This window comes from Anoplopoma fimbria, chromosome 24, assembly GCF_027596085.1.
Source record: "Anoplopoma fimbria isolate UVic2021 breed Golden Eagle Sablefish chromosome 24, Afim_UVic_2022, whole genome shotgun sequence".
NCBI classification, from domain to species: domain Eukaryota; kingdom Metazoa; phylum Chordata; class Actinopteri; order Perciformes; family Anoplopomatidae; genus Anoplopoma; species Anoplopoma fimbria.
The window spans coordinates 3,082,135-3,154,223 of record NC_072472.1 but is presented as its reverse complement, the minus strand read 5'-3'; the positions used below and the strand labels follow the sequence as shown (position 1 = coordinate 3,154,223).

Here is a 72,089-nt window from a genome sequence, read left to right as displayed (position 1 = left end):
TGTTTGGTTCCAGTCCCCTGATGGTTTTTAGACTCTGCTGGGCTTTAGCTTCACAGGGTTTGAAAATGAAACTAGGAGTTCTGGAAAGTTTTTTTTTTTTGTTGTTGTTGTTGTTGTTGCAAACTTTATTTCATGTGTCAGAGCATCTCTGTTTGCTTTGGTGACATTTGTGCATGAAAAGACGCACTTTGGGTTGTTTGCTGCTGTTGATCCAGATGTTTGACAGTAAACTGGGACCAGAAAAGAGTTGGGGATTTCTAGAAACTACTCTCTGACGTCACGGGGTCTGATGCTATCCAGCTGGAGCAAAAAAAAAAAAAAAAAAAAGAATTCCTCTGCATGTTATTTTAAAGAGGAGAGGGTTACAAGAAACAAGAGACATGTTATTGGTGAACTTAAAGTAAAATAAAAGAATCCATAAGTAGTCCCAAAGCTGGACATTTGCAGGATTACATCAGCAGAGTGGGTGGTGCAAAGGAACAGACATGAGACATGAGTAGAAAAACAAGATAGAAACGAGTACAATAAGTAAGTAATCACACAGTAAAGGTATAATTAATAATAATTAATGAGTAAAATAAGTGTATAAAACAACTAAAACTCAATTATGATATAATCGGACTGACTGGTTGTTAATATTGCACAGTGGATTGCACAGATTTTTATATTTTTGGTATGTGGAATCTGCAAATTTCCCCGCTGCGGGACTAATAAAGGATTATCTTATCTTATCTTATCTTATCTTATCTTATCTTATCTTATCTACTTGGAGCAGTGTTGGTTGTGCAAGAAGTAGAATAGGAGTAGAACTGACATTCCCATTCAAATGAACTTGAACCGTTGCCATTGCAACCGTAAACTAAACTGATTTATGGCAGCAAAGCACCAGGCGGTAAACCTCCGGTTCTGCAGAGTGAAGCCAATGCTTCATGTCTTAAACCTGCATTCTCTCTAATGTCCATCAGGGGGCGACTCCTCTGGTTGTATAGAAGTCTATGAGAAAATGACTCTACTTCTCTCTTGATTTATTCCCTCAGTAAACATTGTAAACATGAGTTTATGGTCTCAATCTCTAGTTTCAAGTCTTCTTCAATACAGCATGATGTTCATTTAGTAAATGATGCTCCATTTAGAGTCAAACAGACCATAAAGCAGGGTATGCTTTAGGGCGGGGCTACTGTGATTCACGAAAACAGTGTGTGGTGATTTAAACTGTAAAATTTAGCGGCTGGCTAGATAGTTGCTCTCCTTAATTTAAAATACTTTAATAGGTGGACTGCAGTGTGGAGCAGTAGATTGTATTATTCCTGTTACTTTTAGTAATTAATAAGAAAATTGCATACTTTTCACGATGTCTTTCCGAGCAGTTTGATTATAATGTTTTAGTGATTTTATAGTTCTGATATCAATTCCATTCTTTCTTCACAATAGGCCTTCATGTTGTTACCCATCAATAGTGCAGTTTCTGATTCATAAGTCCAGTGTGATGCTTTCCTGTTAGGTTTGTTTAAACTTTATCCACCCTTTACAAATACCACTAACTATCACTGTCCATTCAGTCCCAGAATAAAAGGCTGCATGCACGCCAGGTGAACGATGCCCTGCAGCCATTCATATGTCGTACACTGGCAGTAATTTGATTTGGTATAAATGGAACAGCAGCACAAAGAGCAATGCCCAAAATCTGTCAGCATTAATTTGGCTGTAAGTCAGGTGACATGAACTCTCAGGAGAACGGCTTTATTAAGTCATATCTCTAATCTCCCTTTTTCTATGTTTATCTATTTTCTTCTGGTTGTGTGGTTATTTGATTCATAAATATTGATGCAATGCTTATCTACATGTCTGGATGATTCGTATTTATTACAACATCTGTGTCATTTTTTATTAAACATCGTTTATATAAACCTTCAGTGTTTACATACCAGGAAAATGTGTGTATGTGTACTCTTGGACATAAAAGAAAATGTGTGTGTGTGTGCTGCTTTATGTAAACTAATCCATGCAACTTCCAGATGTTTAAGCTCTCTTTGCATCCGAAACAAATTCATATCAACTTGCACTTAGAAAACTTTTTAACCCTTTGCTGTTGTCAGAGATTTCCTAAACTGTCCTCCCTGATATTCATCAGAGGCTTTTGTACAAAGCGAAACTAGATGTTGTGTATGTAGTTCACAGGTCAGATAAACTGTGTTGGAAATGCTCCTTCCTTTTTTGCTCGGAGAAGGGAGAAACTACAGTACATCTGTAAGAAGTGTTTCTATTGGTTTAATGGCTGTATGAAGTTGCGAAATTGCGGAAAAAATTGAAATGATGTTCATTCTTCATCCCTGATGTAATGTTGCGGGGAAGTGAAAGCCTGAGCAAAGTTCTGTGCACTCAGTTAATCACTGAGTTGACTGTACTGATACGAAGCAGAGGTCATTCAGGACATTTGCTGTCTTGTTGAATAGTTTAGCAACATTTCACTATTCTTTCAGCAACACTTCCACAAAAGTGGCACCAGAGTCCCTTAAGAAAACCTCTCATTTTACTGCAGCAGGGTCTGACAGTCTAAACCCGCTCAGTCCTGGTTCTGGTTCTCCCGTTGCCGCCCTTCCCTCCAACGGGTCCAATAATATGGTCTGGGTCTCCAGCATCGTGGTGTCGGTGTTGGAGGAGCAGAGAGGAGAAGCTCTGCTTCTGGAGGAGGAGGAGGAGGAGGAGGAGGAGGAGGAGGAGGAGGAGGAGGAGGAGACGCTGCTTCTGCCGGGAGCTGAGCACTCCTCCTCCCTCCGGAGCTCCGACTGCAGGTCAAAGGCTGAGGTGAAGCCAGATCTGGGTCTGTCCACGGTGGACTGGTCTCTGCTGGATCTGGGTCTGTCTGGGTCTGTCCACTGACTGGTCTCTGTGGACTGGTCTCTGCTGGATCTGGGTCTGTCCACGGTGGACTGGTCTCTGCTGGAGTCTGAGCTGAAGGAGTTTCTGGTGAACCTTCATGATTTCATCTGGTTTCACCAGAATCCGACCCGGTGGCTCCGATGACGAGCTTTAAGAATAACTTTATAGAAACAGACGATCTTCTCTCTGATGGTCTGGTTTACTGATGGAGGTCACATAGAGGATCAGGACTAAACTGAGACTGATTCAGTAACTTTAAGTGTAGTCTAATTGAGGTGGAGCTATTTACTGTGTAAATTGAAATACACACCAATGACAAGTTGAAACTTTTGAATCTGAGATACTTTTCTTTTCTGGTGGAGCGAGTTCAACCTCCGACATGCAGAGATTGTCTGAGCGTGTTCCCGTTCTGTGGATACCATGTGTGCACACGTATGTGCTATGTATTATGTAATATGCACGCAGAAAATAAGCTTGTTCTGCGTGTGTCAGCATGACTGCGTGGGCCTGTATTTAGCCTCTACGTGGAGAGCACATGTTAGCCCGGCTTACCGATTAACGTCTGTCAGAAAAATACCAGTCAGCTATTTTTTTGAATGTTTTTTATCTCAGTTCATTGCTTACAGGCTTCACTGTGTGGAGAGTTAAACAGCATCTGGTCTGTGAGGGCTTCTCCCATTCTTCAGTAACATAAATCATGTTACCACCCAGTTGTCAAGCGGATCTTAAGGTGACAAACTACAAGCAAATACATCAGTTTCATGCACTGATCCTTTTTGAGAAAACATATCTTCTCTCAGACTAGGGAAGCAAAAACACCCCAAAGAAAACACAATAAGGTGTTTCATTTACTTATTTTTCTATTTTGCATCTTTGCTCTTCGTTTGCATTTGCTATGAAATTATATTTTTAAAACTTTCTGGGAAAATAAAATGTTTAGAAAGATGCGTGTTAGGTTTTATTAGTTGTCAAACATCTTGACCTTTTTTTTTACTCCGCTTTCCCTGAAAACAGGAAAAAGTATTTTGCTAACTTCCCCTATTGGCGCTTGTGTAATCCAAAGACAGCTGGCTGCTCGTACCCTCCAGGTTTTATTCTCTCAAGTAAGAAAAGAAGCCAAAAGAAGAGCAGCAGATGTTGTAAATGTTCCTGTTTTAGAGGAAACGTTTGCTCCTTAAGTAAACCTTCCCCCCATTGGAGACCTTGGATCCTGACTGCTTTGCCAGAGAGGGTGTTACTGTGGTTTCTTATCTCTCATCTGGAGCCTCACTTATCATGTAAAACTGGCAAAAGTCTGGAGAAACTTCAACCCAGTATTTAACTTAAATGGATCTCCTGTGGGTTTGTTGTCTTAATTACGATAAATTAGATACGAGAACGGATGAGCAAGAATACAGTGTTTTGGTTCAGCTAGGTTGTGTTATCTGACATTCTGAGGAAAGGCTGTGTGTTATTGTTTTTCTGCAGCTTTTTTTTAATGCATAAAACACAGGAAGACATGGTGCACTCAGTGTTCAAAAATACATTCGTCTGTCCTCTCATGACCCGTCCTGTACTCAGTGCTCTTTCAGAAATGCCAATTGAGGGTCTGTGAGTCTGGAACGTGCAAATGTAACAGGCCTCTCTCCAGGAATGTGACATGGGTGTTACTGCCTGCAACAACAGGGGAGGCTGTGTTTGGGCTGAGCCATCGCACAGGCTGTAAATTACAAGGAGGGAGAGATCTGTCCCTTTCATTTGTTAGCTAGGGACCGTGGTAGTTATCTGAGCTGGCACCCATTAGGAAAACCAAAATCACTCCCCTGTAACACATTAGAAGCTAAAAACAGTGCAAGATTTGAGAGTTGTTTATAAAGCTGCACAGTAATTGTCTCTTTTTTAATTTCTTTAGTTTCTTCTAAAAACCTTTGCCAGTCTGACTCGTTGATCTTCGCAAATAGATGCATGAAAAACAAAATGAAATATATGCAAAATATTCACTTTCATTTACATGAAGGCTGAAAATAAGAGAGTTTTGCAGCCCAGATAGTTTAGGCAATGCTTTGGTGCTGATATTGTTCCGCTTTCATGGTCCAGCAACATCCATTTGCTGTGTGCAGCCAAGCCAACTGACCATAAGGATTATGCATGCATAAACAATATGTATTAAGTCTTTTCAATAAGCGTGTAATGTGGTGGAAACAAAGTTATTCAATATGCATGGCAAAGGAGTTCATTCCATATTGTAGCTTTGTTTTCTTGTGTTACATTTGGTTTAATTTGCAAAGATTTTGATGCACTGATATCGGACTGATACTAACTAATATAGCTAGAAATTCTATTTTAAGTTAAGTCATTTTAAGTCCTGTTTAAGTTTTCACCAATGTGTTGCTGCATTAAAAAGGTTTACACTTGAACTTCATTCCCTGTTAATTTTAAATATTCTAAAGTTGAGTCTGAAAATAGAAGTGGCTGGTGTACAATATGTATTATTTTAATAATAAATTACAATTTATAGAGTATAATTTATATCTATGTATTTATTTGTTACATTTAGTTTTACAAAGTTAAGAAAGTAATATTTAAGTCAAGCTTGTTACACAATGATCCTAGTGACACATAGACAGAGAGACATACAGATTATTAATTAAACACTAGGGCTGAAACTAACTATTGTCAATTAATCGATTAGTCTATAAAATGTGAAAAAAGTGAAAAATCACTGTTTCCCGAAGCACAAGATGACATCTACATATGTTTGTTTTTTGTCAACATTTTAAAGATATTCTCCAGAAATACTAAATTGAATTAATCGATTATCTAAACAGTTGAGGATTAAATCTTTGGTCATTTAAGCTCTAAACATTGGTATCTGATCGTTACTGATTGGGACTGAAAAAGGTCGACTGCTGCATCTCACACGTAGTTTGTATATAAAAAGGATTATCCCCGACATAATCCATCAAAAGAAGCTTGAATCCTTTTCAATATCTTCAAGCAGGACATCTTAATATTTATTTTAAATTCACACATCAGTAGAGTATGTAAACTTATCTCTCCTATTGTTCAAACTCCCAACAAGTCAGGACAGATCTGCATCCTGTAGGAGACGGAATGACTCGTCTGAGTGGAGAAAACTGATTAAATGCTTTTGCTCCTAGACCAAAACATAACACCAGATACGTGTTTTTCTTCCAGTCCTCTTCAGAAATATTTGATTACACAGACTCTGACATGCAGTAACACCCAATGTGGTACATTCCAGCAACAAAAGCAGCGTTGTAAATGCTAAAGCTGAGTTAAAGTCTCTTGATCAAGATGTTTATGAAGTCATAAAGGCAGCTTTTAAAAATAATTTTAGCTCCGTTTTTATTTGCAGTTCATTTTGAGGCATACAGGGCTGAAACATGTGAAAGTGGAACTAGAATTCAAAATGACTTTAAATCCATTTTACAGCCGTTCACTATTAACACCTGCTGTTGGTTTGTGCCATTTGGTATGGTTGCCTCATTAAAAGGATCCATTTGGCAAACTTTCCCTTTCACCATGTTTGTTTTACTGAGGACTTTTACGAAGAATTGGCAGACAGATGTGTCTGACAGATGTGGCAGACAGATGTGTCTTTGTAATTATCTCAGTTCTTGGTCCAAAAGTCAAATTTTATTCAGAAGAGATAGATGTAATAAATTCCCAAAATGTTTTAATCTAAAATATCCTTTTTCAATCCACATTTGTTGGCATTTCGCCTTTCAAAAACTACAATTTCAGTGCGATCAAAGCTGTTAACTCTCCCCCACAAAGCTGTATTAACAGGGCCACCAGGCAGCAATCTAACAGCACCATAAATTACTCATATAACCACAAAATACAAAATCAGACGTATGCTAGCATGTTATTTTTCCTTTTTAGCATAAAGAAAGCAAGACAAAAAGTGAGGGACTGAATGTAAATTCATTACAGGCATTGCATAATTCAATATATGTGTGTTATTGTGGACATGTAAGGACCTTTATCCAACCAATATGTTGTTGAACGATAATATTGTCAACAATTGTCATATTGCGAGAAAGAGGTTATGCAGTAACAGAATCTTGGTTCATATTTGATCAGCACTGGATAGTTTGACAGTTGGGTTAACAAGCTTTACAAACACAGACTCCTCTGCTCTGATTGGTTATCTGTCTTGTGGTGTGATGGATTCTTGTAAATACGAGTAGGATGATTCACAGATTATCTGTAGAGGAAATAGTGACAGTTTGAGCAAACTATGACACAAGCTTATTGTTCTTAAAGTTACCAACTGTAGCTTTAAAGCTTCAACTCTTTGTCATGACTCATTTTATCAACAATAGAGAGTGGACTTGTATTTTGTCAGCAGGTGTCCTGTTAGTGAAATGATTTCCTCTTCAGATTCCTCTCAAAGTTATGACGACCCCGATAGGTAAGGTGCCACTTTTCTGCTTCAGAACCTCCATCTCTCTAAGCCTTTGATTGGATAGCGGTGCAAACACAAGTATGATTGTGTGTCTGTGCGCTTTCACCTGGAAGTGTGGATGTATATGTGCATGTCTTACACAGGCAATGGTAAACAGTCATCTCTGAGAAGTGATGTGGTAACGTAGAATTCAATCCCAGAGGAGAAAGTGGAGCGGTGTCGCTTTTCATCTACACAAACAAAGCTGGTCGGAGGTTTTCTGGTGATACGTCATCTTTTAGTTGTCATTTTTCAAGCTCATTTGTTGGTTCTACAGTTGCTTAAAGTCCACACAGCTTCTGGATTTCACCACCATGTATTTTTGAACAGTAAAAGCTAGTAAAATAAGAATTTAACTTAAATCTTATTGTATATTTATTTGGTATTTTACTCTACCAAACAGCAGATGGACACAGTTATGGACTAACTGGTTAACATAGTTTAGCATTTAGTAGTTTAAGAACACAAACAGACCATAAAAGTAGATTATTGGACATGCATCCATTTGATCATTGTAGTTATTTTCAGATATATTTTTTAATTCCTTTCTAGCATTTAAAGGATATATAACCTTATCTTTTACCCTGATTTGTGGATACCATTTGAAAGTGAGTTTCTGCAGTGCAAGCTCTGTTTTTTGATTTTATCACAAAGAAAACTGAGCTTTATTTAGTGATGGACTAATGAAGTATTTGGGAGCTATGTTGAACTGCAAAAAAGGAGAATTAACTTCTATTCACATAACATTACATGAACCAGATGTTGGGGAAATTGGGCTTTCATTTAAGTTGGAGATTGTGATTTTATAATATATATTTTGCTCCTGAGGCTGTGTTTGTGAGAGGCAAAAATGAGATATAAACTCCATATATTTTGTAGAAACACTATTATTTTCCCTCATTATCCTTCCTTGTTCTCTCTTATTGAGAACTGGGCATATATTTAGAGGCTATTATGACAGCATGCCTCCCAGAAGGATTAGTGACTCATTCTTAGGAAACATGCTGGAAACTTTGAAATTTGAGAGACCATCATTTCATTTGGTTCGGAAACACATCATCACTGCCTAAAGCGATGACTCGGGGTAAAGAAAATGTGTGGTCCAAGAATAAGAAGGTCATTTTGAAATCTAAACACAGTTTGTCAGTTTATCATGGCCAATATGAAAGCAAAGCACAGAATGGGATATTAAACAGCTTGTGTTGAATGCTGATAGACAAGAATATGCAAAACTGTATCCATTACAAATCTGTTGTGATTATTTTTGTCCTTGCAGGTTATTGAAAGAGACAGAATGAGGAAGCTCCTGTCCTTCAACCTCTTCATCCTGCTCTGCTGCTGCTGGACGACGCAGGCAGAAATCTTCACCTCCATCAGTAGGTTTGAAGAGCTATACGGGCAACTTCTTTGTTATTTTTGTTATATTAGTTGTTGTTAGTGAATATGCATAGTTATTATGCTGTACGTCCACATCAAAAACCCTGAATGTTGCTTTGAAATTGAAAATATGCAGAGATGACGTATTTTTGTAACAGTAAGTTAGCATCACACTGGTTCACTCAACAAAAAAATAATCTGGTTTATCCATTGAATTTTGGATTATTGCAGAAAATATACTTGTTTTGTTCAATAAGATCATTTTCACAAATGAACACCACTTTTATGATTTGACAACACTAGGGTCACATGAGCGTGGGGGCGACTCCTCTGGTTGTATAGAAGTCTATGAGAAAATGACTCTACTTCTCTCTTGATTTATTCCCTCAGTAAACATTGTAAACATGAGTTTATGGTCTCAATCTCTAGTTTCAAGTCTTCTTCAATACAGCATGATGTTCATTTAGTAAATGATGCTCCATTTAGAGTCAAACAGACCATAAAGCAGGGTATGCTTTAGGGCGGGGCTACACAGTGATTGACAGGTCGCTACCAGAGCATCGTCTGGTCTGGAAGTTGTAATACGTCATCCCTGCAGCACTTCATAGGATCATCAGCAGAATTCCTCGTGTGGACCAGAACAGAGTTTTTGGGCTCAGGAATGCATGACTTTTGTTTTCCAAAGAAAAAGGTTTAAATTGAGGAAGTGGTGAAGGGGCCCGTAAAGTCTGGATTTATTTTGAGTTATCCAGAATAGCTTTTAAGAGAAATAATTGTGGTCCACTGATTCCTTAAATAGAACAGTAAACTATATATATATAATATATATATCTAAATATATATATATATATATCCCCCATAAGCTTTGCCTTTGTGCTTCATCTATGTGATTGGAGGATCACTGATTTACAGAGTTTGCATCACATCAATCAGCAGGTACTACACAGTCACTTAAATCATCTTGATTTACTGCACTAGGCTGGTCAGTTATAGTGGTTGCATGCAGAAACAATGAAAGTGTTTCATTTTTCCTCTTCGCTTCTACCCCCTCTGAATTAATCACGGCTGAGTGTTTCCATGGAATTGTTTAAGATGCACGCTACATCCCAAAGTATCCACTCAGAGGCTCTTAGATGAATGACCCGCTGTAGCTTGCTGAGTAATTCTGTACATTGGAGCCCGACTGTCTGATTTTTACCTCTTTAGTCTGAGGCAAACAGGGTTTTACCAGAAGTACTTTTTATTGGCCTTTAAAGCAAATCACAACAGAAGTAGAAGTTCTCAGTGGGATTGTTAGCTATAGCAACTCTTTCATATTACAGGAAGCTTTTTTAACAGTTTTAAATTAGAAATAGAAATATTTGTCTTGGAAAAACTCAATAAAAGTATTAAAATAAATACATTTTTGACACCTGACTCTATGAAAACTTGAAGGCGACACATGGTTTAAATGGAAAAAGGTGTTGCTGGTTTTATCTCCAGTGTCTCCTCTCACTCATCTTCAGTGTCCGTCTCTCTCTCTGCAGGCCAAATGACCGACCTGATCTACACAGAAAAAGAGTTGGTCCAGTCTCTGAGGGATTACATTAAAGCAGAGGAGTCCAAGCTCGATGCTGTCAAAAGGTACATTTAAACCCTGTGATTTAAAAATAACTAAGCATGTCTAGTTTCATATGATAACAGTATCTTCACTACATACAGTCTCAGAAAGACAGAATGTAGGCGTGTCTCATCTCACAATCCTCTGATTTATCTTGTGGCCCTTTGACATGCGCAACCTCAAGATTGGGAACCACCAGAACAAACTACATTACTGTGTGTATATGTTATATATTAAAATATTTTAATCACTTTTACTTTTAAAGTTTTGATACTTTAAAAGGAACAGTGTTTGGCATTTAGGGGAATCTATTAGACGAAATGGAAAATAATATGTATAAGTATGTTTTCTCTCGTGTTTAATCACCTGAAACTAAGAATTGTTGTGTTTTTGTTACGAAAAGAAAACATTTCTCCCATGTTTTACCCTACCATGTCTATAATGATTTTACTTAATGTGTACAGTAAATAGTTTATATAGTGTAACACAACTTTAGTCCCTTTTTTCAACACATTTTCACCAGAGGAGAGGGACATTAGCTTTCACTTTTTCAGGTTAAGTCAATATGAGGTGATACATGTATGTAGAATTATAACATATATATTTGTAAAGCATCTTTTACAGTAGTAATAACACCTGTTCTATCTGTTTGTCTCATAGCTGGGCCAACAAACTCGACGCTCTGACCAGAGTGTCCACCTCCGACCCAGAGGGCTACCTGGCCCACCCGGTGAACGCCTACAAACTGATGAAGAGACTCAACACTGAGTGGTCTGAACTGGAGACTCTGGTGCTGCAGAACCCCTCTGATGGTAAGGAAAGGAAGGATAGAAGGAAGGGAGGAAGGAGAGGAGAAGTCTGCTGTGGTTTTATTTTGCTTGGAGCTCTGTGTGATTAGTTAGTTTTGGAGCGTTGCTACAGCTCGTTCGCCAGCTGGCATTGGGGAAGGAAAGTGCATCGTCTGACGGTGCAAAGACATACTTATTGAGACAGCTTGACTCCTCTTAAACATTAGTTTTAACTCATTAAACTAATACATATTTGCAGTAATTGTTGGCCTCAACCAGGGTTGACCCTTGTCACCTCAGAATTACGTTTCGGCTCTATGCAGATGATGTGAATCTGTTGGCTCCTTCAGAAAGTGACCTTCAGGACGCGGTGAAGCGGTCAATAAGCTGATAGTAAATGGATGAATAAAACTAATTATGATGATGTTCATATTTGTAGGGGTAGCATTCCTCAGTTATGTCGAGTTATGTTTCACCATGAGCTGTTTGAAGAAATTGTTGGGTGCGGTGGGTGGGGGAGCTAAACCATGCTATATCTTATCAAATAAAGAAACATGGGTCATATACAAAACAAAACTCAAAGCTCAATTAGTTGTATTTTCAGTAATATTGCAATAGTGGTATGAGTTGTTTTTCTGTCGCTTTAAGAGCTTGTTTAAAGGCTAAAGCTTTGCAGACTGCAAAATAAATCCATTCAACAATTTCATACTTTATACTGCCAACTAACGCAGTACTGCATACTACCTCTGTCAATAGTACGTAGTAGGTGTTTTTAAATACAGGGGCTGATCTGATCTGTGTTTTTGCAGCGACGGTCTCTGTGCGATGCTCAGCCTCTTTTTCGGACTTTCTCTAGCTTCATAAAAAGAAGTACCCATTTTGCTAAATGTGTTACAAAGGCAAAATAAAAGTAATTCTGGTGCGCAGGAAGTGAAGTATCTGGTGGAAAAAGTACGAAGAAACAGCGTTAGGAGAGGGTTCATAAGGGATTTCAACATCTTGAGAGAAAGCTGCAATTACTGATTTACAGAAAAGGGCACCAGAAGTTCAGAAGCAGAACAGCGTCATGGCAACGAAGAAATGTTTGATCTATGTTTGGGTCGTATTTAGCCAGTCTGAATCTGGTCCAATGATTCCTATGAATTGCATTGTATTTCCACCACTCTTTCTATGACCTTTCTTCAGCACGAACTGAGAGCTAGTAGCAAAGATATAATCCAGAGCGGATGCGAGCAGAGCCACTACAGCTGCAGTGTGGAATCTCTGCTCTGATTCTGAGTCTGTCATGTTTTAGCTGCAGCTGTTCCTCATCTCTGCATATTTTGGCCGCGTTTTCCTTCTCTTGTGTGAGTTGTTTGGACCTGAATGTCTGTGAGGCAGATAGCAGAAAACGTGTCATACAAATGAGTCTGTATACGTGGCCTTGAGTCTGTGAGAGAAAGAGAGAGACTGGATGTACAGTAGTTTAACAGAATTGATTCTTTACCATATTTTTTTCCGCTTTATGTTTCGGCAACACAGATGCGTTCACATTGCAGAGTCAATAAAGAAAGTTTAAACAAACATTGATATTCAAAAAGAACGATGGAATTTGGACTTTTGTCAATAGTACATAACATACAGTATAGGTGCATTCAAGCAGATTAAAAGTGCATCACAAGTCCAATCATAGAAATATATTTAATAAAAATATCAGATCAGCCCTCTGGAGTTTCTTTTATGATTTATCAGGGTGTGCTGAGCAGCAGCTGGTGAAATTGGATATGTAGGGATGAATAAAGAGAATACAGACGTCTAAACATAGAAATGATTAGTCATCATCTTAAGCAACACACAAGACACGGAACTGAATTTGATTGATTGATTGATTGATTGGCAGTATGAGAAGGAATATATTTACTCAGATGCACATCTGAGTTAAGAACAGAGGAAGGTTTGTATCGACCATCCATTATACGCCTGAATACATAAAACTGATTTGTAAAAGTGGTTGTAACCTTTTGTTTTCATTAGTAAACACATTGAGATCGATTGACAGAGGAGGAAGAGAAAGAGGATGACTATGAGGACAAAAGTCCATTAGAAGCAACGGGCTGATTTGTAGTTTTATTGTTAAATGCATTTAAATTTGATGAATGAAAATCAATACCATTAAATGTTTCACTTTAATGGTATTGATTTTAATTAAGAAGAACATTTAATGTAAGAAGAGGCTGGGGCCTCCAGCAGAGACCAGTCCAATTTGGACAGACCCAGATCCGGCTTCACTGTCTCCTTCGACCTGCAGCCGGAGCTCCGGAGGGAGGAGGAGAGCTCAGCTCCCAGCAGCAGCAGCAGCGTCTCCTCCTCCTCCAGGAGCAGAGCTTCACCTCACTGCTGGAGACCCAGGACATATTACGAGACCTGCTGGAGGGAAGGGAGGCAAGGGAAAACCAGAACCAGAACCGAGAGGAGCAAACTGTCAGACCCTGCTGCAATAAAATGAGAGTTTTCTAAAGGGACTCCGGTGCTCTGAAACACTACCACGTTTGTCCACAGGGGGCGCCAAAATCAACACAAAATGAAAGTTCCTTGTTGTAGCTTTAACTATCTCCCATCCTGACTTTATTTTCTCTCCAGGGTTCATTTCCAACATGTCCATACACAGACAGTTCTTCCCTGATGAAGAGGATGAGACGGGTGCCGCCAAGGCGTTGATGCGTCTTCAGGACACGTACCAACTGGATTCTGAGGCTTTCTCCAGAGGAAAGCTGCCAGGTAACCAAGGACTGAACATGAACACATTCAGAGGGATAGAATAGTGTGACCATTAATGAAAGAAAGAGAGGAATGCACACTGAACCCACCCATCATGATTTTAAACTGGTTATTGTGTGCGTTTGAGTTTTGGAGTTAATACTTTAATTCTGGATAATGATTTGATTGAGGATACATTTTTGTGTGGTTAGGAAACGAATGACTGAGTTATAGTTGCATCATACAAGGACACATGTTGAATCTGTTGTCAACAAGTTCAGCTTTGTTTTTTAATACATATCTTCATGACAGTATTCAAAGTTCCGTGTCATTCTAGACCCGATTTAGATTCAACACAGGTATGAGAAGGTGTGCCTTCAGTGTTATGTTGTGTTTTTGTGAGCATTTGTGCTGGTTGCTTTTCATGCCAAGCCAGGATTCAGTCACCTTAGATGACTGACTGCTTTTCCCAGCCTGCAAGCCATCAAACAACTTAATACAAATGTATAATTGATTAATGCCCAAAAAGTGATAAAATAGGATGCCTACTGAGGTAGAAATTAGATAATGCTCAATTCTGCAGAAACTTAAAAAAGCTGAAGCAGGTGGGCACAAGTGACAACAGAGAACATAATTAAGTTAGATTTGTTTCATAAATTAATCATTAAAATTAAAAAAAAAACAAGAAGACTTAAGATAAGACACACTGTAGTAATCCCCTGCAGGGAAATATGCACAATATAGGTAGTAACCTTAACCTAAATACTAAATATATTATGAGCATCTGAATTCTTTCCAAAATGAATCATTAGAAAACAAGAATAAAAAACGACAATCACCAAAAAGTGGCTCGAGATCGAAAATATTGTAAATCAAAGATTCTGAAAAAAAAAGATTTCTGTCTTCAAACATAATATGGTTTTGATTATACTTAATTCTGCAGAAACTTTAAAAAGCTGAAGCAGGTGGGCACTAGTAACACCAGAGAATAGTAGTTAGATTAGATTAGTTTCATAAATTAATCTTTAAGATAAAAAAAAAAACCAAGAAGATTTAGGATGAGACAAACTTTATTAATCCCCTGTAGGGAAATGTGCAGAATAAAGGTAAGAAACCTAAAATAAAATACTAAATATATTATGAGCATCTGAATTTTTTCCAAAATGAAATCATTAGAAAACAAGAATAAAAAAAAGTTTTACTTAAAAGTAGAAATATTGTAAATTAAAGACTTTTAAAAAATAATTTCATGATCCATGTTTGGTAAATAAAATGTGATGCATATGTCATAATTCTTGTTGGGTAAAATCAACTGATTCCTGCTTCAGGTGTTCACTCCAACGCCTTGCTGATGGTGGACGACTGCTTCGATATGGGGAAGACGGCGTACAACGACGGCGACTACTACCACGCCGTGCTGTGGATGCAGCAGGCCCTGAAGCAGCTGGACGGGGGGGAGGAATCCGTGGCCTCCAAACCCGACATTCTGGATTACCTCAGCTACTCCGTCTACCAGATGGGAGACCTACCGCGAGCCATTGAGCTCACCCGGCGGCTGGTTGCTGTTGGTGAGTTGTGCCGATGACATTGAGCTAAAATAAGGGTTCTCACTGATACATATGACGCAAAAACGGACAGAGTTTAGGGACGTTCGAACACGTTATGAACACATTCCGTTAGTACGCATTTATGCAGACTTTGCCTAAAGGAATTACCCATAATTCATAGCATTGGGACGTTACAGATGAGGTCACCAGTGGAAGCAGGAGATTTAAAAGAAGTAAAAAGGCAAACAAAGAGAACAGCACATTGGTGTTCAGCCATGCATATTACATTTACACAGAAACGTTAAGGAATAAGATAAGATAAGATAAAATAATCCTTTATTAGTCCCGCAGCGGGGAAATGTGCAGGATTACAGCAGCAGAGAGGATAGTGCAAACAAGAGACATAAGTAAAAAACAAGATCAAAACAAGTATTAGAAATAAGTATATAAGTAATAACACAGTAAAGAATAATAAATAAACATTAAAAATATTTTATAAACAGACAGATTAGTTGTAGTATTGTACAGTGGATTGCACATATTTTTATATTGCACAGATTTATGTAGTCAGTTTCTTTGTGGTATTTGTGGTCTACTGGGAGCAGAGTTGGTTGTGCTTCATAAAGATGATTCATAAAAACACATGAAAGCAGAGCAATGCCACCGTAGGCTACATGACAGCTGGTTTAATCATCAAACATTACTTTTCATTTAGTTATAAATGCTGTTTTGACAAAAAAATTGAGAAATTACCTTTCATTTCATGAGTCAAAAACCTGGAAGACGTTAAAATCGGGGAGCAAAAATTATAGAATAATTACCCACAATTTAATATGTTATTACGTTGTCAAGGTAACTAAATTGCTGCAGTAAAGTGCCCATTTGTATTTATACACTCAACCATTTACCAACATTACGTCAGTTAGGTTCCTGAGCCTCACTCATTTATCTCTGAGTCGGTCTTTCTTTCCGCCGTAGAGGTCGGGTTCAGTGGGTTCCTGCTCTCAGGCCTTTAGAACTCTAAAATAGTTCTAGTTTTTAAGACGCACCGTTGAATCTTTCCGTTTCCTCCCGTAACACACACAGACACCAGCTAGCTGACCGATACAGCCGCTCTGTGAGGTAATTGATGGGTAGACGTTCCACTAATCGCTCCGTTCCGCCTTCCTCTCTCACTGCAGCTCTGCTCTGAGGAGGAGCTGCAGGGTGGAGTCCGTCGGGAGTAAGAGCTGGTGGTTTGAGACTGTTATTTCAGTCGCTGTGTTGACAGCTGCAGACCATCGTTTTCTTAGATCTGTGGTTGTTTACAGGTCAATCTCATGAATTGAGCCACTGCAATAGTGCTGCAATAGTAACATTTAAAAATTCACATATAACAGCTCATACATGCATCAAAAAAGACAACTGTTGAGGATATAGAAAAAGCAAAACGCAAGGTAAGGGCCAGGTTCAGCAAATCAAAATCTAACTGGAAATGCAGGAAAAAAGCAAAAATAGCAACAAAGAAAATACAAAGTTAAAGCCATAGAAATAGAATAGGAGTAGAACAGACATAGAACTGGTTTCAGTGATCATTTGACAAGAAAAAAAACACCTGCCTGCTGTTTGGATCATTTTCTTTAACCATTGTAACCATTGTAACAATCATATTTGTCTTGCACTGACAGCCCCCGGCCACCAGAGGGCAGGAGGAAACCTGCGTTATTACGAGCGGCTGCTGTCAAAGCAGCTCAGCGAGCAGGACCAGAAATACCAGCCGGCCACCGAGGAACCCATCCAGCTGGGAACCTACCAGAGACCTAAAGACCACCTCCCAGAGAGGGAGACCTACGAGGCTCTCTGCAGGGGGGAGGGGCTCCAAATGGTGAGACACAGAGAGAAACATAAAGGCGTTTGAAGAAGCAGGAAGTCTGTAATGTAAAGAAATACTTTATCTTAACGTAAAGTGATGAGAGACACTGCAGGTGATGTAAAAAAATAAACTAATAGATATCACCATGAAACTCCCCTAGTTGAATACTGACATTCAGACAATCATTTTTTGTATCACACGTTTTCTGAAATGTAATGTTCAAATATGCAAATTAAGCATTATCTTATCAAATTTGAACAGAAATGTGAACATTGGATGAAGCCAGGTTCAAAATTCTTGTTTTATTCTTTTGACATATTAGAGTCAAAGGTTTTTATGGAGTGACATTTGGATATGTCTTTGTATCACTCCATAAATAAGAAAATAATGTCAAAAGCCATACAAAAAAAAATGTATTTAGTAATAAAATGTTGTATAAATCAGGCTATGATTGATTTATGAACAAACCCCTCTGTAGAAACCTTCAGAACATAGAGAGGAATGAAGCTGTAAAGTTTGGTGTATGTAAGAGCTACTGAAGTGGAGATTTATGGATCAGAGTCTGAGAAAAGACTTTAGAGAAAACGGCCTTTAAAGAAATGACACTACAGGTGAATAGGGTAAAAAAAAATGTACTAATAGATATCAGCATGAAACTTCCCAAACTGATTCCTGACATTAAGACAATTCATTTTTGTATTACAAGTTTTCTATAATGTAATGTTTAAATATGCAAATGAGGCATTATCTAATGGTAACTTTTGGTGAATTTAGGAGAAATCTACAGATGCAAATAGACAAAGTAGTAAAATAAACACCTAGATGTATATTTTGGATGTTTTCTTTCTTTTAGTCTGAAAGAAGACATGTTATGGAAGCTAAATAAAATCAAAAAATGAAACTTTTTTTATTTTGTAAAGTCTCGCCTTAAATTGTAAAACACCTGATAGTTTGATCTTCTGTTGTAATTAATGCTTTTGTTGTAAATTAATTTATAATGAACAGATAGATCATTTTGATTTTAGATTAGAGCTTCAAAAATAATTCAAGGAATATATTCAATAACAATTTAATCATACAAGAACCTGCAGTACGAAAAGTCCAGTTCCAGTCCTTATAAATCGAGCCTCTCTTAGAATGACATCACTTCCTGTTCATCCTTTGTGTTTCACCAGAACGAGGCGAGACGCAGCCGCCTGTTCTGTCGCTACCAGGACGGGAAGAGGAACCCTCGTCTCCTCCTGAAGCCCATGAAGGAGGAGGACGAGTGGGACAGCCCTCACATCGTTAGATACCTGGAGATGCTGTCCCAGGAGGAGACGCAGAAGATTAAGGAGCTGGCTAAACCCAGGGTGAGAATAATAATAAATAATAAATAATTAAAAAATAATAATTAAAAAATAATGATAATAAATAAGTGATAATAAATCTAAAAAAGTAAACTCAAGGAATAAAACAAAATTAGAGTATACAGTACTGATAGAGTTTATAAATAAGTAAGAGATCATTTTCCGCAATAATCCAAATTCCAATGAAAGAATATAATTCTAACTTCCTGTTGGCTTAAAAAACATTATTTCTTCAGCACTTTATAGGTGAGACTAATGAAAAGACAAATATTTACTTACATGTTTAAGAAATGTAAAGAGTGGATGAACTCTGAGATGTAATGATAATGATGACAAACATTTATATTTCTGTGTTATGTGTTTTTTTTCAGCTTGCCAGAGCAACAGTCCGCGACCCCAAAACAGGCGTCCTGACCACAGCCAACTACAGAGTATCAAAAAGGTTATTATCAGCTTTTAATTATTTATCATTGGCTCAATTTGTAGTGTAATGCAAGGTACCCCAAACATCACTGTATTGAGATTTTTTTGTAATTATTTTGAGGGATTCAGTCATTTTACCAACTACCCTTCACTCTTTATTTCACAAAACATTATTTGATATTTACTTTGCTACAAGGAAACCCTGAGGTAAGTTTGATCATTGTTCGGTGTGCTCTTAACACATATACACGTGCACGTCTCTGTGTTTTCAGTGCATGGTTGGAGGAGGTGGACGACCCGGTCATCGGCATAGTCAACCAGAGAATAGAAGACATCACAGGCCTCGAGCTAGACACTGCAGAGTTACTACAGGTAACGTAATACACAAACGACTGATTTATTATATATAACATTAATTATTACATCATCACGCCACATGTTACACAGAAATCTGACATCCATATTCCCATTTCTACTAGAGATAATCATTTACAAACATATGTTGATGAAATTGAAGTAAGATCTGTGGTAAAAACAAGCTTGAAAGATTTTAAAGTTTTGTTCTACTTTATAAAATAGGTCAGTAAATACCCCTCTGGTGAGTTTATAAACTTTTACATGTCTAAAAAAAGGCTTATTCTCATGTGACAGTGGTGTAATTCATTTATATCCCAACGTAATCTTTTTACTTCTGCCGATTTCATTCAAAAAACATAAAAGTAGCAGTCTCTTTTGTGTAGATCATTTTGCATCATAAACGTTTTTAATAATGTAATTCACATTAAATCGGCACTTTTTATTGGACTATTTGCAAAGTGAAAACATATAATATAAATTTACATTTATTATTTTCCCCCATTTCCACAAAAAATAATAAGTATACAAACACATAATAATTAAATATATATATATATATATATGCAAACTCAGACTCGTGTGCTCTGTTACTACGGTTTGTTTTGGCTCGTGTGAAAGCAATCAAGACGACAGATGTGTGATTTTAGCTCAATCTCAAAAGCAAAACTACAAATAAATCCAACTGCTGATTATTAAATCTGTTCAAGAGACGATCTTATTGATCTGTAATGTTATTTAACGCCGTGCATACAACCACGTCAGTGCGGATTATTTTCCCTGTTTAATAGCTCAAAAGTTTGTGACTGTGATCTCACACTGTTGCTCCTCATGCACGAGTTTGTGTGCACCCAGAAGTTCAGACTTCATCATAACGTGGTCTAGTTGCAGTCTAATTATACTTATAATCAGGTATTAATGAAAGAACATAAATAAACACGTCATAAGCATTAAAGTGCTGCATAAACTTCTGTCAGCAGATTTAATTTGATTTCCCAAAAAGGGAGTTCTAAAATCACCAAAACTGTCCAATCAGCGAGTTTCCTTTCAGTCTGTATAACTTCATGTTTAATTGTACATCTTTGACTAAATGAACCCAACTACAGGTGTGAAAGCAGCCTAAGAACTGAGTTTTTGGTCAAAGAAGTAGAGCAAATTAAGTAGAACAGTGGACAAAATGGGTACAAATTACCACCACAAACCTCACAGGAAACAAAAGCTTACATGGTATTTTATAAAAGCCTTTTGAAGGGATTAAAATGCTTTAGATTGATCAAACATTCCACACTCAGTCTCACTCCGGCTGCACTAGTTTTTTTGTTGAAGTAAGAAGTTCAGTAAGAGCATAAGAAAAACATAAAAAACTATTTTCTTTGTCTGCCTCTGAGATTTTTCCTTTCCAACCCCAATTTAATTAGTTTGAGGTGTTCAAGGCATCAATAAATTACAATTCCTTCACTGATAATGCAACTCAGTTCTCACTGGATTACTTTACATTCAACAATTAATCAAATTATTCTCAATTCAACAGCTACTATATATGTCAGGTTAGAAGTATTGCAATGAATCACTGGAAAAATATGTTTATCAACTACGTATTTTGCCTTGTTAATAATAAAACACAATATTCAGTTTTAAAGATGCATGTACATGCATTAGAGTTGCCAGTGAATTTTTTAATGTAATTAGTAAGTAAATAATAAATCATCTTTGTCGATGGCTCAACAGGTCGCTAACTATGGAGTTGGAGGACAGTACGAGCCACATTATGACTTCTCAAGGGTGAGTGTGTGTACAGAACTTTTAAGAGGTGGCATGTTGTCAATTACAATGTAAGGTATTTTATAATCCTGGGAATAAGATACCTTACGTTGTTAGTGTAATTGTTTGTGACATGGGCAGATTGCCTAACTTGCCTTGGACATCAACAACTTGTCTTTAAATGATTGCCTTGTTCTCTCTTCCTCCCACACCTTTCCTTTAATATGTGCTGGATTACTAAAGTTTACTCTTATTATATGTAATGTGTGGTTCTCTTTGTGGCTTCTTTTGCAAATGTATCTGCTTGTTAATTCCCTTTGATTCAGATCTCTCCATAGAAATACCATGCTCATGTTGATCATTTGAATTCTGCATAATGTCTGTATTCATTCCATCAAAATATCTGGTTTGCTTGTTGAACAGCTGTTTATCTTTCCTGCGTTTCTCTGCTCTAAACTGATAAACCATCCATCCTTTGAATGTTCCCTGACTTTTATACTTTGTAGATACTTTGGAGCTACGTTCCCTCTGTGTGTTACATCTGCGAACAATCTTTAATATTTGATCTATAGAGAGGCAAAGTCCCGCCCCCTTCCAGTGTCCACCATGAGATCTTATTTGGGAAAATATATGTACGATAGTCAACGGCAAGGCCTATTTTAATTGTTCCTTGAATTTCACACATCATGTTTTCCAATTTAAAATGTCAATTTAGAAAGTTGCAGTTTGTCGTACTGACATTTAGTTTTGTGTGTCACAAACACCAAAATGTCCGTTAGCTAGGATTGCTAGCTGGCTCGCTAACTTAGCTATGTTCCACACACGAATGTAACTTTATCTAAGCTGACGAGTTTTATCCAGCGACTCTTTTTATCAGCTGGGAAGTGAAAGAACAAACAGAGTTCCTCCTGGTACAAAACACAGGCATCGTAGCTTCAGAGAGAGACGTCGTAAAATCTTTCTAATTACGTATTTTCAATAAAGTTTTAGGACAAAATGAGACTTTCTTGACGTGCAAAATTATCTTTTTTTTTACATAAATCATATGTGTAATTCAAGGCACAATTCAAACACGATCAAATACGTATTTCTTTCTTGTTGTTGACTAGTGTTCATATATTTTGGGAAATAATGGTCCACTGGAAAGGGGCGGGACTTTCTTCTCTATTACAGGTTTACATATTCAAAAGTGCAACTGCTGCAATTTGTATTAACCACTGCAATTTGCAATAATTTAATACAAAAAGCGGGTGTTATCTGCACAGTGCAATGTGTTTCATTTTGTCCTGTTATTACAGGAAGCAGTGTTAATACATAATGTGTTGTTACGGGGCCGTGAGTGGCTGGGCTCCTGCTGAGAGTCTCCTGTGATTTGTGAAATGTTCTAACAATCTGTTGCAGCGTCCTTTTGACAGCCACCTCAAGCGTGACGGAAATAGACTTGCTACCTTCCTAAACTACGTAAGTACACGTGCCTGCAAGCGAGCAGTATTTAACCGTTTGTTTTTACTCTTGGATTTTATCTCTGTAGAAAGATGAGCCTGATGCTTTCAAAAGATTAGGCACTGGAAATCGTGTGGCGACTTTTTTGAACTACGTAAGTACGTGCATCCGGTCGCCGTTGAATGAAGGCCGAGTCGTGTTTGGTAGTGACCTCTAGAATCTACGCTACGTACTTCTTTTGTTTCAGCCTCGTGAGCAAAATGCATAAGCTCTGGTTCAATCTGGGACTTGGATTGATTGACTCTTATTTTGGCCTTTAGTCATATAGTCCAAAATCTAGAGCTGCTCGTTGTAACGGGGCAAGAGGCTGTAAATATTTGAAATATTAGTTTTTCTGTCAATCAGTTCCAGTTCATATTGTGGAGAGTTTAGTTGGCCGTCCTCCATTAACATGCTGATGTAGAAGCCACTCTTTATTTTACACCTGCTAACACTGGGTTGTACGAAATACAATTATACACAAAATGAGAAGAAAAACTAAAAAATGTTTGATAAGGTTTGCACTAGAATCTGTTTTTCTTGATTCAAGTTTGCTGTTGACCTTGATACATGATGTTGAATTGCTTCAGGACATAATTATCTATATCTTCAGTCTTTATTTATTCTAAATAAACAAGTGGATTATAAGAGATGAACAGGATAAAAAAAAGTATAACAGATAAGAGTACAGTGAAACCATTGGCTCGTGAAAGGAAAATATGTTTAAATTCAAAAAATGCCTCTAGAACAGGAATAAAATATACATCCAGCATCTAAGTCCTTCCATAACAAGTGTAGAATAACTTGCTTGCTTGTTGATTCCACCATGATTTCATGCTACAGTTACAGTTAACATTAAAGGCACTACGTGAACTGCTGGACTTGGTCTCAAAACTTTAACAACTAGCCGGACTTTTGAAGTCATGGTGGCCATTACGCTTTCAAGTAGCTTATGATTGCTAGGGCTAATTGCTAATATTAATTTCTAGCATGTGCACTATTGTTTGATTGAAGAGTGCTGCAATGGGTCTGTTTTAGTGAAAAAATACAGTATAAACTCGAATGAACATTTGTGTTTTTTCATTTATTTGAGTTTACATGGAAGACTAGGATATGTGCATGCTAGCTATTAGCATTAACGCCAGCAATTAGTTTGATTTACAGGGTAATTGAAAAGTTACTTTTAATCAATACTCCTCTCTCCTCAGTCTGCCAGTAGATGTTGGTTTTAAACTGGTTTACATTTTTGTATCAAAATATTTTTGTATCAAAATATATATATAAACATATTTCACTCGTAAAGATATAGATACACTACTGATCATCAAAGCTATGAAAAATTACCTGAAACAATGTGATTAAAAAACAACTGGTGGGGGATTTTAAAAGAAGATGATATTTAATTTTTCTTTGCTCTGCTCAAGTATTTCTTTAGTCGTTCTAGTCTTTTCTCTCTCAGTAGTGCACTTAGAAACTTTCTGGCATTCCTTTGTTGTGAAAAGATGTGTGACTTATCATTTTGTGCACTTTATTTCTCACCTTCACAGGAGATTGTTTTTTTTAGTATCTATTATTAACTGTGTGAGAATAGTCCTTTATGGCAGAACATTTCATTAGTAGTTGGGTGTTAATAGCCACTTTTGTTATTCCGTGTTGGTGCAAATAGTAATGCTGGACAACATCTACCATCATTTATTACATAAAAACTCAACATTTAATTTGTCTTGTCTTTTGTTAGCATCCACTTGTATTTCTGGATGTATACACATACTCAAAAAGGACATTATTTGCATTTTGGTTACTTAAATGCAAACAATATTATTATTATTACTGTTATATGTTGCACTGAAATGTAAAATAAATGGAAGGCAAAAGAGGTTTTTAAGGATTGTTGAATAGCAGAGTATAGTGTTTGTTGTCTTTTCTCAGATGAGTGATGTCGAAGCAGGAGGTGCAACGGTCTTCCCCGACTTTGGAGCAGCAATCTGGCCTAGAAAGGTGACGACAACATGGAGTTTGTCTTTTTGTGTAAAGAAATACTAAATGTCAATTCATAGTGTGTTCAGCATGTTTAGTTTAATGATTAACGTGTCGGGACTCGGAAAGTATTACGTAAATCCTGACAGTATGATAGAAGATATTATTGAGAGATCAAAGACATTACTTGGCAATGAAATTTGGTGGAAGATGAAATTTCTATATCCGTTGGTGAGTGAGGGTGCACCTCTGCGTCTGTCCACTGCTAATCTTGCATTCTGCTGCAGCAAAATGCACAATATTTTATGTGATCATATTGCTGCAATTATCAGTGTTAAAAACCGCTTGTGTTCCAGGTCATCTTTAACCCTTCCTTTCTCTCTTGTGCACACTAGATGTCACCTTAATGTTTTAACTTTCTCCACAGGGGACGGCGGTGTTCTGGTACAATCTGTTCAAGAGCGGCGAGGAGACTATCGGACCAGACATGCAGCCTGTCCCGTCTTAGTAGGAAGTAAATGGGGTGAGTCAAAGTTCAGATGCTTCACAAATTAAGAAAGTATTGATACATTAAATGGGATTAGTAAGTAGCTAAATTCTGATTGAAATTGCGCTTATGAACTGAGTTGTTAATTAAGAAGATGGGTGAATTCAAATTGAAAAATGCTAAAAAAAATCACCAAACGCTGCTGAATAATTAGGAGTATGTATGTAATCAAGATCTTCACATTTGATGTTCTATTAGAAACGCACACTAAACATCTATGGGGCAAAGCTCACCACATGCCGACATTTAAATTTGTAGTGAAGGCCTATAGTTTGTTTCTGTTTCCTATTACAGAGGTTATCTTTGGTCCTCACCTGTTTCGTTTTTTCTGTTTTTCAGTGTCAAACAAGTGGATTCACGAGCGTGGACAAGAGTTCAGGAGACCCTGTGGTTTAACAGAAGTGGATTGAAGTTAACTAACACCTAAAGAACATGCAAAAACACACACACTCATTAGTGACTTCATTCTGGCAAAACTTAGTGTTCTCTCCCTCAACTTTTGTACAGGATAAAAAAATGTTTTACGGAAAAATGTTGACAATTTTATGTGGAATTTGTCTGGATAATTTCTTCTTTTCTTAACCAGAAGACACATACTGTTATGCACCCCTACATTGACCCCACTTTATGAAATAGGTGAATTACACCTTTGCTTAGCCCCGCCTCCTGCCACTTTTTAGCTACTAAAGCTGTCAGAGCTACGTTACCATGGAGACCACACTGTCACTAAATGCACTTCCCGCATTAAAGTTATCTAATCATTGGGAAAAGGAGGGAAAGCGATTTCACATTGAAACAGACAGAAGAGTCGGCAATATGTGTTCGAAGGGTAAATCCAGAATGTTAAAGTGATTTAGCAGAGAAAACAGGAGAAAAAGAGATAGAAGTTAAAGGCCTACAAATTCTTTTTACACAATTGGAAGCAATTTTCAACTTTTCAAAGTAAAAGCTGTAGCATTAGTGGTGACACAGAAAAGCTCTTATTTCATTTAGCTAATATCTTAGCTGTTAAAAACCCTAAAACGTACAGAAAGTGCAACAAAAACATACTAAATGGTGTCAGAGCATTTAATTCAGATTTATTTCAATGTCATATATAAACTTCTTTAAAAGAATAAGTACATTTAACATTTCGGAATAAGAAGATGCAACAAAAGTTGTATTTGTAAATTGCTTTTGGTGAATGGAAATCAGATCCAACTTTAGACTCTTTTCACCAAATCCAGCCTTTAAAATTACTGTTTACAAAAACAAACTTTGTTGCGAAGTAAAGTCTCTATTTAGAGGTTAATTTGAGAAACAGCTGTTGGTTAACTATCTTTTATGTTTCACCGTATCTTCATTGCTCACAACTTAGCTTTGTGTTTAACGTATATAAACACACCAAACATTCACTCCATTATTCAGCATTTGATTCCAAAGTGTTTTATTTTCCTTAAACCTTAACAGAAAAACTTATTTCCTCCACCTGATGTTTTTATTTATATAGTGTTTAAATTATTACACTGTTATTACACATTGTGTGCTCTTTCTACAAGATAACAAACAAGTCAATAAACAGTGTCTTTTATTAAAATGTTTTGCGTCTTTACTGTTACGTTAATTGTAACCTTTAGGTCGCCCTAAAAATGTCTTATTTAGTGTGCGGTTGTACTTAGCTCCACCCTCTTGAGTCACTTCCGGTTGCGAAAACCAAGATGGCGACGGTCAAATTGCCAAACTTGAGGCCTCAAAACGGCCGTCTACAATATAATGTGTAACTGTGAAAACTGATGTTTATTTTGCAAATGAACCAGGTGACAACCTCCGGTTCTGCAGAGTGAAGCCAATGTGGAAGTGTCTTAAAACTTGCATTCTCTCTACTGACCAGCAGAGGGCGACTCCCGTAGTAGCAAAAAGAAGTCAGATTGTATAGAAGTCTATGAGAAGTCTACTTCTCTCTTGATTTATTACCTCAGTAAACATTGTAAACATGAGTTTATGGTCTCAATCTCTAGTTTCAAGTCTTCTTCAATACAGCATGATGTTCATTTAGTAAATGATGGTACATTTAGAGTGAAAAAGACCATAAAGCCAATATGCTTTAGGGCGGGGCTACTGTGATTGACAGGTCTCTACCAGAGCTGTATACAGCATTTCTACGTCACTCCTCCACATTCCATACATGGTAACATCCATTCATTGGTTGCGAAAAAAAGATACAAGATGGCGACACCGAAATCGCCGAACTCGATGCTTCATAATAGCAGTCCACAAACCAATGGGTGCATAACTGGCTTGCTAAGACAATAACTTTCATAAATTGTTTACATCTTCGTATTCCTCTAGGTGAACAAAGTTTTTAGAATATACCGCGTTGCGCTCCGTCAAAGCTCAACTTGAACCTTTTACCTCTGAATACAACAGCTAGATTTCATTCTTTGCATCATTTAAAAGAAAGAACCAACGATACACATGGCCATCCTTTGTTTAATGACAGGAAATTAAAGTCAACAAGGGTCCCTGAAGTTAAGAGGTAAAGACAAATGATTCCCTGAGACAGCACTGTTTGCACTTTCAACCCTAAGCATGGTAGCTCAAGTTACATCAGTAAAAACATCCATTTACTTTATAAAGTACCTGTTGTTACATTATATAACATCATAATTATAGTGGTTGCTTTACTTAGCTCAGAGTGCGGTACCACAAAAAATGTCTATAAAATGAAATATACAATGGACACATACACAACAAATATATTTTTTAAAAAGTCACTAAGAAACCTGAAAACACAAAAACCAACAATCAACAGATCCTACAAGCAAGTATTGCGCCTGATATAACTTTTTCCTGGGTGCCATAGAGGTCTATTGTCAAAAAACTAATAAAACACATCAATGAACCACATGAACAAGACATTGAAATGTTTTCCGTGGTCATTTGACATGGTGGAATTATCAAGTTCGCTAACTAGTTACGAAGGCAGACGGTCAAATAATTAACCAAACTGTCAGTTTTAAACATCCATCACTCATGGAGCACACACTGCCTGAAAAAATATCAATGTTTTTGGAAAACGCAGACAGAAGGTTCTACAATATGTGTTTGAAGGATATATCCATGATGTCAAACTGTTTCAGCAGTGAAAACAGGTTAAAAAGAAAAAGATAGAAGCTAAAGCTACAGATCAAAGTGTAAAAGTGAACCAAAACATCACCTCGAGATCCAGACAGAAGACAATGAAATTAAGGAACAACACTGTTCCTGTTAAGCCGGGTTGGTTTTTACAATCACTAAAACACATTCAGAATACCTTCAGTAGCAAGCGTAGAATAGAAGTGCTGACGATAGCTAATGATGAACTAATGTTTGCTCCGGAGGTTTTTATGCAGAAACTTAGCATTTTAGAAACCTACATCTCCTTCCAGCCTCTCCGGGTAACGAGTATCACTATTACACAACATTTAACCATGACGAGCTCCAAATCCACTAAACCAGCAGGAACATGAAGAACATCTGAAATCTGAGCTGGACGATGCTACGGATGCTACCTAGCGAGGGGTAAATTTTGACCTACCTACCACAAGGTTTTCAAGTGCAATTATGGATTATTAGCAACCTTGGAGGTCACTTCTGTTGACTGCAAAAGGGATGGCAATAATTTACAAATGCTGTCTGAAATGTAATGTAATGTCTTGTAATAAAATCCATTATCCTTTAAAGAAATAAATAACCAAATCAAAAGCTGTTCTGATCACTAATAAAAAAGGTTCTATAAAATCAACTTCTTTTTAACTGCATATTTATTTAGACAGGCCGGCAGTACGCAACGTAGAACTGAATAAAATTCACAAAACACAACACAAGCTATAATATGAACAATAAAAACATACAATAACAGCAACAACTGAAGAGCCCAGCAGAAAAATGGCAGAAAAAAAAGGAACAGCTTGACACACAATCACTCAAACCGGTTATTTGAGTCTATTTGAGCCACATAGGCTTGAACATGAGAATCCCCCAGGTCTTTATATCTTGTCAGGTGTGGGGTTTTTTGTGTGTGTTCTTCCTCTTTGCAGCAGATCTACGCAAAGAGTCACCTGAACACAAATCAAACAGCTGGAGGCTTTCCTAGCAGCAGTCCTCTGATGTTTTTCTCTCATGGGTCCGTCTACGCTCTGGCCTGTAGTTTTAAAACCCTGTTCACAACAGGGTTTATTATTATTTTTAGTGTTACTCCGTAAGACATCTCTTCAGTGTACATCCTTCTCAAAAACTAAAACAAAAATCTTCAAAAGCTTCATATGATACAGTTCATGTTTCTCAGTGATGATATGCAGGAGCCCATGTGCGGTACCAGGACCTGAAAGGAGAAAATGGGGATCACAGGTTTATATCCTATAATACTATATAAAAATGGACAAAAAACCAACAGTGGAAACTACATTTACTTCAGTACTGCACTCGAGGTACTTGTCCTTCACTTGACAAATAAATAGAATATGATGCCCTGCTGTAGATTTTCTACTTTCCAACAGTATAGATGGACACCACCATTCAACACCACTTTTATGAATTTTGAAGCGTGAATGCAATCTGCAGAAGTAAAAAGCTAACGTTTTTAAGCCACTTAAAAGCTTCTAAATTCACCAGAAGGGGATTTACTGATGTATTTGTAGAGCAAAATGTTAGAATTATTCTGGCATCCAACCAAAAACACATGGACTTTTTAGACAATGGGAAACCCTAAGTGCAAAAATGCTGAATCATTTCCTGTTTTTAGGACTCATTCCTGCAGGTTATATAGAGTAAAACTTAGCACAATCATAAACATCTTCAGCAGTAAAATGCAACAAACACATTAATGCAGCCGTAATGTTTATCTAGAAACATCATATACAATAGTACAACACTTTCAGGGAACATTTTACTGCTAAAACCAATACTTTTACTACTTTACTTTTGAATGCCAAACTTTTACTTGTAGTTGAGTGGTATTGGTACTTTTAGTGATGTAAAGGATCTGAATACTTCTCCCAAAACTTTACTTAATTCAGCAAAGATTTTCAGTATTATTTTCAAGAAATAGTCCAACCTTTCTAAGAAATATGCTTCCTACCACAAATTGTCGTTTTTAAACTTTTGAACACACACAACAAAGTCTCATTTAGTGATTTTTATTGGTACTTTAAGCCAGATTTTGGTATCTTTGGCTAGCAGTTCCCCTCTGCTTCCAGTCTTTATGCTTTGTTAGCTAAGCTTAGCACAAACATTGGAACAGGGGGAAACTGCTTGACTGGCTCAGTCCAGTGTAAATCTGCCTCCCAGCACATTTTATTATTGTCACAGCTGACAGGCTCCGTGTTCTGGTATCTCTAAAATGTATTTGAGAAAAAGCGGTCTGCAGAGGTGTTTAGGTCGATGTTCCTTACCCCGGTGTGCTGTATGAAGGTGGGTTAACCTGAGATGTTAAAGACGCAGAGGGAGCTGTCAGACCGTTGGGAGAAGCTTCACGACTTGCACTGTTTGGCGAGGAATTCGATGAAACTGGAAGGAAAAGGTCAAAACATCATTATATAGTCTTTATGCACACGCATCCAGAAAACCCACATACATGGATCATATTTAGCATTTTATTACAATGGTGTGCTATTAAACCCTGGTTAGTAAGATGAGAGATTAAAATGTTATGTTGTTTCCACCATCAAGAATGAACTTTATCAATATTTGAACGTAGTAAACGGTACTTACCTCCACCTGTAGCTGGAGGGCTGTAGGATCTGGACGCTGAGGCCTGAAACTGTGTCAAAATGGATGAGATAAATAAAACTTCTCTTCAGGATTTAAAATATATGTGCTTATAATAAACCCAGACACCTATACCAATAGGGAAACTGCCATTTAATGATTTCAACTGTTTTAGATCTTTTTTCAAATGATAAATGCAGAATAATTTAATATTCTATTAATAATGTATAATTATTCACTGCGTTATAATAATATAACACAGTGGAAGGGGCCATTGTGCAAAATGATAATTCTTCTGTAGTTTAACTCAAATAGGACATACCATGCTCATTGTTAGGTTCATAATTGTATTTTGGCTTTTACATGCTTTAATGTTGAAAAACAAAACTATTCGGCTCATTATCTGTAACCAGTGTAGCATTAAAGCATGGTGGAAATAGCAAGCTAGCTAGCTAAATAGTGGACAGCTGGCTATTTCTGTTTCTAACCCTTATATCATTTATTGTATCACTTAATACAAATAATGAGTAAAAGGGAGAAGTCCATATGAAAATTGTATATATTTTTGTATTCTTAGTGATAGATATCGATGTTTTAGACAGCTAACCATTCTGGAGTTGTAGCTATGTGACTTCACCGATAAACTAGTCACCGGGCAATAGATCCTCTTCTCCTTCTGACGCCGATTACAGAACCAAACTCGGACCACCTCCTTCTCCATGGCTAGCTGCTCCGAGATCAGGGTTATCTCCTCAGAGTTGGGCTTGGGGTTCTGAAAACAACAACAACAACAAAAATCAGGATTTCTTCACTTAATTCAAATGTTAGGACAGGAAGATTTGAAGCCTCAAAGCTACCTGGCCACCACTGATGGTGTCCATTCTATTGCTCTCAAATCAGAATGTTTCAAAACTTATGCTATCAACATATAACCTAATATGCTTGTAATAGAGTTTTTTTTACAGCTGTACAGATGTATAGATCAGGTGCGTCAAGCAATGTCTGTTACAGACACAAAAAATTTGGTTAATGATGCCTACAAATTTTTTTTCTTCTTCTTTACAAGTTGAACTTCAATATTCTACACATTGGTAGCTTTTGAAACCGATTTTAATCGGTCACATGCGTGGGTAAGTGAGTGAGTGGGTGAGTGTGCAGCTCTGTGTCTGTCCACGGCTAACATGCATTCCGCTGCATAATATTTTTGGTGCAGATTATGGCTGCATGCAAAAGACCTGCGCATGCCGTTACAAAGCAACCAAAAGCTGCCAAAATCCCCAGCTACTAGGGCCAAAAGTGAGAGCACAGCTGAGTGCATCACCAACCCCCAGCCTGGACTCTGTGCCCATAAACGTTTTCTCCCTTTTAGTAAATTTGGACGGTCTGGTTAGCTAACAGCTAACGGAACAAACAGTATACACACTACTGCGACTACGGGGGCAAACAGCTCGGTAAGTTTAATTGAGTTTTCTGTAAGTTGTAAAATGTCCAACAGGATGCCTTTGAGACGATTGCCTGCATACATCGCCGCTTGTTTTTGAGGTTGAACAAAGTGTTTTTTGCAACGCATTACAGCCCATTGGTGTCCAAACAATAGTTAGCCAATTGTGGGTTGTATTCATTCCATCCCACAATAAAGCAGTGGTCGTTGCAGACCCGACTTGCAGCGATCTCCACTCTACTAAGTGCACCTTTTTAGTTTGAGATATTGATTCAGTCTTGAACTCACATCATGGAAACGCTTCTCCAAAGTCAGTTTGATGTTCGTTTCAATGCTAGTCCTCTTTTTCCGTTTGCGTCCGTAACCCTCTATCAGCGGCGGCAGAGAGGTGGGGTTGTTCATCGCGTCTGGAGGTGAGTTCTCTGACGTAAAAAAACAACAACAATAAAGTTAGGTAAATTACAGTTTCACGCTGACTTTTAGAGCATATTTTGTGCAGAATTAGCACTAAAGAAATGTTATGTTTTGCATTTGATTTGCTTCTTTTCTAGCCCCTATTCACATCAAGCCAGAATAATCAGTTAATCAGTGATACTGTAAATTGTTGTCACTGTGTTGTACCTGCGTCACTCAGCCATTTCTCCAGCAGAGGTTTGAGCTTGCACATGTTTTTGAAGCTGAGGTTTAGAGCCTCAAAGCGAGAGATTGTGGTCTGGCTGAAATCGTTCCCGTACAGTTTTCCCATCGCAAGGCCGACATCTCCCTGTGAAAACACAAACACGTGAACGATGTAAATGAAACCCAAGTGGAATCAAGCTTAAGAACTGAATACAGGTCTTGCAGGGCTCCAGTACAAACCATAAATACTACCTGAGGGAGCAACCTGAAAATTACAGAAAACAAAAAGCTCCTCTCTTTCTGCACAAAAAAACCCACTAACATCTGGCTTATCCCGTTAGTGTAATCGGCATTCATTTCCACCACAAAATACTCTGCAACCCTACTTTTCGCCCCTTTTTACTACAAAATGCATTGAGGTGAATTCATATTTAATAAAATAAACAGGCAATTATAATTTATTAACTTAAAAAACATACAATAGATATGCTCTCCTCAAAGCCACCAGACTCCAGTCAGCCAACAATTATTAAATATTTATATCGTCGAAACAAACTGCAGTTAAATTCGACAGAAACCAAGTAAAACTCATCAAAACCGTCTTGGTTAGTCTTTCACTGATCCATCAATCACCAACTCTGGTTTGGCTGGAGAGTAAACCTTTAATTCACAGAGTTAGATGTGCAAAGAAACAGTTATCTTATGTGCTCCTCAAAGCCACTAGACTCCATTGACAGAAACATGGATTTTTCCTTTCTGATCATTGTCTGGTCAAATACGACTTTGTTAGTCTTTCCAATGTTCAAACCATCCCCAAGTCTGATTTCAGTCTTTGAAAACGAAAAATGAATAAGTAACAGATTTAAAAAATGTAACATTTTCACTGTTTACTAACCCTGTTTTCCAGCACATTCATGACAAATAAAACCTAGAAAGGCTAATCTTCTTCTGGCAATGGGTACTTAGCCTATCGCCAATATTTAAAGGGTTTTCCTGGGTTAAAAAAACTGCATAAATGCGCAAATTTTGATGGGAAAAGGATGTTAAATGTTTTTAAAGGCCCTGGAAACTTGTTGTCTTTGTTTGAAATCTTCTCCAGAACATTAAATAACTATATAACTCAATAAGCACCAATTTTCAGAGCCATTAAAGTAAAACATAGAATAGCTACTCTTCTTATTTACCTGAGTGAAGCCCAGTTTGATGCGTCGTTGTTTGAAGGCTTTTGCAAACTGCTCCAGCTCTTCCAGATCGCTGGGTTCCTCCTGTGGTGGCACCGACATGTGTTTGGGCATCTGAAGGTGAGACATGTCCATGTGGTTCTCCATGGACGGTCCTGCCAGACCGGATCGACTCATAGCCTGGATCAGAAGGGCACCACAGAAATAATCCTTTAGTGACCAGGTTAGGTTTTAGAAAACAAAAGGTTTTTACTATCCTGTAGCACAACAACAAGTGAATGCATCTGCAAGACTTAACATGTATTTGGCCAGATGTCCAGATTGTGTCTCTCTGCCTGGTGCTTTCACTTTGTGCTGCTGTGTATGTAGACAGGAAGTGGTCTGGATTTACCTGGGGGGTCAGAGCCAGTCCAGGTTGATGCTGAAGGAGACTAGTTTGACTCTGGCAGGGAATAGACAGAAGGGCTGCAAAAGGAAAACAGCAGGTTTTTATCAATTATTTGTTTGTCAGGATATAGATGCAGATTCCCCCAACAAAGACCTAATATCATTTCTACATTTCTTTTTATGTACAGATTAAACTTCAGCGAGCTTTAGAAGTTTTGTTAGGTATATTTTTACTTTGGACAGAGGGAGTCTTACTGGGTGAAAAAAGGCTTATTTTCAAACGAAGCTAAGCTAAGGTAACTAGAAAAAGAATGCTTTAAAATATGTCTATTCCTTGAGGACAACACGTCAATGCTTATCAGTATATTTCAGTGTTTTTACCAAGAACTAGTCCGGCACAATAAGATCAAAAACTTTGGTTGTTGTGCAGATTAAACAAACAAGATATAACACATTAATTTGTGAGATTTTAAGGAGCTGATTTGTTACCTTTAGACAGAGCCAGGCTAGCTGTTTTCCTCTGTTTCCAGTCTTTGTGCTAAGCTAACCTAACCTACTTTGGTAAGTATTTATATTTACTCTACTGACATCAGAGTGGATCTTCTCATTTCTTCTCATCTAACTCTCAGCAAGAAATCTGATGAAGCATACCCCCAAAATGCCACTGCTTTAAAGAAAGCTTCTAAAATGTTTTTTATGAAAACCAAGAACCCCTGAATATAAGTCAGCTTAGAGACTCCACCTTGGTGGCTGGAGTTGCTCTGGGAGAGCAGGAAGGGTGAGGGTGAGGAGAGGTGAGACGGTGGCATCAGAACCAGCTGCTGCATGGTGTGAAGAGAGGTGAGCTCCTGGAGCAAAGACAACAGAACACAACGACAACAACAAGATGTAAATACAGACTTCAGGGTGGAGTTTGAAGTGAATGAACTGTACACATCGATCTGCATGGTACTTGTACTATACATGAATATCTCGATTAAATGCTACATTATATATTGTATTCCGCCTCATTTCAGTAGAAAAGCTTTCACTTTTTCTTACATTTTATTTATCTGACAGCTTTAATTATTATTTTTTCATACAAAAAATATGGTCAGCTTATAAAAAATGATGATTTGATTTAGTTTATTTAAAGTAGTACAAGTTTTAGACGTCTCCCTTAAATGTCCTCGTCTTTCAAATTCCGTATCCCCAGTTTAAACTTTTTCTGTAAAACTAAATTTGTAATTTCCAATCCTTAACTGAGAGTAATTTTCTTAGACTTGACACAACTGTTTTCACTGGTTTTAGTTCCCTTCTTGACAAGTAAACTTTTCCTCACTTGAGTTCTCCTTTAGAATGTAAAATGCATGAGTTTTAAATGTTTTATTTTACCTCAGTAAGAAGTAAATAACTTCACCTTGTGCAACTCAAGTGGCTGATGAACAGCTGACACACTTTAGAATGATATAGATTGCAATGAAAATAGTTAGATGAATATTTAATTTATTTTGTATTTATTTATTTGATTCTGGCATACTGGGATTTTGCTGTTATAATGTGGGATATACTTTTTTGTTGAATTAAATTTATTTATTTATTCTATTTTTTATTCATTTTAAAATGAATGGAATTTTGGGGTTATAAGGTGGGATATTCATACATTTTTATTAATTTTATTTATTTTGGAACACAGACAATTTGGGGTTATTAGGTGGTATTTTATTATTTTTATTTATTTCGGCTAACTGTCATTTTTGGGTTATAAGATGGGGGTATTTTTACATTTTATTTTTATTTAATTATTTTGACACACTGACATTTTTGGGTTAAGGTGGTATTTTATTTCATTTTTTTATTTCATTTATATTTGGCACACTGACATTTTGGGGTTATAAGGTGGTATTTTATTTTAATTTGGCAAATGGATAATTTTAGATTTTATTTTTAAGCTTATGTGTATTGTTGGCGTTATTTGAGTTTTCTGTGTTTGTGTTTATGTCTTAAATAGGATAATAAAAAGTATAAAAACAACAGACCCCAGACAGCTGACCTCCAGGCACTGGAGAGCTCTGTGTCAGGTGACATGTCTTCAGTGTGGCGGCTGAATGAGGCGAGTCGTTGATCTCCTCTGTCTTTATCTGAGACATCCAAAGCACAACCAGTAACAGAGTTAACTTTCTTAAGGATGGATTAAATATTTAATAAAATGGGAAATATTGTCTGTGCATAATAATCTCTGGGACAAACGAGCTACATGTCGTGCACGTTTGCTCCAGGACCAGTTTGGTCACTAAACATGATACAAAGAGTGATAGACTCTCTCCCTCCCCTCAGGCTAACCAGTATGCAAATACCCTCCCCCCATCTCATACCAACCACCCCCTCCTAACCCCTGAAAGCCATGTCACTTCCTGAAAACAAGAGCTCTGAAAACCGACATGCACTCCTCTTGCCAAGAAAAAGATGTTTGGAGAAGTAGAACAAATAGCTGCAAACTATTTAGGATGTTTCTGAAGAGTCATTATTGACATCTGTAGAGTGAGCAGGCTGTTTATCCTCAGGATGTTAGCCGTCTAATAAAAGTCACATGAGCCTCCGTGTCTCTCCAGTAAAGGTTCAGTACTATTCTGATGCCTTTTGGCTGTTTATATTCCAATTTAGCTTCGTTATCAAGTGCATAAAAAGTCTTGTGAGGATCTTTATTTCTCTTGTTATCAACAAATACCATTTAGAAACAGAAACCAAGAATTAATTCAAACTTTTAATAAGTATTTTTTGTGCATCAAAAGCCTGATAATTCTAATTCCTCTGTGCTATAGAGCTCCATTGTTGTCCAAAAACTATTAAAAACTCGGACATTTTCAGTAAATCCAACATAAATCTTCCTGCTGCTGCATATACTCGCTAAAGAACCAAATGTGTATTAATCCGCTGCAGAAAATAGTCCCTAGCTGTTTACGGGGAATTACTGGGTCTTTTTAAAAGATATAGAAAATAACTGTGATCTGTTTTTAAATATTTGTGTTTAGTTGGAATCAATGGATGAATCAATACACAGACATTGTTTATTCTTTGTTTTGCATGAGAACATAAAGAATAACACCTTTAACATACAAGCAGCCAGACCTCTTTTATTATACATTCAGAATAATATAATACTGAATTAAGAAGCGAGCTATCTTTCTAATTCATAGGGAAATAGTCTTTACAACTTTTAAACATTCTTTCATAGTTTGTGCCATCACATGCAAAGTAATCAAATAATTTCTTAGAACCTGTCATGATGTACGTCTATGACATGGTGTTATCTACCGTGAGGAAGTACACTTTTCCATTGTTGCAGTTTTTGTTTTGTTTTTTGGCATGGGTGGCAAATTTCCTGTTAACTGTCAATGGCTTCACATGGAAAAATAAAGGTGTATTTACTACATACATACACATGTGCATACTTTATCTGTGTGCTACGTTAATGATTTCCCAGTAAACTTTTACCTACTTTTGGTATCATAATTTAAAAAGTCTCATTGTGACAAACTGGCATTCTTGTATCGTACAGTAAGAAGTCAGTTTCAGCAAAACAGATATTTATAAATAAGAAACATTTCCAGAGTCGACTACTATTGTGAAAAAACATCTAAACATTTACAAAAAAGATTTTCATTTTGGTGGACAATCTACAGAAATAATAACTGACTTTCGAAACATGATTAAATGTTTTTGGATGAGTACAAATTTTTTGCAGACATGCAATAGAGTTTAAATGTCACATGAAAACATTGGTTGAGTCTTTGCTTTCTCTGGATGCTCCATCTCGTCATTTTCAGTTATTTAAGTGGGAAAATGCTTTAAAACTAGTAACGTAAAGTTTCCTTAATGTTAAAGATATATAAAAGTTTAAGAAGTTATTTTGATCCATGTTTGGCCGTGAATACATCATTAAAGTGTGCATTCTCCTGCTGTGCTTGATACAAACATTAGCATGCTTGCAAACAGGAAAGGATTACTACATGTAAAACTAAACAATCAAAATCCTCCAAATGACAAAAGCTCATTCATTAAATCCTCATTTAACACAGGAAGCGCAGTAGTAAAATATTAAAAACTCTGTTACTCACTTGTCGATTGTAGTTGATTCCGTTTTGCTCTAAATGTCGGAAAAGAGAGAAAAAGAAATTCAGGTTTTTTGTTTTTAAATGTCGTTATTCAGCTTCTTCATAAAGACACACAGAACAAATTAAATCATATAAAGAAGAATGTTAGCATTAAATATGAGACATGATATTTTGTGTTTTTACAATTATTTCACCACTAAATTGTTCTATTTCTAAGGCTGCAATGACATGATATCCAAACTGGAACATTATACTTTCATATAGCTTAATTCCAAATGAAATTAATCGGAACAAAAACTATAGCTGAAAAAACAAATGTGACTTTATTGGTTATTTTCTTTTTTAATTTGATTTGAAAACACAACACTCCTGGAGGATGAGGTGTTACAGTAAGAGGGACTTATGTCATAAAACAAGTTGACAGTTGATTTGAATAAGTGCAAACTAAACCACATTAGTACACCTAGGTACATCAGAAACAGATTAATAGTAAAGATAGATAGATAGATAGATAGATAGATAGATAGATAGATAGATAGATAGATAGATTTGTTGTTAGTCACTTCGTAGTCACGTGAGCTGCAAGTCATGTGATTGTTTAGTCAATTGGTCGTCACTCGTTAGGCCCGTGAGTCCCTGTCACTCCATAGTTACTTGAGTCGTTAGTTACTTGTTAGTCAGGTGAGCCATTAGTCAGGGGAGTCGTTGGTCAGTTGGTAGTCACTCGTTAGTCCTGTGAGTTTTGAGTCTTGCGAGTCGCTATTCCATGAGTCGTTAGGCACGGGAGTCACAAGTCAATCGGGAGTCACGTGAGTAGTTAGTCCTGTGCATTGTTAGTCGCCTGAGTCCCTGTCACTTAGTAGTCACATGAGTTGTTAGTCTCTTGTTAGTCACTAGGTAGGAACTCGGTAGTCACATGAGTTGTTAGTCTCTTGTTAGTCACATAGGAGTAGTCACATGAGTTGTTAGTCCTGTGAGTAGCTAGTCACTTGGTAAGCATGTTGGTTGTTAGTTATGTGAGTCGTTAGTCATTCAAGTTAACTTCAACCACACTATTTCCTTAAAGGTAACTGAGCTTTTTTGTTGCCTAAACCTGATTTCCTGTGAGGACGGAAGTTTATTTTGAAAGGACACATTACATTACATTACATTACAGTCATTTAGCAGACGCTTTTATCCAAAGCGACTTACAGTCAGTAGTATATTACATATCATTCACCCATTCACACACTGATGACAGGCTACCATGCAAGGTGCCACCATCAGACTCTAACTAACATTCATGCATCATCCAGTCCACACCGATGGCAAGCCTTCAGGAGCAACTTGGGGTTAAGTGTCTTGCCCAAGGACACATCGACTGCCAAAGCCGGGTATCGAACCACCGACGCTCTGATTGGAGAACTACCTTGCTCTCCACTACGCCACAGCCGCCCCCGACACTTTGGCTGTTACGAGTGGATAATGTTTTACTTTCATCTGGACCTAGTTTTTTTTTTGTTTTATTCAACATCTTAACATGCTTTCAAACCTGTTGCTTGTTTTTTGTTCTGTCTGTGCTTTCATTTTTATTCTAAAGGAGGCGGTAATCTATACTTTTTTTCTTGCTATTTTTGTTGTTTAAACCTGCCTTAATTAATAAAAAAACATTAGCTGACTGACTGTATGTGTAAATATAAGTAAAAACTTGTGACGAGTCTTTTTTAAGAAGGTTTTCCCTCCTGCAGTGATCATCAGACCATGTTTAAAGAGACGACATGCTGATGGAGAGCAGAGTTCAAAGGTGTGCTGGATAAGCTCGCATCATTTGAATGTCAAATTGGGCCTTTGGGACTCTGTGTGTGTGTGTGTGTGTGTGAGAGAGAGAGAGGCTGCTGGGGACACATAATGCAAATACACCAATAACCCCCCCTCCCCCCCCCTCACCTCACCTCCACCCCACCATGTCACTTGCCCCCAGCACAACCAGCATCACAGCCAAGCTTCCAGTATGGAAATGACCAAGACATGCAAATCAGCTGTGAGTGCAGGAAGCCATGCTAGCACACAGACACAGACACACACACACACACACACACACACACACACACACACACACACACACACACACACACACACACACACACACACACACACACAAACTCCCTGGAAAAAACGACGACTGGCCACTATAAACCTCCATCTTAACCAGTTGTTTCGTCCTTCACTCCATCTGTTTGTCCTAAAAAGTGTGTTTTTTTTAAATAAAGAGTGAGCAGTAAATTATTACAAACTGATCTGGGAACAGGTGGAGTGACATCACCTTTTTGGCACAATAATCTGTTTGACTTGTTTATCTTGAGGGCTGAATTGTTATCATGATTCATCTTAAATTTGACATTTCTGCAGCATGAAGTCACAGATGATCCCATTCTACGTCCTAATCGTAGATAGAATAAGTACTTTATTAATCCTTTTACTAATCCAATAAACAAAAACGTATCAACAATAGCTTAAAAAGGAGATTTTTACTGTACTATACATGCATGAGGTCGACATAGTGCAACTAAATGCAACAAATACTGTAAAAGATACTAGTACTGTTTACTTTAGGTACTATTATAGTAATTGTCTCAACTAGTTTTTGAAGTTTAAAGAAATGAGTGTGCATTTAGGTTTTGTACGAACAAGAAATTACACAATTCGGACACGAATGGACGTCAAAAACTGTTGTGATTGAACACCACGAGTTTTTAAAGGATGTCCAATGTCTATATTTTATTATTGTCAGCAAACTTCACACTCTCAGCCTCTAGCCTATTAGTTCTTAGTTCATCGTTATAAATAATTAATCACAAATATATAGTTTATGGCTCAGTAATCTCCTATAACAGCTGTTTTTTATTAAACGGGGCACTTTATGGGGACTATTTTCAGCGGCGGATTAATCCACATTTGGCGAAGTAGTGAGTACTAATATGTGTGATTGAGAACAAATAAACAACAGTGTGTGTTTTCATGGTAATGAAGGAACATGTCACATTCATTGTTGGTTTTGGTCTTTTCATTTGTTGTCAATAAGTAAAAAAATATAGAATATCTCCACATTTATTATTACTTTTCTTACAATGTTGTTTCTCGTGTGAGAAGTTTGTGCATTGCATTATGGGACGGCAGACTTTTTACACATAATGACAACAGCATCAGCTCAGTTTAGGCGCTTGTTATATGAAACTGAACATCATAATATTTGGTTTGTGATGATCTTACACTCTGTTACTTTGATTAATCACATATTCTCTCTTCCATTCAGTAAACTGGTGTTCTTCACTTCATTAACAAAAAAACCAACAATAAGCAGACTGTTCATGTGCACAAGGATTATTATTTAGCATTGGTCTTTTATGTTTTCACATGTTATGATATTTTAAATTTGTGGGACATTGAATAATATTATTAATACTATTCTGTGTTTCTTTCAGATTGTCATGATATTAAAAGCAAACAAAAACACAGCAGAAAGCTACACAACAATGCAAATTCAAAAATCAGGGACCGTTTTTTATAAGAGCAGCACATGAATATATTATTATATTAATGTTGTCAGTGATCTGACTGAAATCCTACCAAGCAACGTCTGTCTCCTATAAATTATTATTAAATACAGCTTGTTTGAGAGAAACTTTATGCCATTTGAATCATGTTTATTTATTTTATTAAATCAAGATAAACTGCAAAAACTACAAAATGTACCTTCAAAATGTTTCCGCTCTCAGCAACTTAAAGGGACAGTGCAGACATTTATGCTTTCTCTCTATAATGGGACTATATGTCACATGGCTTGTGTTGCTCAATAACCCGGTTACTGAAGATAATCCACAGAGCTTGTTGTGAGCACATAGGCTTGTCATTAAACTGCCCACAAGAAAGTCTATATTTCTTTTTTATTCCCTTTATATTGGCGAGAAAGCAAAAATCTCTACGGCCGATATTTTCCAAATTAGGTACAAATGGCACTACATGTAAAAGGATATATATGTATTTTTAATTTGGGGTGAACTGTCACTTTAAGCATGATACATAGAAGATCTTGGTTGTATTTGTATTCTCTCAACCTTAAACAAAGTGATTTTGTTGATTAAATCTAACAACACAAAGGACTCTGGGTAAAAGAAACAACAACAATTCTCTGGTATCAGAGTTCATGCACTTTATACGTCCAACATCAACCCAGACTACCAACGAAGCATTTTCACTGAACATAATCAAAGGCAGCCATGAGATTTACACCCCAAAGTGTCCATAACCTCGAGGAGACGGGCTCTCTCCTCTACTTCACATTAACGGCCGAGGAGTTAAAGGGTGAGTTCGCCTACATTATACAAATGATCTCCCTGTGGCTGCATCGCTCCACGTGGACGCTTTTGGTTTCATTTGTTCAGGTTTGTCTCCGAGAATATCTAAAACAAAATATGTTTTTGGTGTATACAGTACCAGTCAAAAGTTTGGACACACCTTCTCATTCAATGGTTTTTCTTTATTTTTATTTTTAGTATTTTCTACATTGTAGATTAATATTGAAGACATCCAAACTATGAAGGAACACATATGGAATTATGTGGTAAACAAACAAATGCTCAACAAACCAGAATATGTTTTATATTTTAGATTCTTCAAAGTAGTTGAATGAGAAGGTGTGTCCAAACTTTTGACTGGTACTGTGTATATTAGAGAGACTACCTTTTTAAAAGAAAGAAACAGTGAGTGACATTGGGAAGACACTTTGCTTTTTGATTCATTTTATGTCTTTGAGTCGAGACAGAAATCTCAAAACCAGGACTGTTAGAATTAAGTGACGATAAATATATATATGTGTATTTATATATGAGCTGATATTAAATACACTCAGGCCTTTCTATAACTAACAATGAGAGCTGCATGAACAAGTCCATATATTGATAGAAACACGGACGTGATGAACTTCCACGAAACGTAGCCGTTCTCTCACGCAGCCATTGTCTGAATTACAAAAGTTCCACTTTTCTTTTTTTTGTCTGTTTCTGGTTCCTGGTTTTTTGTCTGGTTGGTGTCCTCGGGGAAACCGACTCACTGCTCTCATCAAACAGCCTCAGGGGCATCCTGGTACGGCAACCAACTGCCATGATATCCACACACACACACACACACACACACACACACACACACACACACACACACACACACACACACACACACACACACACACACACACACACACACACACACACACACTGCTTCATACGACACAGGAGCAGGTCTAAATGTTGCTTTTATATCTGCCTCATCATTTGGACCAGTATGAGGGAAATATTTGTTGCTGCTGCTTAAAGGGACAGTCCACCCTAAATCCCAAAACATATTTTTCCCCTCTTACCTGTTCTGTTAATTATCTATCAAACTGTTTTGGTTTGAGTTGCCTAATGGAGATATCAGGTCTAGAGTTTTCTGCCTTTTCTCCAGTATAATATATGTTACTCTGCTTGTTGTGCTCAAAGCGTTAAAAACTAAACATCAACGTCTCTTTCCAGAAATCATGACCCGGTTACTGGAGATAATGAAGACTTTGTCGTGATCAGTTTCAAGTAGGAACTATGGTTGAAAGAAAGTAGTTCCTACATGAAACCACTAACAACATCGTCTGTGTGTATGTTTTGTGTGTGTATCACTTAAGCAACTCACACCAACAATCTAGATGATAAATAACACCACAGGTAAGAGGGAAAATATGTGTTTTTGATTTTAACTGTCCCTTAAAGTTGTTTAGAAAGGAAACTTAAATTCTTAAATTCTGTATTTTTCCTTGAAGATCCTTGAAACAAGAAGCTAAAAGTACAATTCAGTCTAAAGAGGAGGTTTCAAAATGTTCAGAAGTTAACTGAGTTCCACAAATAATGTAATTTCATGAGTATTTTTTACCACTTAAGAAAAGTTTATCATGTGAAGCTGATAACCTCCCTAAATAAACACCAAATAAATGAAATATAAGCACAATAAACAATATTTTTCTGTCAAAGTGCAGCATCACAACAACATCACACCTCTGCTTAACTCGTCTGTGTGTTTGTCAGAGGACTCAGCTGTGTTTACTTGCAGCTGTGATGGTGATAAAATACAAGAAGCAAACAGGTGAAACCATCCTTACCTGCCTGGTCGGCTGGAGCCTCCGACTGCTCCACCGTGTCTGCGCTCATCTTAATATCTGCAATGATAAATATGGCTGATTTTCCTACAGGATTGTAGCTTTACCAGGACAATGAAGCACTCAGGGCCACCCAGGAAAATGATCTTGAGTTTATTCTAATGCCCCCCCTCCCCTTCCACTACCACACACAACTCTACACACCCCTGGTTTCAATATTCATAAGCAAAGGCTGATATTCCCATGAAGCACCTTTATGAAGGAACCACACAAACTCTCATTTAAATGATATGAGGATAATAAAGAAGAAGCAAGTTGAAGTTATAGTGACTCACCTCAGACAGACCAACAGTTTGTGTTTCTCTGGCTGCCGTCTGTGCTCTCTGATTATTCAAAATTTGATGCAAGTGTTGTGGATGAAAAAACTTTTGGAAAAATCCAACAGCTGCTCATCAGCATTTTCCTAAGTGGAGAAACGTCCGTCCTCTGGAAGGAGCCTGCAGACCTGCACTGCATGATGGGATCATTTGCATATTTGCCTCAGTGCGACCTATCCAGCTTCAGACTGTTTGCATAAAACAACAATGGGCTCACTGCAAATTACAGCGTGTGTGTGTTAGTTTGTGTGTGTGTGGGAGTAGCAAAATACTGTAGTGGTCGTTTATTACCAGGTAGATGGGTAAGTTGCTGAGGAGGAAGTGGGTTTACTCTCTTTTATATTCCTGTTGGTTTTCTCAAAGAGTAAACCGCCACAAAAAGAGCTGCATACACCTCATATACATGTGTATACCCACAACTTCATTACTGGTTTATTGTGAAGCAATACTCCTTAAAAAATAAGATACAATTGTATTTATTGCTCAATATTTTTGCTAGTACTATTTCAAAATGTGGGCTAAATATGATTAAAAATCAGCTGTATGTTAATCAGCTGTAACTAAGTCATTTTTTTTCAAGAACCTACAATTAAGTACAGTTTTGAGTTACTTTTACTTAACTCAAGTATTTACATTTTATGGTACTTTATTCTTCTATTTCACTACTTTTTGGAGTTCCTTACATTTATTTGACGGATTAAGTTACTTTGCAGATTTGTATTATTGAAACAGAATGTAACTCAACTATTAAATCAATTATTAATATTAAAGCTAATCAGCAGTATATTAAATACGTAAATAAAATTTGTCGCATTTTTAACAGCAGCAACTTTAAAGTGATGAACACATTACTGCTTAACTAATTATAAATATTAAAAATAATCCATTCTGTATATTGAGTTTTGGTACTTTTGGTGCTAATGTATATATATATATATATATATATATATATATATATATATATATATATATACAGTACCAGTCAAAAGTTTGGACACACCTTCTCATTCAATGGTTTTTCTTTATTTTTATTTTTTTCTACATTGTAGATTAATATTGAAGACATCCAAACTATGAAGGAACACATATGGAATTATGTGGTAAACAAACAAATGCTCAACAAACCAGAATATGTTTTACATTTTAGATTCTTCAAAGTAGTTGAATGAGAAGGTGTGTCCAAACTTTTGACTGGTACTGTGTATATATATATATATATATATACACAGTGTATATATATACACAGTGTATATATATATATATACAGTACCAGTCAAAAGTTTGGACACACCTTCTCATTCAATGTTTTTTCTTTATGTTTACTTTTTTCTACATTGTAGATTAATATTGAAGACATCCAAACTATAAGGAACACATATGGAATTATGTGGTAAACAAACAAATGCTCAACAAACCAGAATATGTTTTATATTAGTTTAGTATATTAGATAGATTCTTCAAAGTAGTTGAATGAGAAGGTGTGTCCAAACTTTTGACTGGTACTATATATATATATTTTTAGCAGAGTAAAATATCTTAAATACATCTTCCTCCACTGTACTCTGTCATTCTGCGGCCTGTCCAGTAGGTGGCAGTAACTCCCCATTAAGCTGTCCGACGACCGCGATACCAATAAAACAAGCGAAGAAGAAAAAGAAGCCATTTGATTGGTCCTCGCTGGGTGACAGTCAGCTTCAGAGCAAGCGCGACCGCTACATCTTCAATTTAGGGGATAAAACTAACCTTCTTCTTCCTTTTACACAACGGGAGCTGCACTTATTTAGGTCTTTAATGGCAGCTTAACCAGCCTGCTGTGTGAGGGGAAGGATAATGCAGATAAACAGTTTGTTTATCAGGTGTAACCGTCTCTGGTGAAGGTAAGTGAGCCAGCATGCTAATGACAGCTAGCTAGCTAGCATCACAATTAAACACAACATGTGATGTTTTCTTTTATGTTTATGGGCAGAAAGATGTTTATTTTAATGACTGCTCCCAGACAGGTTAATGAGCTGCAGATGTTGTCGGTTTGACTGCAAGGTAACAATGATGATGCCTCTTGTTAGCATTTATTAGCTTTAATTCACGTTAGCATCAACTGTGTGGTTTTTTTCTCTATTTCCAGTAAAACATTAAAAATAAATAAATATATATATATATATATATATAAAAATTAAAAAAAATATATATATATATATATATATATATAATAAATAAATATATAAAAAATAAATAAAATAAATATATAATAAAAAATATATATACAAATAATAATTAAAAAAAAATATATATAAATATATATGTAATAAAAAAAAAGATATTTTAATTATAAAACAATATAAAAAAAATATTTATAAAAATATATATAAAAAAAACATAAAAAAATATATATAAAAAAATAAAATAAAAAATATATAAAAAAAAAAATATATATATATATATATATATATATAATTCAGACAACAAATACATATTCTACATGTGAAATAGTTTTGGCCCTCAAAATAAGAAGAATTAACTGATTAAAACATCCATAATTGCCAAGCCAAACATTGCCTGTTAAACACTTATTGAAACACTTATTTAGACACTGAAACTGAAAGCTGTTTGTATTTAAATCTGGACACATTTCTTTATCAATGGCTGCTCGTTTCTTACATTCTTATTCAACTGTAGGACAGGAATGTTTGACTCTTTCAGTTGTCAGTAAAGAGGACTTTCTACAACTTAAAAGCCTGAGAGACAATCGAGACATATGCCTACATTTTCCTCTCAGACTGTATGCAGCAGTTAAGTGGCACATCATCTTAAATATATATATATATATAATATATATATATATATACACATACACATACATAGTTCAGACACCAAATATATATTCTACATGTGAAATAGTTTTGGCCCTCAAAATAAGAAGAATTAACTGATTAAAACCTCCATAATTTGGCTCTAATTGTTCAGTTCATAAGTTAATTAGTCCTTTTTCTTTGGGCTCTTTTCATGGTACTCATTGGTTATATTGAAGAGGTTTAAACTGTGATGTGTTCAGCTGATATTCCAATACTGCAAACCCTAGATTATTCTATTTCTATTGGAAAAATTGAGTTTTGCTTAAGCTAAACATTGCCTGTTAATTCTGTTAGATAATTGTGCAACACTTGACACTGAAACTAAAACATTGGAAAAAGGGCTTAGCTAAACATTGCCTGTTAATTCTGTTAGATAATTGTGCAACACTTGACACTGAAACTGAAGCTGTTTGTATTTAAATCTGCACAAATTTTGATGCTATAAGCTTCCAATTTCTTTTACCAATGGCTGCTGGTTTCTTATATTCTTATTCAACTGTTACTCACAGGAATCTTCGACTCTTTCAGTTGTCAGTCTAACAAAATAACGTTTTTGTAAAGAGGACAACTGACAATTGAGACATATGCTAACTTTTCCTCTCAGACTGTATGCAGCAGTTAACTGGCACATCTGTGTTTCTCTCTACTCCAGTGACTAAGAAACAAAACAGAAATGTCCAAAACAGTGTGGACCCTTGAATTCTTTAACTTATTTTTACAATGGTTTACTTTTCAGACAACCGGCTACAACTTCTTTGATTCATCCCTGAGATCAAGAACTACAAACTGGGCTGAAATGGATGAACAAAGTGTTGAGGTATGTAACACACACACACACACACACACACACACACACACACACACACACACACACACACACACACACACACACACATATCAGACCAGGCCAACAGCTGGATTATGAGCCCTGATAGACTGTTGTAGAGGCAAGAAGAGAGAAGTCAAAGGTCAAGCTTTTGTTTTTGCTCATTTTATGATAATACACTCAAATTTGTCCTCTCTCTCTCTCTCTCTCTCCCTCGTCCCCCTGCAGAGTATCGCCGAAGTGTTTCGCTGCTTCATCTGCATGGAGAAACTGAGGGACGCTCGTCTCTGCCCTCACTGCTCCAAGCTCTGCTGCTTCAGCTGCATACGAGTAAGTCTGTCTCCACCAGGAAGGGACCAGAAAATGTTCTTCCTCACTTCAGGACTATCACATGATGGTTACGTTACTGACGTGTCGTATGATAGATGGACGTGAACTCAATGTTGCCCTGTTTGTTAACGTGTGTGTTTGTTTACATAAGAGTCGTGTCATCATTTTAGCCAGCATGATGCCAGAATAAACGGCAGGGTTTTCTCTACCAAAAGACTTGGACATTGCACATTTTTGTTAACAGAGTCTAAGAGTCCATTTTATTTAATTGTTTTGGTTTTGTTATTTTACGACTTAACCAATTCAAATTTCTGAATATTATTAAGACTGAAAAATGCATTGCTCGTTCTTTTGAAAGGGTGCCCTTGCAATATCATGCTATTATATTATCATTTTACCAGTGGCATAAAATTAGTCTTAAAATATCAATAATATTGTTTATCGCAATTAATTCTGGGACAATATATCGTCCATCAAAATAAGTTATCTTGACAGAGCTTCTGTCAATGCACCGCTCTATATTCTGCTATCAAAGGAACATCGTGTAGCATTTTAGGGGATTTATTGGCAGATGGAATATAATATAAGTAATAAGTGTGTTTTTTTTAAATCTAGGATCACCAGAAAATCTGAATCGTTGTGTTATCGATACCTTAGAAATTACAGACATTTTATACGGAGCAGCTTCTTCTCTTGTTGTAGAGAAGTTTTTCTACAGTAGCTTAGAACGGACAAACAAAACACTGGCTCTAGATATACGGACATTCATGTCACATTTTTGCGTCGGCCACCGTAGTTCTCCTTCACGTTTGGCACAAGAAGTTTCAGTTTGTTTGCAATCTGCAACCTCACCGTAAACCGTAAAGTTGTAAATTCTAATATAAACCACAAACCGGTTAATCATGAATACATTTTAATAGCCAGCATTTCTCAGATCAGTTCTGGTGGAACTGGACAAATAAAGGATACATTTTGGGTGTGAAAGGAAGGATGTATGCAGAGTTTGATACCCTGAACTGAAGCCAAAGTCAACATTATTAGAAAGTTTGTGAAAGGCCCTGTAGACATTTTGCAAAAGGCTGTTCCGTTCAAGAATACTCCAGTGAATGAGAATCATTCTTCCATGAAATTAGGGGACTCAAAAGGGACAAAAAAACAAAAAAAACAAGCACAGTCAAAATTGAAAAATCAGAGGCAAAGTTATCCTGACATAGCATGAGACAAGCTCCCAAAACAGTGTTCTACGTTTCCCATAATGCATTGCAGTAGTGCCTCATGCCTAAGTAACATATGTTAGATGTGGACATTTACCAAACAGAGCATGTGTTGGGGACTATTTGCTGCGGCGGATTAATGCACATTTGTTGCTCTAGTGAGTATTTATATTCAGAATATTTTAATATTTTTTTCACTTAAAATATCTAAATATTCTGAAGAAATTAAATTAATTTAGAAAATAAATTACTTTATTTATTTGAATGGAAATGAAGGAACATGTCACCCAGTGCAACATTGATGTTTTTTAAAATAGTTTGGACTAAAATATATCTTTCTCGGCTGCATATGTTCTTTTTAGGATCAATTCATTGAATACTTTTGGTCTTTTCATGTGATTTATTACTAATAGTGAGAATATGGAGTATTGCTGGATGTATCCTGAGTAGAATCGTGTTTGCAGCGGCTGTGTTTCGATGCATTAATCATCAAACTGTAACATCTTGTTTGACAGCGGTGGCTGACGGAGCAGAGAGCTCAGTGTCCACACTGCCGGTAAGCGCCGCCTCACACACATCTGCAACCATCCAAACTGATCGTTTAAGTTCAGAGTGTGCAACTTTTAAGAACACATACAAAAATAAAACTAGAATGTTTTAAAGTGTGTGTGGTAAGGTATTAAAATGTTTGTTTGTCAACACACAGGGCTCCGCTCCAGCTGAGGGAGCTGGTCAACTGTCGCTGGGCGGAGGAGGTCACCCAGCAGCTGGACACCCTGCAGCTCTGCAGCCTCACCAAGCACGAGGACAACGACAAGGACAAGTGAGCACCTCCTTCTGCTGCTCCTCCTCCTCCTCCTCCTCCTCCTCTAGTTCTCTTTCTGTGTGTTCATTAGGGTTGAAGGATTTCCTGAGATTTTAAAAATGATTACATCCTGGTTATAGATCACTTTCTTACCAGGATGTCTTGCCTTAATAAGTGAAATCAGATTGTAACCACAAAGCTGATGATCGTTTTTCTTTCATAGTATTTAGTTTTATGAGGTAGTAGAACAACAATTTGATTAAAAAGTACACTAAACATAGAATTTGGGTTTTATTAGCTCTCCTGTCTGACATTTAGAAATACACAGAACGTAGAAAGACTTTTTAATCTGCCTCTTTTAGACTCCCAAGTTATTCATAAAGAAGTGCATGTAAATGAACACTTCAAACTGCATTAGATGTGAGATTGTTGAGCAAAATGAAGGATACAGAACTCAAACACAAAACAAGCATGCAAGGTGTTTTGTGATAAGAGAGGAAATTATAAAAATGACAAAACTCTGTGCTTGGATGCAGAAATAAGGCTGACGTTCAGACTCTGTTCTGTATGTGGAGGAGGTCTATAACCTGTGTAGCTGTATTTTTCAACAAGCAGAGACTTTGTGTTGTTGACTCGTTTGGCAGGAGATTTGTTTGTGTGGCGTAGAAAGCTTGCGATGGCGCCAAAAACAGGGGAAAAAAGTGTGAAACTTGGCAACATGAAAACTTTATTTAAACAAACAGCTGGTCTGTACAGCTGCACACTGAAACCTGCAGCTGTACAGTTGATCTATTCATTTTAAAGTTTATCTTTTAGTTATGTGGAAGTGTTTGGAAGGCATCTTTGTTTCAGTACGTAGTCCCCAGGACACAAACCTCCTCTGTTCCTGAAGGTGTTTTCCCCAGGAAACATTTCAGCGGAAATTCCAATTCCCGATATTAAACCCGACTGTTCATACTGCTGGTTTTTGTCCCGCTTCATCTCCCTCCCTTTCTTCACCATATCTCATAAACTTCGTAGAAACACTGACGTAAAACAGGCTGACAGTCTCGTGTGGTGACATGTTTCTTTATCCTGTTTCAGATGTGAGAACCACCATGAGAAGCTGAGTGTTTTCTGTTGGACCTGTAAGAAATGCATCTGTCACCAGTGTGCTCTGTGGGGAGGCATGGTAACGTTTCACATCTTTTATATTTATTAGATTACAGTTTGCATGCAAAGTTACAAACAGTTAACAGTTTTTCAGGGAATAAATATCTATTTTAATGACTGATTAATCATCCGAATTATTCGATTTGGTCTATAAAATGTCAGAGAATAGTTCAAATCACAACCTCAGTCCCGCAAATACTCAATTTATTCTACATCACACATATTGGAGTAACTGGAATCAAAGAAAGATTTTAGTTTTTTTGTTGTTTCCAGCACGGCGGCCACACCTTCAAGCCTCTGGTGGAGATCTACGAGCAGCATGTGACCAAAGTGAAGGAGGAGGTCGCCAAGCTCCGCCGCCGCCTCATGGAGCTCATCAGTCTGGTGCAGGAAGTGGTGAGGACAATACCCAAACCTAAAAAAGAGCATGGCCGTGACATTTAACAGAGCAGATTCCCTCTTCTCAGAGGATTTAACATCTGTCCGTTATTGACCATCTATGAGCTCTCCTGTAGCGCCACCCTCTGGCCAACAATGGGCCTCAAGAGGATATTTATATAAAGTAGGTGATAGTGACCTGCATTGAGGCCTTGGGGCAGAGCTGTCGAAGTAATAATTATCTTTTAGTAGATTTCTATGGCTGTACTGAATAGTTTGAAGCTTCTTTCATCATGTTGATCTTCAAATTCTAAATCAACATTTGAACGCTGCGCAGCTTCTTTTTTTATTATTTTGTATGTATATTAATTCTGTTTAAACCCAGTATTTCTGCACAGTGTCAGATAAATATCATGCTGCACTAATCTTAAGATTCAAGTAGTTGCTGCGTTGGATTGTTTCCGACTTGTGTGATTCAAACATTTCTAATAGTGTTTCAATATGACGTCAGACATTCAAAGATTTATAAGAAAACCTTTTAAAGAAGCTTAGGATGTAAAAAGAAAGCCATTTGGTACAAAATAATGATAATAACAATAAAAAAGGGGAATCTAAATTTATTAAAAAGAAGAATATCAAAATCAATTAATTAAATACACAAATTCAAAAGGATGACGATCATTTGGTTAAAATGTTAAGAATCAGATGGAAGAATGGAATTGATTCCAGCAGTAGATGGTAAATGGTTTCCATACCCGCGGAAGTTTCTCTTGCTTGCTTTCCCAAAATACTTTTTCAAGATGAAGGCCAGTTAATGAACACAGTGTGTGGATGGATTTCGACGAGTGCACCACAGTGATGATCAAACCATCTGTCGGGTCAAATCTCCCCTAAAACTTCTAGATATTATTATCAACTGCTCATTGCATGAATCCCCAACAGAATACTTACCACTGTCATTATTTAAGTCATGGAGGTAAACAGTCATTGAACCACCACTTCACTGACTTCAAAACATAAAAATACCTTCTTTTAAAAAGATTAAATAAAAAAAAATATTCATTAGAAATCTTTCAAGGTTGTTGTAATAGTGTAGGAGTACCGCTGTCTTCCACTAGATGGCACCAGCATGTTGATATTTCAGTTGATGTCTGTTAAACATGTTGGTCAGCTTGTGTGTGTGTTTGTGTGTGTGTGTGTGTTTGTGTCATGTCGTGGGGTCAGGAGAGGAACGTGGAGGCTGTCAGGGGAGCGAAGGACGAGCGGGTCAGAGAGATCCGAAACGCCGTGGAGATGATGATCGCTCGTCTGGACAACCAGCTGAAGAACAAACTCATCACCCTCATGGGTAAGAAGACTCCGATCTCTGTCTATACGCAGCTGTGCTGAGTCTGACTTTATAAGGCTCTACTAAACTAAACTACTAGTTTACAGTGGTATTCATCAGTAGTTTATGTCTAAATATTGTGTTTAAGTAAACAATAATTTAACTTTAAATGAAATTGAATTAGTTTATTTGTCATTTACAATAACTTTACTTTAAATTAGCCCTTAACCACATTCAGACATTGGCCTCATTAAATAAACATGACAATTTAACATGTCAGTCTCAGGTCTAAATAAGTCCAACTTTTATTTAAAATACACAATGTCAATGTTACTGTTGGACGTAGAAATGAAGAAACAGTAATCAGATCCTTTACTTAAGTAAAAGTGACAATACCACACAGTAAAATGACTCTGTTACAAGTTGAATTCCTTCATTGAAAATGTTACTTCAGTAAAAGTATTATTAATTATTTATTATCAGTTTAAATGTACGATAAATCTTATTATTTTCACTTCTTTACCTAGATGTCAGACAGCCTTTTCCGACGAGGAACTGAAGCCGTTATCTACGCAAAGCTACCAGACTCCGTTGACAAAAACAGTCATTTTAGCTCGCAGAACACAGGAGTTGCTGGTTTACCGCTGCCTCCATTGGTTAGTTCGTTTGTGTCATGTGTGACTTTTGTGAATCAAAACTAACCCTTTAAACACCAAAGTCACACATTAATGTAAACAAATGAACGGATCGAGGCAGCAGTAGAACCAGCAACTCCTGTGTTCTGTGAGGTAGAATTACTGGATTTGTTAATGGAGTCTTGTGGCTTTCAAGAGATCAGTTTCCCGTCAGAAAGGGCTGTCTGACAGCAAGGTTAAGATGTTAAAATATACTAAATATAGCGTTCACTTAAACCAATATTGATTTTTTTTTTTTTATGTGTTCAAATACATCCACAGTAGTACATTACTTTGTTCCTGTGTTGGTACTCATGTCTGCTTCTCAAAACTCCATCTGCTGTAGTAATACACTGACTATGGAGAAGTATCTCATATAACCACACTTCAAAAAATCCAAATGATCTTCTTAATCCCCCTTGGAACCATAGTCATGTCTGAATAAACCCATAAGGGACATTAATGTATACCTTTGTCAGACTGACAAAATACCATCCCTTTTTATAGATTTATGACGCCTTCAATGTTTTGTATTCCATGTCTGAAAAGATGCCTCGCCTGACACGACAATGTGTCTAAAGGTCGAGACCTTAAACCCAATAAAACATGCAGACTTCCCTTCTGAAAGAACAGAGAGAGAAACCTTTTATAGCTTCGGGGTAAAACACGGCTTAAAATATTTATCTGGACTGAGTGGCTGCCTGCACTCAGCGCCCACAACCTGCACACACTCGACCAGCCTCCATCAGGCCTGACATTCAGAACGAGCACACACTGAAAATAGAAATGCGTTCCTCTCCACCAGGCCAGAAGACGTCCTTGACCCAGGAGACGGAGCTGCTGGAGTCTCTCCTGCAGGAGGTGGAGCACCAGGTTGGTATTCTGCAGCAGCTCGGATCCTCCATTCATTCAGATGTGCAGCATGTTGGTGGTGTTGTTAGTGATGTATGCTGTGGAGTTATGTTCTGTTATAGTCTTTAATTGTCTTAATCTCAAGTAATGATCAGGGTCTATATTTTAAAAGTCAAACAGCTGTATTGTAACTTTATTTAATACCAAATTACTGGTGTACAGAAGAACTATAAACTGAAGTCAGACCGCAGTCTCCATTGACAAAAACAGTAATTTAACTCACAGAACACCACTGCCTCAGTCAGGTTAGTTAGTTTGTGTTATTGTGTGACTTTGGTGTCACACAATAACACAAACAAACTAATGGTTTCTTTCTCATCTTTTAATATTCCATCAAAACTCACATTTAGAGCTCAAGCTGAAATGATCCGATAGGAGTTGATTTTAATATTACCTACTGGCAAATTAAATTCTAAAGAAAAAGTTAACACTGTATTTTTAATGTTTAGGAGTAAGTACAGATAAACAAAACTAATGTTAGTTACATTATACGGGATCGTTCATTGCATATATAGTTATTTTGTATATATTTGTATTAATATGCACACATATAAGTGCCTAAAATCCAGATAATGATAAATTAAGACGTGCCGGGAGAGGACAAGAATGGCTTGTAAAAGGGACCTCCCCTCTACCTAAAATGATGAGCAAACAATAACAAAAAATGTACATTAAAAAAAATACCAAAGGTCCAAAAAATCTATACAATGAAAAATAAGAACAAGAAACACACAAAATGAGCAGAAAAACTAACCATGTTGTTGGTCATGTTTTGTTTTGTAAAAAGTAAGGTGAAGATTATCAGCCTCTTTTGTATTATTTGAGTGAATTTTTTGGAATTCACTTTAAAGAAGATTTTGCTTCAGAGGACGAGATCTACACAACTATTTCAAACAGAAACTCAAGTATTGATTGAACTATGTTCCTTCATCCAGGCCAAAAAACAATGTGCCATCATTGATGTTTTAGCCACAACATAAAGATTTGTTTTTTTTGTGTTGAACAGCTTCACTCCTGCAGTAAGAGTGAGCTGATCTCCAAGAGTCCAGAGATCCTCCTCATGTTCCAGCAGGTCCATCGTAAACCCATGCAGTCCTTCGTCACCACGCCGGTCCCTCCGGACTTCACCAGGTAACCTGATCACCTGTTGGAAAGCTCTCCGTCAGACAGGGGTGAAACAAAATAGTGATGAACTTCAGTCCAGAAAAGTCACGGTTCTAGGGCTGCAACTAAGAATTATGTACTTTGTTGATTAATATATTTGTTGTTTTGTCTATAAAATGTCAGAAAATATTGAAAAATGTCAATGAGTGTTTCCTAAAGCCGAAGATGACGTCCTCAAATTTCCAGAACTTAGAGATATTCAGTTTGATTTCATAGAGTAGTAAAGAAACCAGAAAATATTCACATTTAAGACGCTGGAATCAGAGAATTTGGGCTTTAAGAAAAAAAAAAAATGACTCTACTATTAATCGATTGCCAAAAATTGTTGTCGATTAATTTAATAGTTGACAACAAATTGATTAATTGTTACATCTTTTAAATTGTCCAAAAATAGTTTCAAACAATGCCTATTTTGTCCCAAAGATATTCAAATACAGGAACTACATGCAGCAAGTATTCACATTTAAACTGGACACAGAGAATGTTTGGCATTTCTTCTTTATAAATTATATAAAATAAAAAATGTTGGTCAACAAATTAGATTAGATTTATCTTTATTCTATTTGAACAGAGGGCAAGTGCTGGGACAGAGAAATGAAGTTTAGCATCAAACCAGAAGTGCAAAATAATGTACAGAATAACTACAAATAATAAGTAATGTATAGAATACAAGAGCACAATATCTCAAGATGCAGTAACATGAATGGATAAATACAAATGGATACCAGTATGAGATAGATGACGTTATAATTGTTTTAACAGTTCAAAAATAACTGGAAGATAACGAGCTTTATATAAATCGATGTTTATCTAACCCTCCATAAAGTAGTTTTGTTTATCGACAAAGAAATATGAAGGATGCTGCTTTGATAATTCAGTTTTGTTTAATGTATTTAGGTTTGACTGATGAGACAGAAGACAGACTGTGTCAGTAAATCTTTATTCAGTATGTTTAATGAATCTAATTCTGTTTTTCTCTCAGTGAGCTGGTTCCTGCCTACGACTCCAGCACTTTTGTTCTGGTCAACTTCAGGTAAATCCTCTCTTTGGTTGTTATCGCTGCTGCAGCAGATGCTTTTAAAGAAAGAGACATAAGTGCTGTTAAGTTTCCTCAGCTGTGTATGTTTTAGTAAATAATCTAAAGGAAGGGTTTTATGTTTCGATCATAGATACAGACGACTCCTCCAATCTTTTAAAAAGACAATGTCAGCTAAATGTAAAGATTTTAAGGTTTTTCAGGAGCGTAAAATTTACCTCCTGCATTTGAGTGAAGCTGTTTGGATCAACATTTATACAAACCAGCTGTTTATGAGCATACACCCATCTTCACGGTACCTGAGTTATAATGAGTAACTATTGTTATGTAATTCTTCACGTTTTTCTACTTTTGTTTCTGCATACTTTGAGCTATACAGAAACCTCTTAAATTTCAGGATGAGAAGAATAATTATATCTTAGATACTTCTACTACAGCCTTCACTACAACTTGATGCCATTGGTTAACCACACGGAGTACTATAAAAATATGTGTATCTGAAATGAACAAATGAGGAAAAATAACTGAGAGGAGAAAGTGGTTGTTGACCAAAGAGGATGTGGAGCGTTTGAAAGCATTTCCTCCCACTGTTGAATTTATTTGAAGAGCTTTGTCCACTTGAAAGCTTAGACTAACAGATCAAACAAGAAACATTTATATGATGAATACAAGTGGTGTCCACAAGGTTTGATTTGTGTGTGTTTGATATGTGTGTGTTTTTGTGTGTTTGTAGCACCCTGAGGCAGCGGGCTGACCCGGTCTACAGCCCTCCTCTACAGATATCTGGGCTCTGCTGGAGGCTCAAAGTCTATCCTGTGAGTTTCCTTCCACTGATGTTTTCGGTTCGGGTTGGGTGATATTTAAAAGTCACCTACTGATTAAAAAAAAACAAATTATTGTCCAAAAGTTCACAACATGTTTGTATCTGACTAAATATTCTGCTTAAATACATATATGTTAGCGTTTAGCCTTTAAAAAACAAAATTTTCACTGCGCACGCACATGTAATAGCTGAGCGGTCTAGCAGCAATCTAACAGCACCATGAGTTACATTTATATAACTACAATATCACAGGTATCTTTCTTCAATACGCTACAACAAGGCGGTGAAGCATATATAAAGAAAGTTGTGGACAACTAATATCAACCAACATTTACGGAAATTAAAGAAATAATATAACAGCTTATTAAAAGCTTCCCAAAAAAAGTGCACATGTCTCAGACTTAGTAACTCTCTGTGTTTCTTCAGGATGGTAACGGTGTGGTCCGTGGAAACTACCTGTCCGTGTTCTTGGAACTGTCTGCTGGACTCCCTGAAACGTCAAAGTATGAATCATTTCTTGATGAATCTCCTTTAAATCTTTCTCTACGGTCTTTGTCTTTCTAGTTGATAAACTTTCTAGTTTATTGTAGCTTATTGTGAATAAAACCTACAAACTGTTTATGAAAAATACATATGATATAAAGGGAAATATAACGCTGTGGTCGCCTAGTGAATAGTAATAAGTGTAATGTAAACGGGTTGTGCAGTGTTTCTCTGTGTAGTAAAGTTGTCTTGGTCCTGTGTAGGTACGAGTACCGTGTCGAGATGGTCCATCAGGCCTCCAGTGACCCGACCAAGAACATCATTCGGGAGTTTGCCTCCGACTTCGAGGTCGGTGAATGCTGGGGCTACAACCGCTTCTTCAGACTGGACCTTCTGGCCAGTGAGGGCTACCTGAACATGCAGACGGACACTCTGGTCCTCCGGTGGGCTCACACACACACACACACACACACACACACACACACACACACACACACACACACACACACACACACACACACACACACACACACACAGACGCAAAACATGCTGATCTTCATGTTGTATAGAAAGAAGCAGATGTAGTTGTGTTGTTGAAAGTTAACAGAGGGGTTTTCCGTGTTTTTGCTGCACAGCTACCAGGTTCGCTCTCCCACCTTCTTCCAGAAGTGCAGAGATCAATACTGGTACATCAGCCAGCTGGAGTCGGCCCAGAGCGGCTACATCCAGCAGATCAACAACCTCAAAGAGGTACCGTGTGTGTTTCCTGTTGAGTTTTCAGTGAGAAACAGAACGAATATATCTGTTTATTTAGTGTTATTATTATTTCAGAGGTTGGCCATCGAGCTGTTTCGCCGTCAGACGTCTCGGAGCTCCTCTCCCCCCGACATGAGGCTCTCTGCTGGAACCACCGCCTCCGAGAGAGACCCCCGCTCTGTGAAGAGCAACGACGACATCCAGACCGCTTTGGCCAACGCTAAAAAAGGCCAAGAAGAAGAAGAGAGGACGCAGCAAGATGACTCTAATGTGAGGATGGAAAATACTGAAAGGGGTTTCACAGAACTCATTGTTGGTTTATCGAAACAAAGGGACGTCACAGTCAAGTCCTTGGGAAACTGTTAATATAGTCTGATCTCATATATGTTGTTTTGTTTTGTTTGCTTTGTTGTTCAGGAGCTGTCTGACGGAGACTTGGAGGTGGACTGTCTGACGGAGGAGGAGGTGAACCCGCTGGATGGCAGCAGCACCTCGGGGAGCTCCACGGCGACCAGCAACACGGAGGAGAACGACATCGACGAGGAGACCATGTGAGTAAAAAATGATCAAGTTCTCTTAATGAAACCAGCTGTGAAAAGTTCCAGACACTCGAATCATTCATGCACCTTGTCCTGACTCTTTTAAAAATGTTTGCAAACAATAAACAGAAGATATTAGAACCTAAAGAATATATATATCACAATTTTTTCTTGTATGTTTGCACGAGTCTGGAGAGAATGAATTCGACTCTTTTCTAGAATCTATACATGCTAGCATACGTGTGATATTGCGGTTATATTATTGTAATTCATGGTGCTGTTAGATTGCTGCAGGAACCGCCCCGCTTATACAGGTGCTTGCAGGAGATTAAACTCCTTTTACCCGCAGTGAAAATGCAGTTTTTAAAGGCTAAACGCCAACAAATATGGATTGAACTGGAATGTTTTGTTCTATCAAATTCATAGTACATCCGTTTATATTTGCACAGGTCTGGAGAGAATGATGTGGACTTCATTGGGAACCTGGAGACAGAAGAAGGAGAGCTGCCCGATGACTTGGCTGGAGCAGCAGGTATAATTCATACACAAATATAAATACATTATTTATTGTATATGAAATCCCACAGTTGATCATTTTAACCCCTTGTTGTGTCAGAAGAAAGTCAGAGGAGACCTGTCTCTGTCATTTCTGGTATTTTAACAGCAGTAGGGCTGCAATTAAAGATTATTTTCATTTCTGATTTAAAGATTATTTTTCTAGATTAATCATTTGGTCTCTAAAATAAGAAAATAGTAAAAAAGATGAGCAAACGAATCCTTAGTGTTTCTGAAGCTGTAACCATCAAATATTTGATGTCCTGCCTCGAATAAAGGCCTCAGCCACTATTTGAGAATTTAGGGGATCAATGTATTTGTGTTGTCTGGCAGCTGTTCAAGCAGAACGCAGTGATTGGGTGTTGGGCCTTTGGAGCAGCTCCCTCAGTGTGTTTGACTGTGTTGGTGTTGAAAAGCATGAAGAGGACGATGAGTCATTGTTGGTGCACTGAACCCCCCTTTGCAGCTCGCTGATATAGAAACACTTGGTGTTCTTTGTTAGTGTGTGTGTGTGTGTGTGTGTGTGTGTGTGTGTGTGGAGATCGGTTTGTGTGTGTGAGTCGAGCTCAGCAAAGAGTTGTGCTTTTTTTATCATGAAATTCTGCTTTTCTGCTATTAAAACAATATGTTTGAGCTCTATACAGCCAGCCAAAATCACAGAGCATCCTCTCTGTTTGATTGACCAATAAAAAGTGTGTTAAATACAATCTTTTATAAGAAAGACATAATTCCTTTCATCATGGATTATTACAAGTCATAACCCTGAAGAAAAGTTCCTCCATACAGAATATAAACCGTATAAACTCTCCTCTTCTGCAGGAGGATCCAGCTCCACCCTGCGTTCGTTGCATCGCAGTGCTGCTGCCGCCGCTCGTGGCAGCGGGGCGGCGGCGTGCGGCGCCGTTGGTCCGGGAAGCGGAACCAGCAGCCTCCTGGAGATCGACCCGGTCATCCTCATCCAGCTGCTGGACCTGAAGGAGCGCCGCAGCGTGGAGTCTCTGTGGGGCCTCCAGCCTCGGCCTCCTGTGTCTCTGCTGCACAGCCAAGGTCTGCATCTCACTTCTAACCCTCAGATATCAGAGAAGGCTGAGGACGTTTTATGTTCTGTCACATGGAATAATAACCGCCTCAGAGACAGATTGTTTGATTATTTATAGTGTTGCAAAGATGGAGCTTGAGCTTTAGCATGGACAAACAAAATAAATCTTACAATGGGTGTTAAGAAACCAAACTACAATAATTTACCTCCTTAAATAAAATAAATAACTGAACATAATAATGAAGTTGTTTTACGCATGACAGAGTAATGTTTTTAAGAGTCGGTCCAGTTTTGTTTCATGCACATATACGATGCAATACAATTCCTGACAAAGACGGCTTCACTGATCAGCATGTGGCGCATTTCTCTCTTTTTTTTATTCTCTTCTCTTCTTCTTTCCTCTCTTCTCTCGTCTCCTTTTATTTCCTCTCTCCTCTTTCTATTAATTTCATCTTCTCTCCTTTCTTTTCGTTTCTCCTCCTCTTTCTCTCTTCTCTTCCTTTCTCTTCCTTTCTCTCCGTTTGTTTCATTTTATTTCCTCTCCTCTTTCTTCTCTTCCTTTCTCTCCTCTCCTATTCTTCTCTCCTCTTTCTCTCCTCTTTCTCTTCTTCTCTCCTCTTTCTCTCCTTCTCCTCTCCTTCTCTCCTCTCTTCTTCTCTTCCTCTTTCTCTTCTTCTCTCCTCTTTCTCTCTGTCTCCTCTTCTCTCTTCTCTTCCTTCTCTCCGTTTGTTTCATTTTATTTTCTCTCTCCTCTCTTCTTCTCTCCTCTTTCTCTCCTCTCTTCTCTTCCTTTCTCTCCTCTCTTCTTCTCTCTCTCCTCTCTCTTCTTCTCTCCTCTTCCTCTCCTGTCTCCTCTTCCTCTCCCCTCTGTTGGTGTTTCACTGAGCAGTGTTGATCTTTGCACACATCCTCTGTTTGCATGGAGCAGAGAGACGTCATCAGAGACTCTACAGTCTGCTAACTTGTTTCTCTCAATATCAATATTTGTGACTGAAACCAAAATCAATAAGTGCCGTAAGGCTTCAGGAGGTGCTCCGTCTTAGAGCTGCTATATGAAAACCTTATTTATGCACTGCAGAAGGATTAATATTTAGTTTTTGTAATGTTTATATACCAAGGCAAATAATCATGATGTATATAACTAAGCCTGCGCTACATCGAGATGCATCTAAAGGGTTTATTCCCTCCAGCTGCTCTCATTTCTTGTTCCTGTTTCTTGTTCCCCTCCAGCTCATCCTCACTCCAGGAAGGATCGAGAGCGGCGGCCTCAGGCGGTGCGGCGCTCGGCTCCGGACTCGGGGGTCCTGATCCGCCTCAAGGCTCAGATGGCCGAGGTCCGCAGCAAGATGTCCGACGCCAAGAGTCAAGTGCTGGAGGCTCGGGGGGCCGGAGAGCCGAGGCCCGGCCCGTCGGGGGGGTTCTGTGTGGAGGAGGTCCCCTCCCAACACGATGACTCAGAGATGTCGGCCTGTCGTAAGCCGGGTGAGCTGGACCTGCTGGGGAGAGCAGCTGCTGCTCGGTCCAGACCCTGTCGCCCTGGTGAGGACTGATACACTGATGAGGATGAGGATGATGAGGATGAAGGTGTTAGGCTGCTTTAAAGCTACGGGGTCAAGAGAGTTCAAATGTTACTTCATGAACACAAGCTGGAAATCCCGTGTACCACAACAGGAAGTGAGACAGCAAGTAGTACATCTGCAAGTAGTACAAAGTTAAGAAGTACAAATTCAAATGGTACGACGCCAAGTAGTACGACTTAAATTAGTACCACGTTTTACTAGTACGACCCAAAGTACTACAACCAAAAGTAGTGCAACAGACAGTAGGACGACGTCAGGTAGTACAGCTGCAAGAAGTACTTCATCACGTAATACAAAGTTAAGAAGCAGACGTCAAGTAGTACGACGCTAGGTAGCACGTCTGCAAGTAGCACGTCAAGTAGTAAAAATGTTAAGAAGTAGGGCCGCAGATAGTAGCACAACGATAGGTAGTACGACGGCAGGATTTTGTCAGCAGCAGGACACAAAAGCCCTCTGCAGTCTGCTCTACTTTTGCTCCTGAAATACATTTATTGATCTGATCTTCCGTTCCTACAAGTTTTATTTTTCTGTCTAATCAAAATTGAAGGCCGTTATTTCTTGCTTCTGTAGCTCCAACCAACCTGACGTCAACATTCCTCTCTAACCTTTTCTTTCCATTCAGCAGCCAGGAAATCTCTGTCTCCCGTCCTGGACAGCAGCAGCTCTCTGGTGATGAAGAGGAGGAGTCCAGAGGAGATGGAGAAGGACCTGAGAGGAGCAGACGTGTCCTCAGAGCTCAGCCTGCATCTCAAAGACGGGCTGGGAGCTGCAGAGGGTCAGTCCATTATTCACTTTTGTTTTATTAAATTACTGCTATCGGTCACCCTTTATGTCTACCTCATAAATATTAAAGACCCAGTGTGTAAGATTTAGTGGCACCTAGTGGTGAAGTTGCAGATTGCAACCAACTAAATACTACCCTCCCTTCCAATTCGTTAGAGAACTACGGTGGCCTTTAGGTACGGAGATCTATCTTTAGGATTTTAGTAAAACTAGGCTAAATAATTGCTTTTAAAAACATATTTTTTTTTTATATATCTAAATATTGTTTCTAGAGCAGCAACAGTTTTGTTTATAACAGCAAAGTCGCTCTTATCTCAGTGGAAACAAATGTAAAATGTGTGAAGTTTATAAAGAATAAAGGACACAGACATCCTTCAATATCAGTAAATTCTTCTTGTCCAACCATCTATTTTTGTTTTCTTAACAAAAACAACTGGAAGACTTAATATATAAAGAATAAAAACTGAACTGAAACAAAACTACAACAAAAAACAAACAAACTAACTAATGTAAAAAATGACCAAAGAAAAATGAATTTTTTGAATTTTTACAACCTTAGTTTGACTACTTCCATGAGATCAACGAGTCCAATAAGCCTTTAGACATTCTGATCTACAGTACCAATGTTTATTTTGGATCGAATTTCCTCGTCTCGACAGAACTCATTTTTTTTATTCTTAGTTTAGTTTAGCCTGCATCGAACTTTAAAAAAAGCAAATCAAGACTCATGTTTTCTTGTCTCTGCTCCAGGAGTGCTGAAGTCGGACGGCTCCCAGGGGCCCCTCGTGTCTCTGGGTGGCTCCTCATCAGAGCAGCAGGCCTCCACCTCCACCTCCAAGCAGCAGCAGCAGCAGCAGCAGTACTCGGTGGAGCAGCAGCTGTTCGGGGCCTCGGGACCCCGGGACGACATTTTCACCCTGGGGGGGCCGAGCTACATGACCGGCGGCAAGAGCTGTGGCAGCAGGACCCTCGGGTGTGTGTTCAGAGACTCGTCATACACACTCTTATCCTCTTGTCTCTCTCTCTCTCTCTATTTCTTACAAAGACTCTTCCTTCTCTCTGTACCTGCAGGGCGGCCATGTTGGAGTGTGAGTCTGAGAGCTCGGTGAACTCCCATCATTCCCTCCTGGACGGACCCCCTGCTGTGTCGCTGTCACATGAAGGTCTGCTGTGGGTTCCAATAACAACGCTAACATACTATTTATTATGTCCCAAAGTCCTGCAGTGTGCCAAAAATACCAGGATGTTCTGCTGCGTCCAGTCCATGGACTGTATATAAGAAGTAGCCGTAGACATCGTGACGTCACCCTATGGTTTGTGGACGTTTAAAAGCCTCGAGTTTGTCGATTTCACGTCACCGTCTTGGATAACAGCCGTCGCCTTGTTTTTTCCACAACCAATGGACGAAAGTTAGCATATTTGGGATGCGGAGGAATGACGTACAGGCACCGTATACGTCTCTGGTATCGACCTGTCAATCACTGAGTAGCCACGCCCTAAAGCATACCCTGCTTTATGGTCTGTTTGACTCTAAATGGAGCATCATTTACTAAATGAACATCATGCTGTATTGAAGAAGACTTGAAACTAGAGATTGAGACCATAAACTCATGTTTACAATGTTTACTGAGGGAATAAATCAAGAGAGAAGTAGAGTCATTTTCTCATAGACTTCTATACAACCAGAGGAGTCGCCCCCTGATGGTCAGTAGAGAGAATGCAGGTTTAAGACTCTTCAGCATAGACTTCACTTGGCAGAACCAGAGGTTGCATATCTAGTATCTAGTCGCATGATTTTCTGGATATTTTGACCCACAATCCTCCGATCAGCAGAAGTGTTGCAACTCCTCCTGTTCCATTTTAACAACTTTATTGCGGATCCTTAAAATGTCATGAGATTTTCTAAAAAGGTAATGGAAAGCTCTGATGGTCTTGTCCCGTCTTTAGATCCGTCGACGTCTGTCCTGGTGGAAGCAACAAGCAGCGACAGCGACACCGAGGACGAAGCTCTGCAGAGCAACAACTCTCGCTACGACAACCAGACTCCTCCCTGCACAGGTAACACACCACCATCACCACCATCACGAGCATGTACGGAGGAGGTTATGCTCTCTGAGCCATTCACTGCCGAAACTCCAGAGGGCAAACAAACCAAAAGACCAGTGTAACGGGCAAAAAGCCACAAACCAACTTCCACAATGCTGAGGAGGGATTGTAATTATCTGTAAACTCAATTTGATTTGGCTGGAAAAGACTTTGGGTCTTGCGGGTGTTTACACGTCTTGTACAGATGCTTTTATTTTGTCAACCACCTCATAATATGTTTATTTAAATGTTTGCACACTTTTTGTTTCGTCTTTCTTCTTCCAGGAGAGCAGATTCTGTCTGATGACATGAGTCTTCATGCTGACAGGTGATTCCATGTGAGAAAAAACAAAAACACACTGCTGCCCGGAGACGACACACACACACACACACACACACACACACACACACACACACACACACACACACACACACACACACACACTTATGTTACAAAAATCTGTAGAGTAGAAACTGTTTATGATGCATGAAGTCAGAATTGAAGGCGATGCAACGACTCAACCTGCTTTTCTTGTTCTCCTTAACATTTTTCAGAATTTCATGACAGAAGAGATAATGAAGGCCAGTAATTCAGGTGTGAATATATACAAGTGTGAATATAGTGAAACTGGCCTTTTAAGAGGACCAACGTTGAAATATTTTCTCCTCCCTTCTTGACGTTGCATTATTTTTATAATAAGGGATGAACGTTACTGTCAGTCCTTTCATGGCCAGTTAAGTAAAAAAAAAAAAAAAATAGCTGTAAAAACTGGATCTCTTCAACTCTTATTCTGCAAACATAAACCACTACATTTCACCTTTAATCAGCACTAATCTGCACACGTTCTCAGCATAAGTATGCTTTTGTAAATGAAGTAAGTCTACAGCATATTGGTAAGAGTCTTGAGATAAACTGTATAAACTCTGAGTGTTTTATGACGGCTTGCTCTTAATGTTTAGTTCAGACAGTCTGGGCTCCACACCTCCTCCACATCCTCCACTTCCTCGTCTCTGCAACAATCAGCGTCTTCTTTTTCTCTCTTCAAACATTCAGTTTAAGTGACACTGCAGCTTTTTTTTTTACTTCCTACCTTGTTTAACAGCTTGTTCTTGGTAATTTATGTAAATGCCTTCTCTCTTAATAACAGCTCGTCTTGTTTTTCTGTGACATTTGAAAGGGTTAAACGATCACTGATTCACGCGTCTTATGAAACTCCTGAAGTCTGTGGGTTTAAACTTCAGATGTGTCTCTGTTACAATCGGGTGTTTATTTTAAGCTTTGACATCTGCTCGGACTTCACTGACCCAAATGTGACAAACTGATAGCTTCCACCCGTAAAGGGCTGCATCACAGTTTGACATTTTCTGGGAAATCTCACTGTCTGTGGCAGAGTTAGACGAGAAGATCAAAACCTCTCTGATTGTTTGTTCAGTAAATATGAAGCTGCTTAGCTTAGCTTAGCATAAAGACGGGGATGCAGCTAGCTGGGCCCAAAAAATCCACATCTGCTCCTTTTCTCAGTGTGTTGACACGGAGGTTTAGACTGTGATTCAAACTGTACCCCCTCTTAAAGGGACAGTTCACCCCAAAATCAAAAAACACAAAGTTTTCCTCTTACTTTTTTAAAATCTAGATTGTTTCTGATTCCAGAAATCATGACCTGGTTATTCAAGATAATCAGACCTTTCACGCAGAAACTTTTGGTTCTTACATTTGAAAAACTCAACAACAATATAACTTTCCATAAAATCAAAAAATAGACATTCCCATTGAGTTTTTCAAATATATTTTTGTTGCATTATATTGGCGAGAAGGCAGACATCTCTACAAAACTAGACAACTCACACCAAAACAATGTAGACTGATAAATAACACAACAGCTAAGAGGAACAATATGTGTTTATGATTTGGGGGTGAACTGTCACTTTAAGGTGGAAACGTTGCCATAAGTTGCACCTCAGTCAATGACGTCAACTCAAATAATCGCAATAGATCTTTTTTCACAGCAGACATTTTGAGGAAAAAGCTCAAGTGTTACTAGAAACATTAATGAAGTCTTTGTGGTATTAAAGTCTCCCAGTACGCCGTCACATTGAGCCAGTATGAACCAGTATGATCAAAGCCAGCAAGCTGAAACCGAAGCAGATAAATGGAACTAATCTTTTATTAATGTCATTATTTTCACCAGTTCTTTTTCTACTGTGAGCTGTCGAAATGTCTGCTGTGGAAAATGACTGATACCTGCTTTTGTGCTGCAAAAACATCATTTTAAAGGGCCGGTTCACCCAAAATACTTCCATTTAAAAAAAAAAAAAAAAAAAAAAAAAATCCATAGCAACAACATCTTTGTCTTTCAAGAAATAGTTTCCCTTTAATCTGTCTTTTCAATGAAAAGTACTCAGAAAAAACAGCAGCATTGTTTCTGGAAAGAGAGTTTCTGATGGTTTTTTAAAGTGTTGTTGAGGAGGCAGAAGATTCAGAGACAGATGTGCAGAATTGAACTGTTTACTGTGAAGGAGTGTTATGACCATTGTTGGTAGAAAAACCAAACAAAGATTACAGGCCTGTGAAGGGGTAACATTTGTTTTTAATCAGGATTTAGTTGATGGATTAACAAGAAAAAACTTTGATATACTCTGAGATTAAAATGGTAAATTTACGAGATAAAAACGCTTTTTATAATATGTTGATCCAGGGAAAAAATCCTAAAAATTTCTGGCAAATTTATGACTTAAGTCTCAGACAATTTCATTTTTTTTTTATGTACATTTTTTGATTATTTCTTCTCATAAATTTGTGTTTTTTGCCACTTTAATCTCAGAAAATATATTTTTTTCCCTGTAAATTTAGTTTTTTTTTTTAATATTACCCCCTTTTTTTACCTGCAATGATGGTAATACTCCATCGTGGTTTGCTCCTGGAGGTAAGAAGGAAAATGTTTTTGTAATTTTGGGTGAACAGACTCCGAGTAGAAACTCTGCTGCACTGAAGGCTTTTTCATTTTAAGAGAACTTGACAGCAGAGGTTTAAATAATCTGTGTCATTATGTAACATGTGCTTTGTGCTGCACTGACGTTTCACAGCTTCAGTGGCTTTTCTTTACGAATTTATTACTTTTCACCTCAATACTCTCAGCAAACACACGTCAAAGGCTGCTGGGAAATAAATGGTGGAAGTTGAGCAGTTTTGAAAAACCTTTTCCTGACTTTGTGTGAAGTCGGCCTTTTTTCTTCTTCATGTTATTATTTAGAAGGTCAGTAAATCTTTGGATCAAATAAATGACATTATTGTACACTTCTGTAGTCACTAGTTTATGTTGTAAATATCTCACAGTAAATCAGAAGTGGAGCTTTGCTGTTCACGTGCCTGAGCGTGCACGGCTTTATGGACCGAAGGAGGACAGACGCTCTTATTTGCACCAAGACGTGTCGAATCAAACTTAAATAAAATCCCCTTTACATGTTCTCTCACCGTTTACTAACTTCTTCACTTCTTTGTGCTTCTTGTGTAAAAAGTTGCTTTATTTTTTATTTTGAATGTTCCCAGAATGCACTGTGCATTATTTCATGTGTATATTTCCTTATTTAAGTAAATAAATAAAATGTTTTACGTTCCGTAAATGACCACATTCTCATTTATTCTGTCTCCTTAAAATGTGGAATTTAGATTTGAACAAAAATGGGGTTTCTTTGGTCAGTTTGCCTTAAAGGAACAGTGTGTAGAAATGGAATATAATATTTATAAGTATTTTTTTTTTTATTTTGTGAATAATCACCTGAAAATAAGAACTGTTGTGTTTATTTCTACATATGGAGCAGAATGTTTTTGTGGAAAAAACCTTGTGTGTTGTTCTCCTTTTTGAGTGTATATTGAGCTGAAATAATACAAGCAATAAAGTTTTATGTGGAAGCATTTAAACTCCAGTAACGACTTAGTGTTGGGTGGGAAATGTTTTGAGTTTTAATCTTATGTTTCTTTTTATTCAACTCTTGCCTTTTTTATGAAAAGTTTATAGTCCGTGAAAAACAATCACAATCACGCCCACTTTATGCAGCGATTGTTTATTCATTATTCACACAACATCTATATTTTATATGTCGTTCCATCGTGTAGATTCCCTCTAATGTCTCTATACGTTGTTCCCCGATGAGAGAATATACTTTACAAGCTATCAACATTTCTATCAACACTCTAAATGGAGCATCATTTACTAAATGAACATCATGCTGTATTGAAGAAGACTTGAAACTAGAGATTGAGACCATAAACTCATGTTTACAATGTTTACTGAGGGAATAAATCAAGAGAGAAGTAGAGTCATTTTCTCATAGACTTCTATACAACCAGAGGAGTCGCCCCCTGATGGACATTAGAGAGAATGCAGGTTTAAGGCACTTAAAGTTTTGGCTTTACTTTTCAGAACCGGATGTTGCCATCTGGAATAAACTGAATAAACCCTTTAATAAAACCATAATAACTAAAGAACAGACAATAAATAAAGTCTACACTCCCACAGTCAAACTGTTCCGTAACCTCACATTCTTCTCTCTGGATTTTATCACCTTTTTCTTCTTAAAAGCCCAACCTGCTGGAACAGAGAGAATAAAGCCAGATTGGAGTCTGAGTCTTTTTATAGAAAGAATGTGAAGGGCTGCTCTCCTGTTGTTTTTAGTTGTAAAGCTGTTTATGTAACAGCAGACAGCACTGTCCCACATGAAAGCCCTGTTACAGCATCGCATGGCTGCTGGCATCTCCCTCTGAAAACAGTTTGTTCAGGTCTCCTGTTAGTCCGTTGACTCTTCTGCTGTGTGAACCTCATAACAGAGGAGACAGATTCATGGGTTACCAAGCCAACCTCTGATTTATATTCAAGGTTCACACAGATGGCTTCTTTTGTCGTTTCTGTGTGAAGGGATGTTATTAAGTGACTGGAGCCAGAAAATCCAACAAATGACACTTACATCCTGCCCCTCAAACACTGATTAACCAATCAGAGCATAGCATCGTCTGACAAATATCTGGCTCTTCTCCTGAAGTGTCTTTAAAGCTGCATTCTCTCTACTGTCCATCAGGGGGCGACTCCTCTGGTTGTATAGAAGTCTATGAGAAAATGACTCTACTTCTCTCTTGATTTATTCCCTCAGTAAACATTGTAAACATGAGTTTATGGTCTCAATCTCTAGTTTCAAGTCTTCTTCAATACAGCATGATGTTCATTTAGTAAATGATGCTCCATTTAGAGTCAAACAGACCATAAAGCAGGGTATGCTTTAGGGCGGGGCGACTGTAATAGCTGCAAAAAACATGGCAACGGCCGCAATCCAAGATGGTGACGGTGAAATCGGCCAACTCAAGGCTTCAAAATTGCAGTCAACAAACCAATGTGTGACGTCACGATGACTACGTCCACTTCTTATATACAGTCTATGCTCTGCTCCAAATACTCTGATGCAAAAGTTTCAGATCTTACTTCCTTACTACTACTTACTACCATCCTTTCTAAGATTTCTTTGCAACGCTATCTACTGAAGGTATACTGGATCAACGTGTCTTCATACTACGGTTCATATGCGTTTTCCTACAAAAAGTCTGGCAACGTGTCAAATATCCGCTCGTCACATTCAAAAGTTGTTTCAAAATAAACTTCCATCTTCACAGGAAAAAACTTAG

At 37.7% G+C, this 72,089-nt stretch overlaps 3 protein-coding genes across 8 annotated transcripts in view; 2 read left to right on the top strand and 1 right to left on the bottom strand.

Moving 5' to 3' along the window:
• Positions 1–26,012, top strand: part of LOC129113065 (prolyl 4-hydroxylase subunit alpha-2-like) — a 26,227-nt gene extending 215 nt beyond the window's left edge. Inside the window, 15 exon segments of the mRNA XM_054625188.1 lie at positions 8,610–8,709; positions 10,237–10,333; positions 10,971–11,122; positions 13,718–13,855; positions 15,163–15,402; positions 17,049–17,245; positions 18,409–18,585; positions 18,954–19,024; positions 19,278–19,377; positions 21,088–21,141; positions 22,522–22,581; positions 24,532–24,600; positions 25,007–25,043; positions 25,046–25,102; positions 25,466–26,012. Of these exon segments, the coding sequence (XP_054481163.1) occupies positions 8,628–8,709; positions 10,237–10,333; positions 10,971–11,122; positions 13,718–13,855; positions 15,163–15,402; positions 17,049–17,245; positions 18,409–18,585; positions 18,954–19,024; positions 19,278–19,377; positions 21,088–21,141; positions 22,522–22,581; positions 24,532–24,600; positions 25,007–25,043; positions 25,046–25,102; positions 25,466–25,536 (1,602 nt within the window). The 5' untranslated portion in view covers positions 8,610–8,627 and the 3' untranslated portion in view covers positions 25,537–26,012.
• A 3,416-nt stretch (positions 26,013–29,428) lies between these two features.
• On the bottom strand, positions 29,429–44,783 carry pou2f3 (POU class 2 homeobox 3). Its single transcript, XM_054625191.1, has 12 exons — positions 44,735–44,783; positions 38,578–38,606; positions 36,499–36,600; positions 35,223–35,328; positions 34,485–34,558; positions 34,097–34,273; positions 32,916–33,057; positions 32,583–32,716; positions 31,461–31,625; positions 30,857–30,899; positions 30,538–30,652; positions 29,429–29,468 (listed from the first exon to the last, which is right to left on the bottom strand). The coding sequence occupies exons 1-12, from the start codon at positions 44,781–44,783 to the stop codon at positions 29,429–29,431; spliced, it is 1,176 nt and encodes a 391-aa protein (XP_054481166.1).
• A 2,005-nt stretch (positions 44,784–46,788) lies between these two features.
• Positions 46,789–70,321, top strand: trim37 (tripartite motif containing 37). Of its 6 annotated transcripts, none has more exons than XM_054625713.1 (26): positions 46,789–46,985; positions 48,694–48,774; positions 49,012–49,113; positions 50,843–50,883; positions 51,034–51,150; positions 52,216–52,303; positions 52,558–52,680; positions 53,887–54,010; positions 55,469–55,536; positions 56,582–56,706; positions 57,722–57,772; positions 58,509–58,590; positions 59,025–59,101; positions 59,345–59,524; positions 59,717–59,831; positions 59,913–60,107; positions 60,255–60,388; positions 60,826–60,908; positions 61,751–61,978; positions 63,201–63,509; positions 64,176–64,325; positions 65,084–65,306; positions 65,405–65,496; positions 66,281–66,391; positions 66,704–66,746; positions 66,974–70,321. In XM_054625713.1, exons 2-26 carry the CDS (start codon positions 48,754–48,756, stop codon positions 66,981–66,983), a joined length of 2,892 nt encoding a protein of 963 aa, XP_054481688.1. In that variant the 5' UTR covers positions 46,789–46,985; positions 48,694–48,753; the 3' UTR covers positions 66,984–70,321. The 6 variants fall into 6 exon arrangements, with proteins under 6 accessions (XP_054481688.1, XP_054481687.1, XP_054481689.1 ...); XM_054625712.1 differs by having other exon boundaries at positions 64,173–64,325; XM_054625714.1 differs by having other exon boundaries at positions 64,173–64,325; positions 66,704–66,756.
• The last annotated feature ends 1,768 nt before the right edge of the window (positions 70,322–72,089 follow it).

Excerpts from the sequence above, each read along its gene's own strand:
- pou2f3 (XM_054625191.1), bottom strand. The coding sequence starts at position 44,783 with ATGAGCGCAGACACGGTGGAGCAGTCGGAGGCTCCAGCCGACCAGGCA. Across the intron at positions 31,626-32,582 it reads TGGAGAAGCGTTTCCATGAT|AACCCCAAGCCCAACTCTGA; the intron begins GTGAGTTCAAGA and ends TGTTGTTTTCAG. Across the intron at positions 30,653-30,856 it reads CCCTCCAGCTACAGGTGGAG|TTTCATCGAATTCCTCGCCA; the intron begins GTAAGTACCGTT and ends TTTTCCTTCCAG.
- trim37 (XM_054625712.1), top strand. The coding sequence starts at position 48,754 with ATGGATGAACAAAGTGTTGAG. Across the intron at positions 54,011-55,468 it reads CAAACTCATCACCCTCATGG|GCCAGAAGACGTCCTTGACC; the intron begins GTAAGAAGACTC and ends CCTCTCCACCAG. Across the intron at positions 60,909-61,750 it reads TGACTTGGCTGGAGCAGCAG|GAGGATCCAGCTCCACCCTG; the intron begins GTATAATTCATA and ends CCTCTTCTGCAG.